The sequence below is a fragment of the Loxodonta africana genome, chromosome 3 (genome assembly GCF_030014295.1).
Source record: "Loxodonta africana isolate mLoxAfr1 chromosome 3, mLoxAfr1.hap2, whole genome shotgun sequence".
Taxonomy (NCBI): Eukaryota; Metazoa; Chordata; class Mammalia; order Proboscidea; family Elephantidae; genus Loxodonta; species Loxodonta africana.
Genome location: NC_087344.1, coordinates 79,412,698 through 79,484,786, shown reverse-complemented (window position 1 = coordinate 79,484,786; position 72,089 = coordinate 79,412,698). Strand labels below are relative to the sequence as shown.

The 72,089-nt window shown below is 42.2% G+C and overlaps 3 protein-coding genes across 5 annotated transcripts in view; all 3 read right to left on the bottom strand.

The window, feature by feature from the left end:
• Positions 1-14,443: 14,443 nt before the first annotated feature.
• Positions 14,444-22,735, bottom strand: ZNF691 (zinc finger protein 691). Its single transcript, XM_003415335.4, has 2 exons — positions 22,675-22,735; positions 14,444-19,819 (listed from the first exon to the last, which is right to left on the bottom strand). The coding sequence occupies exon 2, from the start codon at positions 19,808-19,810 to the stop codon at positions 18,977-18,979; it is 834 nt and encodes a 277-aa protein (XP_003415383.2). The 5' UTR covers positions 19,811-19,819; positions 22,675-22,735; the 3' UTR covers positions 14,444-18,976.
• Positions 22,736-24,564: 1,829 nt separating this feature from the next.
• LOC100676528 (erythroid membrane-associated protein) lies at positions 24,565-50,223 on the bottom strand. 3 transcript variants are annotated; one of them, XM_023554607.2, is made up of 12 exons: positions 48,975-50,223; positions 39,238-39,395; positions 38,651-38,989; positions 37,435-37,716; positions 35,819-35,935; positions 35,061-35,093; positions 32,686-32,718; positions 29,620-29,640; positions 29,189-29,209; positions 29,073-29,099; positions 28,952-28,978; positions 24,565-27,107 (listed from the first exon to the last, which is right to left on the bottom strand). In XM_023554607.2, the coding sequence occupies exons 2-12, from the start codon at positions 39,314-39,316 to the stop codon at positions 26,407-26,409; spliced, it is 1,680 nt and encodes a 559-aa protein (XP_023410375.1). In that variant the 5' UTR covers positions 39,317-39,395; positions 48,975-50,223; the 3' UTR covers positions 24,565-26,406. The 3 variants fall into 3 exon arrangements, with proteins under 3 accessions (XP_023410375.1, XP_023410376.1, XP_023410374.1); XM_023554608.2 differs by having other exon boundaries at positions 39,238-39,327; XM_023554606.2 differs by lacking the exon at positions 48,975-50,223 and adding an exon at positions 43,056-44,024 and having other exon boundaries at positions 39,238-39,327.
• Positions 50,224-69,551: 19,328 nt separating this feature from the next.
• LOC104846375 (erythroid membrane-associated protein-like) overlaps positions 69,552-72,089 on the bottom strand; it is a 5,090-nt gene continuing 2,552 nt past the window's right edge. The window contains exons 4-5 of the mRNA XM_023554311.2: positions 71,910-72,089; positions 69,552-69,577 (exon numbers count right to left, since the gene is read on the bottom strand). The exon at positions 71,910-72,089 is cut by the window's right edge and continues 102 nt beyond it. Coding sequence (XP_023410079.1) covers positions 69,552-69,577; positions 71,910-72,089 — 206 coding nt within the window. The remainder of the gene's footprint in view (positions 69,578-71,909) is intronic.

Here is a 72,089-nt window from a genome sequence, read left to right as displayed (position 1 = left end):
TAACAACTCTAGCCATCTGGGGACAGGACATCAGAGCTCCAAAGGTAAAAATAATCAAGCTAGCTCACTCAAGCAACCCATTTGGGCATATCAAAACAAAACAAAGAAAGAAGCTATGACACAGTAAGCAAACATAAAATAAACTAATACAATAACTTATAGATGGCTCGGAGACAACAGTCAATGTCAAGTCAAATAAAAAAACAGACCATGATCACCTCAACAAGCTCTCAGAACAAAGAATCAAGGGATCTTCTAGATAAAAGTGCCTTCCTGGAATTACCAGAAGCAGAATACAAAAAATTAATATACAGAAACCTTAAAGGCATCAGGAAGGAAATGAGGCAATACACAGAACAAGCCAAGGAACACACAGATAAAGCAGTTGAAGAAATTAAAAAGATTATTCAGGAACATAATGAAAAATTTAATAAGTCGGAAAAATCCATAGACAGGCAGCAATCAGAAATTCAGAAGATTAACAATAAAATTATACAAGTAGACAACTCAACAGAAAGTAAGAGGAGCAGAATTGAGCAAGTGGAAGGCAGAATTTCTGAACTTGAAGATACAGCACTTGGCACCAAAATATTTGAAGAAAAATCAGATAAAAGAATTTAAAAAAATGAAGAAATCTTAAGAATCATGTGGGACTCTATCAAGAGAAATAACCTATGAGTGATTGGAGTACAAGAACAGGGAGGGATAACAGAAAATACAGAGAGAACTGTTGAAGATTTGTTGGCAGAAAACATCCCTGATATAGTGAAAGATGAGAAGATATCTATTCAGGATGCTCATCGAACTCCACATAAGATAGATTTGAAAAGAAAGTCACCGAGACATATTATAATCAAAAGTGCTAAAACCAAAGATAAAGAGAGAATTTTAAGAGCAGCTACGGATAAACAAAAAGTCACCTACAAAGGAGAGTCAATCAGAATAAGCTCAGACTACTCAGCAGAAACCATGCAGGCAACAAGGCAAAGGGATGACTTATATAAAAAACTGAAGGAAAAAAATTGCCAGCCAAGAATCATATATCCAGCAAAACTGTCTCTCAAATACAAAGGTGAAATTAGGACATTTCCAGATAAACAGAACTTTAGGGAATTTGTAAAAACCAAACCAAAACTACAAGAAACACTAAAGCGAGTTCTTTGGTTACAAAATCAATAATATCAGGTATCAATGCAGGACTAGAAAACTGGGCAGAGCAATCAGAAGTCAACCCAGACAGGGAAATCACAAAAATAAATCAAGATAAAAAAAAAAAAAGCTCAAAATAGGGAGATAGTGATGTTATTATGTTAAAGAAGACAACACTAAAACAATGAAGAGGGACTGAGAAATGTAGTCATACACCTTCCATATGGAGAGGTGGACAAGGCAATACAAAGAAATAAAAGTTAGGTTTAAATTTAGAAAAATAGGGGTAAATAATGAGGTAACCACAAAGGAGACAAACTACCCTACACATCAAAATAAAATACAAGAAAAAAATAGAGATTCAGCAGAAACAAAATCAACAACAACAAATATGAAGAAAAGACAATATATAAAGATAATCTACTCAGCACATAAAATTAAGCAGGAAAAAGAAACTGTCAACAACACAAAAAAGACATCAAAATGATAGCACTAAATTCATACCTATCCATAATTACCCTGAATGTAAATGCACAAAATGCACCAATAAGGAGACAGAGAGTGGCAGAATGGATTAAAAAACAGATCCATCTATATGCTGCCTACAAGAGACACACCTGAGACTTAGAAACACAAACAAACTAAAACTCAAAGGACAGAAAAAAATATATCAAGCAAACAACAATCAAAAAAGTCCAGGAGAGGCAATGTTAACTTTTGACAAAATAGACTTTAAAGTTAAATCCATCAGAAAGGATAAGGAAGGACACTATATAATGATTAAAGGAACAATATACCAAGAAGATATAAACATATGAAATATTTATGCACCCAATGACAGGGTTGCAAGACACATAAAACTCTATCAGCATTGAAAAGAGAGATAGACAGCTCCACAATAGTAGTAGGAGACTTCAACACACCACTTTCAGTGAAGGACAGGACATCCAGAAAGAAGCTCAATAAAGACACAGAAGATCTAAATGCCACAATCAACCACCTTGACCTCGTAGACATATACAGAACACTCCACCCAACAGCAACCAAGTATACTTTCTTTTCTAGTGCAGATAGAACATTCTAGAATAGACCACATATTAGGTCATAAAGCAAGCTTTAGCAGAACCCAAAACACTGAAATATTACAAACCATCTTCTCTGACCAAAAGGCCATAAGAGTAGAAATCAATAACAGACAAAGCAGGGAAAAGAAATCAAACACTTGGAAACTGAACAATACCCTGCTCAAAAAAAGACTGGATTATAGAAGACATTAAGGATAGAATTAAGAAATTCATAGAATCCAACGAGAATGAAAACACTTCCTATCAGAACCTTTGGGACACAGCTAAAGCAGTGCTCAGAGATCAATTTATAGCAATAAATGCATACATCCAGAAAGAAGAAAGGGCCAAAATCGAAGAATTATCCCTACAACTTGAACAAATAGAAAGAGAGCATCAAAAGAAACCCTCGGGCACCAGAAGAAAACAAATAATAAAAATTAGAGTTGAACTAAATGAAATAGAAAACAGAAAAACAATTAAAAGAGTTAACAAGATCAAAAGATGGTTCTTTGAAAAAATCAGCAAAATTGATAAACCGTTGGCCAAACTAACAAAAGAAAAACAGGAAAGGAAGCAAATAACCCGAATAAGAAATGAGATGGGCGATATTACAACAGACCAACTGAAATTAAAGGAATCATGTCAGATTACTATGAAAAATTCAAACTTGAGACCCTAGAAGAAATGGATGAATTCCTAGAAACACATTACCTACCTAAACGAACACAAACAGGTAGAACAACTAAATAGACCCATAACGAAAGAAGAGATTGAAAAGGTAGTTTAAACCCCCCACCCCCCCAAAAAAAAGCCCTGGTCCGGACGGCTTCACTGCAGAGTTCTACAAAACTTTCAGAGAAGAGTTAACACCACTACTACTAAAGGTATTTCAGAGCATAGAAAAGGATGGAATACTCCCAAACTCATTCTACGAAGCCAGCATATCCCTGATACCAAAACGAGGTAAAGACACCACAAAAAAAGAAAATTACAGATCTATATCCCTCATGAACTTAGATGCAAAAATCCTCAACAAAATTCTAGCCAACAGGATTCAACAACATATCAAAAAAATAATTCACCATGACCCAGTGGGATTCATACCAGGTATGCAGGGGTGGTTCAACATTAGAAAAACAATTGACGTAATTTTTTTTTATCATATAAATAAAACAAAAGACAAGAATCACATGATTTTATCAATTGATGCAGAAACGGCATTTGACAAAGTTCAACGCCCATTCATGATAAAAAGCCTCAGCAAAATAGGAATAGAAGGAAAATTCCTCAACATAATAAAGGGCATTTATACAAAGCCAATAGGCAACATCATCCTAAATAGAGAGAGCCTGAAAGCATTCCCCTTGAGATCGGGAACCCTTTATCACCACTCTTATTCAACATTGTGCTGGAAGCCCTAGTCAGAGCAATTAGGCTAGATAAAGAAATAAAGGGCATCCAGATTGGTAAGGAAGAAGTGAAAGTATCTCTATTTGCATATGACACGATCTTATACACAGAAAACCCTAAGGAATCCTCAAGAAAACTACTGAAACTAACTGAAACTAATAGAAGAGTTCAGCAGAGCATTCAGATACAAGATAAACATACAAAAATCAGTTGGATTCCTCTACACCAACAAAAAGAACATCTAAGAGGAAAGCACCAAATCAATACCATTTACAGTAGCCCCCAAAAAGATAAAATAAAAAAAATACTTAGGAATAAATCTTACCAGAGATGTAAAAAGACTTATAAAAAGAGAACTACAAAACACTTCTGCAAGACACCAAAAGAGACGAACATAAATGGAAAAACATACTTGCTCATGGATAGAAGACTTAACATTATAAAAATATGTATTCTACCAAAAGCTATCTATAGATTCAATGCAATTCCGATCCAAATTCCAACAACACTTTTTAATGAGATGGAGAAACAAATTACCAACTTCATACGGAAGGGAAAGAGGCCCCAGATAAGTAAAGCATTACTGAAAAAGAAGAACAAAGTGGGAGGCCTCACTCTACCTGATTTTAGAACCTATTACACTGCCACAGTAGTCCAAACAGCCTGGTACTGGTTCAACAATACATACACAGACCAAGGGAACAGAATTGAGAATCCAGACATAAATCCATCCACATATGAGCAGTTGATATTTGACAAAGGCCACAAAGCAGTTAAATGGGGAAAAGACAGTCTTTTTAACAAATCGTGCTGGCATAACTGGATATTCACCTGCAAAAAAATGAAATAAGATCCATACATCACACCATGCAAAAAAACAAACTCAAAATGGATCAAAGACCTAAATATAAAATCTAAAACGATAAAGATCATGGAAGAAAAAATAGGGACAACGTTAGGAGCCCTAATACATGGCATACACAGTATATAAAACATTACTAACAATGCAAAAGAAGTAGATAACTGGGAGCTCCTAAAAATCAAACACCTATGCTCATTCAAAGACTTCATCAAAAGAGTAAAACAATTACCTACAGACTGGGAAAAAGTTTTTAGCTATGACATTTCCGATCAACGCCTGATCTCTAAAATCTACATGATACTGCAAAAGCTCAACTACAAAAAGACAAATAACCCAATGAAAAAATGGGCAAAAGATATGAATAGACACTTCACTAAAGAAGACATTCAGGTAGCTAACAGATACGTGAGGAAATGCTCACGATCATTAGCCATTAGAGAAATGCAAATCAAAACTACAATGAGATTCCATCTCACTCCAACAAGGCTGGCATTAATCCAAAAAACACAAAAGAATAAATGTTGGAGAGGTTGTGGAGAGACTGGAAGACTTACACACTGCTGGTGGGAATGTAAAATGGTACAACCACTTTGGAAATCAATTTGGCGCTTCCTTAAAAAGCTAGAAATAGAATTACCATACGATCCACCAATCCTGCTCCTTGGAATATATCCTAGAGAAATAAGAGCCTTTACACAAACAGATATATGCATGCCCATGTTTATTGCAGCACTGTTTACAATAGGAAAAAGATGGAAGCAACCAAGAAGCCCATCATCAGATGAATGGATAAATTATGGTATATTCACACAATGGAATACTACGTGCTTACAAAGAACAGTGATGAATCCGTGAAACATTTCATAACATGGAGGGATCTGGAAGGCATTACACTGAATGAAATTAGTCAGTTGCAAAAGGACAAATATTGTATAAGACCACTATTATAAGAACTCGAGAAATAGTTTAAACAGAGAAGAAAATATTCTCTGATGATTACAAGAGGGGGAGGGAGGGAGGAAGGGTGGGAAAGGGATACTCACTAATTAGATAGTAGATAAGAACTACTTTAAGTGATGGGAAAGACAACACACAATACAGGAGAGGTCAGCACAAGTGGACTAAACCAAAAGCAAAGAAGTTTCCTGAATAAACTGAATGCTTCAAAGGCCAGCATAGCAGGGGTTTGGGAACCATGGTTTCAGGGGACAACTAAGTCAATTGGCATAATAAAATCTATTAAGAAAACATTCTGCATCCTACTTTGGAGAGTCACGTCTGGGGTCTTAAACGCTAGCAAGTGGCCATCTAAGATGCATCAATTGGTCTCAACCCACCTGGAGCAAAGAAGAATAAAGAACACCAAGGACACAAGATAATTATGAGCTCAAGAGACAGAAAGGGCCACATAAACCAGAGACTACATCAGCCTGAGACCAGAAGAACTAGATGGTGTCTGGCTACAGCAGATGACTGCCCTGACAGGGAACACAACAGAGAACCCCTGAGGGAGCAGGACAGCAGTGGGATGCAGACCCCAAATTATCATAAGACCAGACTTAATGGTCTGACTGAGACTAGAAGGACGCTGGTGGTCATGGCCCCCAGACCTTCTGTTGGCCCAGGACAGGAACCATTCCCAAAGCCAACTCTTCAGACAGGGATTGGACTGGACAATGGGATAGATAGGGATGCTGGTGAGGAGTGAGCTTCTTGGACCAGGTGGACACTTGAGACTATGTTGGCATCTCCCATCTGGAGGGGAGATGAGAGGGTAGAGGGTGTTAGAAGCTGGCGAAATGGACACGAAAAGAGAGAGTGGAGGGAGAAAGCAGGCTGTCTCATTAGGGCGAGTGCAATTGGGAGTATGTAGAAAGGTGTATATAAGTGTTTATGTGAGAGACTGACTTGATTTGTAAACTTTCACTTAAAGCACAATGAAAATTAAAAAAGAAAGGGGCTCATCCAATTGTGGGAAAACAGCTCATGGAATTGTAGGGGCTGTCATGTTCCAAATTCAGGGGTCAGGCAACAGGCTGAAGACCTCTGCTGGCCCTTGTGGTTGCAGGGGTTTACGACCCCAAAATCTGCAGGTCAGGCGGTAGGACAGAGGCCTCCGCAGGCTCGTGGGGTTGAAGGGGTTATTAGCAAATTCAAAATCTGCAGGTTAGGAAGGAGGCTAGAGACTTCTGCAGGCTTATGTCCAAAGAACCAGAGACCAGGTAATGAGAAGAGTACAGGGTTCAGAAAGAGAAGGAGCTCTGCCAGAATATCCATTTATATAATGGATGCAGGCCACACCCCCAAGAAAACTCCCTTTCAACTGATTGGCTGCTCGTATCAGATCACAAAATGAAAAGTGATTACATAGTATCTGCCAAACCACTGAAAATCATAGTCTAGCCAAGCTGACACATAACATTAACCAAAAACCAAAACCCATTGCTACCAAGTTGATTCCAACTCATAACTACCCCATAGAGTTTCCAAGAAGCACCTGGTGGATTCAAACGGCCAAACTTTTGGTTAGCAGTCATAGCTCTTAATCACTACACCACCAGGGTTTCCTAACATTAACCATACTTATGCTAAAATATTACATTATTTATCTAAAATTCAAATTTAACTGGGCATCCTGTATTTTATCTGATAGCCCTATTCTGTTTTTGTTTTAAGGTGCCGTCCAGTTGATTTTTGACTCATAGTGGCCCCACGCGACAGAGTAAAACTGCCCCATAGGGCTTCGTAGGCTGTAATTTTTACAGAAGCAGATTGCCAGGTCTTTCCCCTGCTGAGCTACTGGGTGGATTTGAACTGCCAACCTTTTGGTTACCAGCTTAGTGCACCACCAGGGCTCCTTAATCCTATACTAGGGCATTGCATATCTATAGTTTATTGTATGCCCTGTATTAGAGTGTTGTATAGTCTGCAACCATCAAAGCTGTGTTCATGGAAGTTACAGTTGGCATAAAGGGGAAAGAAAGTGAGATTAAAGCATGCTTGCTTTTCTTCCCTAAGACCTAGACCCAGAAATAACAGATACCATTTCTGCTCATTTGCACATAAGTCATATGACTATAGGGAGGCTGGAAAGTGTGGGTTAGCTAAGTGCCCAGAAAGAACAGCTGCACAGATTTTGGAGGACAACCAGCCGTCTCATTCTAAGACCCTCCTGGGTTGATCCTCTGTCATTTATTTCTTTTGTCATATTTTCCCATACCTTTTTATTTTCGCTCTCATTCTGGGGGCATTTCTTGATTTTATCTTCTAAGTGGTCTCTTAAATATCTTATATTAGCTATCATGTTTAATTTCCAAAAGCTACTTCTTATTCTTCAATTGCTCCTTTCCACTAGCAACCTTTCTTATTTTACAGATGTCATGTCTTCTCAGATCTAAGGATATTGTTAGAATTCTTAAATATTCTACTCTTTCATGACAACTTTTTCTTGTCTGGGGTCACTTATTCTGTTTACCTTGTCTCTCTCATGCTGCTTGCTGCCTTCATAATTCTGGCGCTCCTGGTTGTCTGTTTATGAAATGACAAAACAGGTTGATCAATCTCAGTAACTGACCTGGTCTCCTCCGTTGCTGTGTACTTAAGCCCATTTCCCTGAGAGTTTCCTGTCCTATGCAGCAGGCGGAGTGGATTCTTCTGATAAATCTCACCACAGGGTGACTGGGTGGGTCACTGCTGTGGATGGGGTGAGGGAGAAGGGTTTGTAAACATCAGAATGACCAAGATTTTACTCTAGGCTGCCAATACCATACTAAACACTAGCTTTTTCTTCGAGATTTATTGGATTTCCGTAGAATGAGCCCTCTGGGGTTTTATTGTGTGTGTGTGTGTGTTTAGCCTAGAGATAAATGCCAATCATTTCCCATATCAGAGGTGAAAGGGAAGTGACTGGTGCAGCTGCTGTACAGACAGATCTGTAACCATTCCCCCCTCCCCAGTTTTTAGGTCCACTTCTCATGTCTGTCCTCAGTATCTGTTAATTATGAGGCCAGAGCTCTCTCAGGCTTTGTTAAGGAGACTGGCTGTCACTTCCACTGCATATGTTCTGGGCTGTGGCTTCCTCCACTGTTGAGCCATCAGTAATTCTCATCTACTTCTAGAAACTTGTTGAAGTCTCTGGTCTGCTAATGACCACCTGCCAGCCCCCTTCCCTGCCATTCTCTTTTGTTGATAAGTGTTTATATTCCTTTTCAGTTATTTTAATAGGGTCTCAGAAGGAAGGGGAAACAATCACTTGTGCTCAGGCTGCTGCTTAAACCTTTAATGTACTTGCTTTGTGAATCTCCAAGGGGACTATTTATTTGTTGGTAAATGGTACTTATAACCTCAATTGCTTTCTGGGGTGGGTGGATGCTATTATACGGTGAGGCCTTTGTTCTGCTGAGCTTCTTGATGGGTTCGGTTATGCAAAATGGTAGCAGGGGTGAGCTGGAGAAAAATGAAGAACAAAATTCTAACTCAAAAAAAGAACAGACTTACTGGTCTGACAGAGACTGGAGAAACTCCTACACTCTGGCCCCTGACACCCTTTTAGCTCAACACCGAAGTCACTCCTGAGGTTCACCCTTCAGCCAAAGATTAGACAGGACCATAAAACAAAATGAAACTAAGTAGGCACACCAGCCCAGGGGCAAGGACAAGAAGGCAGGAAGGGACAGGAAAGTTGGTAATGGGGAAACTTACTCTTGAATGTCAAGCAGCTAAAACAAAAGGAAGAAATGAAAAAGTAAAAGAGCTAAACAGAATATTTCAAAGGGTGGCTCGAGAAGACAAGTAAAGCATTATAATGACGTGTGCAAAGAGCTGGAGATGGAAAACCAAAAGGGAAGAACACGCTCGGCATTTCTCAAGCTGCAAGTACTGAAGAAAAAAATCAAGCCTCGAGTTGCAATAGTGAAGGATTCTATGGGGAAAATATTAAATGACACAGGAAGCATCAAAAGCAGATGGAAGGAGTACACAGAATCATTATACCAAAAAGAATTGGTCGACATTCAACCATTTCAAGAGGGAGCATATGATCAGGAACAGGTGGTACTGAAGGCAGAAGTCCAGGCTGCACTGAGGGCACTGGCAAAAAACAAGCCTCCAGGAATTGAAGGCATATCAATTAAGATGTTTCAACAAGCGGATGCCGTGCTAGAAGTGCTCATTTGTCTATGCCAAGAAGTTTGGAAGGCACCTACTTGGCCAACCAACTGGAAGAGATCCATGTTGTTGTTTTTTGTTGTTAGGTGCCGTCGAGTCGGTTCTGACCCATAGCGACCTCATGCACAACAGAACAAAACACTGCCCGGTCCTGCGCCATCCTTACGATCATTGTTATGCTTGAGCTCATTGTTGCAGCCACTGTGTCAATACACCTCATTGAGGGACTTCCTCTTTTCCACTGACCCTGTACTCTGCCAAGCATGATGTCCTTCTCCAGAGACTGATCCCTCCTGACAACATGTCCAAAGTATGTAAGATGCAGTCTCGCCATCCTTGCCTCTAAGGAACATTCTGGCCACACTTCTAAGACAGATCTGTTCGTTCTTTTGGCAGTCCATGGTATATTCAATATTCTTCCCCAACACCACAACTCAAAGGCGTCCACTCTTCTTCAGTCTTCCTTATTCACTGTCCAGCTTTCACATGCATATGATGTGACTGAAAATACCATGGCTTGTGTCCAGCGCACCTTAGTCTTCAGGGTGACATCTTTGCTCTTTAACACTTTTAAGAGGCCCTTTGCTGCAGATTTACCCAATGCAATGCGTCTTTTGATTTCTGGACTGCTGCTTCCGTGGCTGTTGATTGTGGATCCAAGTAAAATGAAATCCTTGACAACTTCAATCTTTTCTCCATTTATCATGATGTTGTTCATTGGTCCAGTTGTGAGGATTTTTGCTTTCTTTATGTTGAAGTGTAATCCATACTGAAGGCTGTGGTCTTTGATCTTCATTAGTTAAGTGCTGCCAGTCCTCTTCACTTTCATGAAGCAAGGTTATGTCATCTGCATAATGCAGGTTGTTAATGAGTCTTCCTCCAATACTGATGCCCCGTTCTTCATACAGTCCAGCTTCTCATATTATCTGTTCAGCATACAGATTGAATAGGTATGGTGAAAGAATACAACCCTGACGCATACCTTTCGTGGCTTTAAACCAATCAGTATCCCCTTGTTCTATCCGAACACCTGCCTCTTGATCTATGTAAAGGTTCCTCATGACCACAATTAAGTGTTCTGGAATTCCTATTCTTTGCAGTGTTATCCATAGTTATGATCCACACAGTCGAATGCCTTTGCATAGTCAATAGGACACAGGTAAACATCCTTTTGGTATCCTCTGCTTTCAGCCAGGATCCATATGACATCAGCAATGATATCCCTGGTTCCACGTCCTCTTCTGAAACTGGCCTGAATTTCTGGCAGTTCCCTGTCAATATACTGCTGCAGTCATTTTTGAATGATCTTCAGCAAAATTTTGCTTGCCTGTGATATTAATGATATTGTTCTATAATTTCTACATTCGGTTGGGTCACCTTTCTTGGGAATAGGCGTAAATATGGATCTCTTCCAGTCAATTGGCCAGGAAGCTGTCTTCCGTATTTCTTGGCATAGACGAGTGAGCACCTCCAGCACTGCACCCGTTTGTTGAAACATCTCAATTGATATTCCATCAATTCCTGGAGCCTTGTTTTTCGCCAATGCCTTCAGAGCAGCTTGGACTTCTTCCTTCAGTATCATCGGTTCCTGATCATATGCCACCTCTTGAAATGGTTGAATACTGAGTAATTCTTTTTGGTATAATGGCTCTGTGTATTCCTTCCATCTTCTTTTGATGCTTCCTGCGTCGTTTAACATTTTCCCCATGGAATCCTTCACTATTGCAACTCGAGGCTTGAATTTTTTATTCAGTTCTTTCAGCTTGATAAACGCCAAGCATGTTCTTCCCTTTTGGTTTTCCATCTCCAGCTCTTTGTGCATGTCATTAAAATACTTCACTTTGTCTTCTCAAGAGGCCCTTTGAAATCTTCTGTTCAGTTCTTTTACTTCATCAATTCTTCCTTTTGCTTTAGCTGCTCGACGCTCAAGAGCAAGTTTCAGAGTCTCCTCTGACATCCATCTCGGTCTTTTCTTTCTTTCCTGTCTTTTCAGTGACCGCTTGCTTTCTTCATAGATGATGTCCTTGAGGTCATTCCACAACTCGTCTGGTCTTCAGTCACTAGTGTTCAATGCGTCAAATCTATTCTTCAGATGGTCTCTAAATTCAGGTGGGATATACTCAAGGTCATATTTTGGCTCTGTTGGACTTGCTCTGATTTTCTTCAGTTTCAGCTTGAACTTGCATATGAGCAATTGATGGTCTGTTCCACAGTCGGCCCCTGGCCTTATTCTGACTGATGATATTGAGCTTTTCCATCGTCTCTTTCCACAGATGTAGTCAATTTGATTTCTGTGTGTTCCATCTGGGGAGGTCCATGTGTACAGTCACCCTTTATGTTGGTGAAAGAAGGTATTTGCAATGAAGAAGTCATTGGTCTTGCAAAATTCTATCATTTGGTCTCTAGCATTGTTTCTATCACCAAGGCCATATTTTCCAACTACTGGTCCTTCTTCATTTCCAATTTTTGCATTTGAATTGCCAGTAATTATCAATGCATCTTGAATGCATTTTCAATCAATTTCAGACTGCAGCAGCTGATAAAAATCTTCTATTTCTTCATCGTTGACCCTAGTGGTTGGTGCGTAAATTTGAATAATAGTCGTATTAACTGGTCTTCCTTGTGGCGTATGGATATTATCCTATCACTGACAGCGTTGTACTTCAGGATAGATGTTGAAACGTTCTTTTTGACAATGAATGCAGCACCATTCCTCTTCAAGTTGTCATTCCCAGCATAGTAGACTATAATATGTTTGTCCGATTCAAAATGGCCAGTTCCAGTCCATTTCAGCTCACTAATGCCTGGGATATTGATGTTTATGCATTCCATTTCACTTTTGATGACTTCCAATTTTCCTAGATTCATACATCGTACATCCCAGGTACCAATTATTAATGGATGTTTGCAGCTGTTTCTTCTCATTTTGAGTCATGCCACATCAGCAAATGAAGGTCCTGAAAGCTTTACTCCATCCACTTCATTAAGGTCTACTCTACTTTGAGGAGGCAGCTCTTCCCCAGTCATCTTTTGAGTGGCTTCCAACCTGGGGGTGCTCATCTTCCAGCACTATATCAGACAATGTTCTGCTGCTATTCATAAGGTTTTCGCTGGCTAATGGTTTTCAGAAGTAGACTGCCGGGTCCTTCTTCCTAGTCTGTCTTAGTCTGGAGGCTCAGCTGAAACCTGTCCTCCATGTGTGACTGTGCTGGTATCTGAATACCAGTGGCATAGCTTCCAGCATCACAGCAACACACAAGCCTCCACAGTAAGACAAACTGACAGACACATCGGGGGGAAGAGATCCATATTTATGCCTATTCCCAAGAAAGGTGATCCAACCAAATGCTAAATTATCAAACAATATAATTAATATCACACACAAGTAAAATTTTGCTGAAGATAATTCAAAAGTGGCTGCAGCAGTATATCAACAGGAAGTGCCAGCAATTCAGGCCAAATTCAGAAGAGGATGTGGAACCAGGGATGTCATTGCTGATCTCAGATGGATCCTGGCTGAAAGCAGAGAATACCAGAAGGAGGTTTACCTGTGTTTTATTGACTACGTAAAGGCATTCGACTGTGTGGGTCATAACAAATTATGGATAACATTGTGAAGAATGGGAATTCCAGAACACTTAATTGTGCTCATGAGGAATCTATACCTAGATCAAGAGGCAGTTGTTCAGACAGAACAAGAGGATACTGATTGGTTTAAACTCAGGAAAGGTGTGTGTCAGGGTTGTATCCTTTCACCATACCTATTTAATCTGTATGGTGAGCAAATAATCTGAGAAGCTGGACTATATAAAGAACAGGGCATCAGGATTGGAGGAAGACTCATTAACAACCTGTGATATTCAGATGATACAACCTTGCTTGCTGAAAGTGAAGAGGACTTGAAGCACTTGCTGATGAAGATCAAAGATCACAGCCTTCAGTACAGATTACACCTCAACGTAAAGAAAACAAAAATGCTCACAACTGGACCAATAAGCAACATCATGATAAATAGCAAAAAGACTAAAGTTGTCAAGGACTTCATTTTACATGGATCCACAATCAACACCCATAGAAGCAGCAGTCATGATATCAAAAGACACATTGCATTGGGCAAAACTGTTGCAAAGGTCCTCTTTAAAGTGCTGAAAAGCAAGGATGTCACCTTGAAGACTAAGATGCACCTGATCCAGGTCATGGTATTTTCAATTGCATCATAGGCATGTAAAAGCTGGACAGTGAATAAGGAAGACTGAAGAACTGATGCCTTTGAATTCTGGTGTTGGCGAAGAATATTGAATATACCATGGACTGCCAAAAGAAGAAACAAATCTGTCTTGGAAGAAGCACAACCCAAATGGTCCTTGGAAGGAAGGATGGCAAGACTCTGTCTTACATACTTTAAACACGTTGTCAGGAGGGATCAGTCCCTTGAGAAGGACATCACGCTTGGCAAAGTGCAGGGTCAGTGGAAAAGAGGAAGGCCCTCAACGAGGTGTACTGACACAGTGGCTGCAACAATGGGCTCAAGCATAACAACAATTGTGGGCTTAGCGCACGACCGGCCAGTGTTTCGTTTTGTTGTGCATAGGGTCTCTATGAGTCGGAACTGACTCGACAGATCCTAACAACAACAACAAGGTCAAGAAGGGGAAAATGTTGACATGTCATGGATTTGGTAACCAATGTCACAAAACAATATGTGTATTAATTGTTTAATGGGAAGTTAGTTTGCTCAGTAAACCTTTATCTAAAGTACAATTAAAAAAAAAAAAACAACAAACATGAGAAGATGGGGGGCAGGGAAACTAGAGTACTGCAAAGAGAACAAACTGAACACAAAGAGAATGTTGACACATTGTGATAGATGTAACTAATATCGCTGAAAAATTTGTGTGGAAATTGTCAAATGGGAAGTTAACTACGTAAACTTTCACCAAAAACTCAATTAAAAAATTTTTTTTGTAGCAGGGGCTAAGGAACGCTAAGTATCGTTTGTAAGTGAGTGAAACAATCTGGAGTTTTGGGCGCAATCTAGAAGGGAGGGGGTAAAGGCAGAGATGGGAGGAGAGAGAAGAGGTAAAGCTAGTGGACTTCCATGATGTGACCCTTCCCCAAGAGTCCCAATCTCTAATGGAATTCTAAACTTAGAAAATGCTTGGTGTGACAGAATTTCTTGTGGCAGCTGAAGAAGGTGCTGAGTTCAGTGGTAGGGCTAATGGGAACAAAACAGAGAAGGCTTGTACAGACCACAGTACCTCAAGCAAGAGATAGATCATGAGAGTGTAAATCCCAGGAATTGGGAACAATTGTGTGGAGGGTTTTAACTTTCCCATTCTGCGGAATTGGCAAGACTTGCAGTCATATAGTTCTTTGAGGGTCAGGCAGGCCCCAACTGGTACTTGGCTTACACATATAGCGTTCTCCTAACTTATCTGAGCCCCTTTAGTTCATCCTCCGCTCTACTCAGTGTTCTTTCTGAAGGGTGAATAGGATGTCATTCTGCTGCTTTAAATTCTTTTTTGTCCACAGTCCAAATCCCTTAGCCTGGCATCCCAACACCCTTCATGATCTGGCCTGTCCACCTTACCAGCCTCATCTCCTCCCCACACAGGGAACTACATCAAATGTTTCACTGTTCCCTAAAGTATTAAGCCTTGCCTTCCATCTGAATAATCTTCCCTTTCTCTTCACTTAATAAACACCTACTTATGCTTCAAGACCAAATTCAAGTATCATCTGTCTTCCCCTCCCCTCCAAAGCGTTAACCATCTCACCTGTGTTCCTCCAGCACCTTGTTCATAGGGGAGTTTCTCTTCCTCTGAGTGGGTAGCAGGAAGGACCATGCCTCATTCACTTCTGGGCCCTCCCCTGGTCTCCTACAGCTAGTACCCTGAGTGCAAATGTAATGACAACTGTACTGTAACTCTCAGTTTACATGCCAATCTCCTGTACTCAGAGAATACATGGGCCATGTCTTCTTCATGTCAGTATTATGAGGGAGAAAGGAGAGAGGGAGGGAAGAGAAATGAAAGGAAGTTAAAAAAAAAAAAAAGGAAGTCAAGTGAGTGAATAAATCAACTAGTCAGGAAGGACTCTAAACCCTAGACCAACACAGAAACCCTTGCCTATGAACTTGGTCAAAAAAGGGCAAGTAAAATTGGCCAGCGTGTCATGTCCCAGAGTAAAGCAGGTGCCTAATACACTGGTCCTGGGTCTGACTGGCAGCAGAAGTCACAGCAGTTGTCACTAAGGTTCCAGGACTGGAAGGATAATGACACCAAGCTCTCATGAGAGGGGGCCAGCAGACAGGCTTGGCAGTGGGCATAATGAAAAGAACTTGGCCTTGGCATCAGACACACCTGATTTGAATCCCAACTCTGCCATTTGGACAGGTCATCTAAACTCTCAAGATTTTACCTTGAAAATGGGGATATTACCTTGCAGGATAGTTATGGAGATCAGAGTTAATGCATATACAATAACGGGTACCCAGTAGGTGATATATGGTGATTTTTATTATTGATATTAGGTGCCAATTCACAGGCCCAAGTTTGGGTGACTATATGTTTAAAATATTTTATGTGGATATTTTCAAGAAGCAGGAAAGTGTGTATGAAATAAAAGTGCTTTGTCATGGATTGAATCACATCCCTCCAAAAATGTGTATATCAATTGGGCTGGGCCATGATTCCCAGTATTGTGTGATTTTCCTATACGTTGTAAATCCTGCCTCTACGATGTTAATGAGGGAGGATGGGCAGCAGTTGTGTTAGTAAGGCAGGACTCAGCCTACATGGTTGGATTGTATCTTGAGGCAATCTCTTGAGATATAAAAGAGAGAAATGAGAGACGCGGACCTCATACCACCAAGAAAGCAGCACTGGGGGCAGAGCCCATCCTTTGGACCCAGGGTCCCTGCACCTGAGAAGCTCGTCAACCAGGGGAAGATTGAGGGCAAGGGCCTTCTTCCAGAGCCGACAGAGAGAGAAAGCCTTCCCCTGGAGCTGACGTCCTAAATATGAACTTGTAACCTACTAAACTGAGAGAATAAATTTCTCTTTGTTAAAGCCATTCATTTGTGGTATTTCTTTTACAGCAGCACTGGAAGACTAAGACATGCTTTCTAAAGTGCCATACACATGTAAGGGGAGTCTTTTTTTTTTATAGTTGAGCAAGGACAGGCTTTGGATTTGGACAGGAGTGGGTTCAGTTCCTGGCTCTGTCATTTACTTGCTAGGTAATCTTGGGCGGGTCACTTTCCCTCTGTCAGCCTGGTTCCCCATCTGTCAAATGGGGATAATTCTTACTTCACAGTGTTGTGAGAATTCAATAAGATGATGAGTATAAATCTCTGGCATATCCCTTCCTGGGCAGGTGTCATGGATTGAATTGTGTCCCCCAAAATATGTGTCAAGTTGGTTAGGCCATGATTCCCAGTATTGTGGGGCTGTCCTCCATTTTGTGATTGAGCAGAGATAGTGGCTTCATACCACCAAGAAAGCAGTGCCAAGAGCAGCACACATCCTTTGGACCCAAGGTTCCTACATGGAAAAGCTCCTAGTCCAGAGGAAGGCTGATAACAAGAACTTTCTTCCAGAGCCAACAGAGAAAGCCCTCCCCTGGAACTGACAACCTGAATTTGGACTTCTAGCCTACTAGACTGTGAACGAATAAACTTGTTTGTTGAAGCCACCATCCACTTGTAGTATTTCTCTTATAGCAGCACTAGATGACTAAGACAGCAGGCAAGGTCCCATCTGATAGGTCATGGGTGCTGTTAGTTCCAAGCCTGGTACCAAAGCTACAAAAGGGCTCCCCATTCTGGAAGAGCAGTGCCAAAGGTTGGCAGAGGGTTACAGTGGGGTCTTTCATATTTGCTGGAGGAATACTGCACTTCCATTTGGGAAGCATTCTGAAATCTGCCACATGAAGCCAGGCCAGAGTCTGGGGCACAGGAAACCATCATGATCCCTGCCAAGCTGCTCCAGCCTTGGGGACTGAATTATTGACACTAAGGAAGAGACTTTCACTATGGGTCTTAAGATATCTCTCATCTTCTCCCACTCCTCACTGTCTCCCTGGCACTGCCATTTTTCCTATGCATAGAGTAAGAACTCAATCAATCAAAATGAAATTGAAATGGTTCTGATGCCCACAGACCTAATGGCTCAGGTCCCTATCAGGAGGCCACCTGGCTCCCATCTAAAGAGAATCATGCAGTCCCAGGCCAGCTCCCCATTGGCTCATCCTTCAGAAGCCAGCAAGGTGGATGTAGTGAAAAGAGCATCAGCTCAGAGTCAGGGAGGCCTGAGTTTGAATTCTGGCTCCACCACACAGCTGCCGTGTGAACTTCACAGCAAATACCTCCAACTTTCCTCACTTCCGCTTCTTCGTCTAACTCCTTTGAGGGTTGATGGGAAAAATTAAATATCATGAATGCAAACGGTAGGATTTATGTCACATAGTAGGTGTTCAATTAGTTTCTTTCCTTTCCCTCTTTCTTTTCAAAGGCCCCAGAGACTCAGCCTGCTTTCCTTTGCTTTTCAGAGCAGCCACCCCATTCTGTCTTTCTTGGAGTTTGACTCCCACCCAGAGTGGCTGCAGTGGGACAGTCTACCCAGCTCCCAATTTCTTAGATGCCCCCAAATAAGTACACAAGTCCTTTTCATTGAGGGGTTTTACTGCTAATCTCAAAGGAAACAGACACAGGTTGAGATGGGGAGGAAAAAGTAGCAAACACAGGGGAGCATGAAAGTCCCTGGCTCCCTGAGGTCTTACCTTTAATTCCTAAGGCAGGACCTCAAATCTTTTCTCCAGATCAAGGAGGCCCCTTCCAATGGGAAGGCCCTTCCTCCCAGCCCAGAGACCTTGAAGCAAAGTTGAGGGCACAGCAGGTGGGAGCTAGTAGCCACTGTAGTGTGTGCCCTAATCTCAAGCGGTTCACATATAATTTGGAGGACCTTTAGACAGTGACTCCCATCTGAGAGGTATTGCCTCAAAGGCCAGGGGGCTGTTGCCTTAATGACATGAGCATATTCTGAGCCTGCCCTATTTCTTTTTCATCCCGAGGAGGTCAGGCTAAGAGTGGGTCCTTCCTCTGACATTCTAAGCCAAGAAACTGGCCTGGAAAGAGGGAAAGATTTTTACTCAGAGTCTCCTCTCAGGACTTCATGGAGATTTGGGCTTCAGAGGCAACAGGAAACTACTCTCCAAAGTGGGATGTAGGGCTTGAGGTCAAGGGGAGAAGCAGCAGATCCTAAAGATCTTCCTGTACTAGGCTGAGGGTCTTTCACTCTGTCTATCTAAATGGGTCTCTCCTTCAGCTGGAATCTTTCCCAGTCTGCTCTCCCATGTGAGTTTTCTGGTGTCGGATGAGATTTGAGCTCCGGGAAAAGTGTTTCCCACACAGAGTGCACCTGTAGGGCTTCTCCCCTCTGTGAGTCCTCTGATGTGCCCCAAAGTTAGAGATATCACTGAAGGTCCGCCCACACTCAGTGCACTCATAAGGCCTCTCACCCGTGTGGGTGCGGTGGTGTACGCCAAAGCTGGAACTGTTGCTGAAGCTCTTGCCACACTCACAGCAGATGTAAGGCGCTGGCTCGAGGTGGGTCCGGTGATGCACAGCTAGTGTGGCGCTCTGGCTGAAGCTCTTGCCACAGATGTCACAGCGGTATGGCCGCTTGCCCAGGTGATCTTGCTGATGAGTGGTGAGGTCGGAGCGCCGCCGGAAGCTCTCCTGACATTTGGGACATTTGTAGTGCTTCTCTTCCAGGTGGATCCGCTCGTGCCTGATACGGTTGGAACTTCTGGAGAAGCTCTTGCCACATTCAGAACACTTGTAAGGCTTCTCTCCAGTGTGGATTCTCTGGTGTGTTCTCAGATTGGACGTATTATTGAATGTTTTGCCACACTGGACACATACAAAGGGCTTCTCGTCCACCTCAGGCCTTGGATGAGCAATGGGGCCCCCTGACTCTCCAGATGGAGTGACTTTCCCCCATGGCTTTTTTGGGTGGGTTCCTTGTGGCCTCTCATACTGGCTCTCCTGCTTGTACTCTTTCTCCCCATCTGAGTCATCCACTCTCCAAGGCTTACCCAGTTCCCCTTCCTCAGGCAGGTGCTGTTCTGGATTCTGCTCCTTCTCACTGCCCATCTCTGAACCCTGAGAATGAATAGAAATGGCCAACACCTTTACTTTTGGGGTCAAACCAGACATAGGGAATTGTTTGTTCCGGTTAAAGAGGTTTTAAAAAACCTCAGTTAACTGCAATGCTTGGATAGAATGCCTTTACTTACAAACTTTCAAGTGACAAACTTTCACAGGTATTTAGCTACCCACCAGTGCAAAACAACAACAAAAGGCACTGGCCTTGTACACCATCAACAAATGATATTTGTGCAATTTGAATAATGTTACTTTCCTTAATACCACTAATCAATGACAATCTAAATCTAGACCCTAACTCATATGCAAGTAAAGGAGCTTCTAGTTATGACGTTCCAACGACTCCATCGTACATCGAAATCCTTTTTTTTCTATTCATTATTACTGCCTTTAATTATCAGTAACTTTATAAATCTGATCTTTGAACATCTGTAAGTGAACAGCTGAGAATGAAAACATTGTATGTAGTATGTATTACTAACGATGGGATGTTAAAAAAAAAAAAAGATGGTCGTAAGGGCAATTTGTGGTAACTTGAACCCATCATAAGTCAGGGGCTACCTGTACTGGGATGAGTTCAACTTTTCTGCCTAGCTACATATTAACTGAAACTCCCTTTATGTTTAATTTAAAAAAAAAAAATCCTCTTTAGAAATATCCACCCATATGGCCGTTTTCAAATGAACATAACGGAACCTCTAACACTCAAGGCTCTCCTAGTTGTTTACAAGGCTTTGCTTTGAACCCTCTTAAGTGTTCCACCACCACACCCCTTCTCAGACTGCCCCATAATCTAGCAATTAAAAAGGTTACTTCTGGCACAGCTGGGGCCTCCAAACCCTACTCCAGGGCTTGGGCTGATGTCTGTTCTGATTGGTCAGTGCCCACTCTCACATACTCAAACACAGCCACACGCACATACATAGACACTACATATACACATTTTCACATAACACACACTGTACACAGCCACACATACACAGCCACACACATATACACATCACACACACTCTAATACCAGCCATACACACACCAAACATATACACTGTGTGCACACATACACACCAGACACACAGCCACATACAATATCATAACACAGCCCTCTCACACACATAACCACATATACAGCTATACACTCACACGCCACACGTAAGTCACATAAACACCAACACTTTCACACCACACACAGCCACACATTCACATACCGCATACACACAGACACAGATACAATACACTCTCCCCTCCCACATACACACAGCTACATACACCCTGTGCCCAACACATCAGTAAATGCTTACTAAGCTGCACAGACTTCTTTTGTTTCCTAGAGCCAAGGACAGGGAAAAAGATTTAGGATTGTGGTACCCATCTTCAAAAAATTTAGGGTCTGGTGCAGTGAGATAGGCCACGAACTCCAGAAACTTGTAGAGTGTAGAAAGTTAAGATCCAGGGGGACGGGTACTGTGCCTTAGTCTTAGTGACCTTTGTGCCCGCTCTTCAGTGCCTAGCACACTATACAGACACCAGTAATAACAGTTAACATTTTTTTAAGCTTATACCAAGCGCTAGGCCCTAGACTAAGCACTACATATGAATCATCTCATTTCATTTTCATAACTATCATCCTTATTTTAGAGATGAGGAAACTGAGGTTCAGAAAAATTAAGTTACTTGCCCAAGGACACACAGCAGGTAGCTGGCAGAACTGGGACCTATACCCATTACTCCAAAGCCAGTGCTTTTAACTACTACACTAGTATTGGAGGGAGGGAGGCAGGGAAGAAAGAAAAGAGGGAGGCAGGGAGGAAGGAAGGAAAGACAGTGGAACAGGAGTCCAGATGGCATGGGCATATCTTCTTGAAGAGATCAGGGGTGGGCAGCTCCATGGAGGAAGTGGTATTTAAGCTGGGATTTGCAGGATGGGTGAGCAAAACTGGGACTGCAAAGATGGGGAGTCCACTATCTACTCAGAAGCCTGTGGCACCTAAAGAAAAAAGGCACTGTCATATCATGCTTCAGAGATTTGAGGGAGAAAAGACCCATCTAGCTTGTCTTCCCAGGAGGCTGGGAGGTATGGAAGGGACTGAGCAGTGGAGAAGGGGCCAGATTTAAGAAGAGCTGAGAAAATAGGGCTATAGATCAGATTATGAAGGCTGGGGATCTGGGTTAGAGGGCAGGAAATGAGACTGCAAGGGGCCAAGCTAGAAAGTGATCAGAGGGGCCAAAGTTCAGGGTCTTTAGGCCCACATCAAGGGCTTGGGGTGAGGGGGGAACAGGAGATGGACACTGCCTGGAGAGGCCAGAGGTAAGGTGTTGAAGAACAGGGAATCCTACATGGGAGCTGGATGCCGGGTCAGACAAAGAAAACCAATGGAGTCTGAGGGTCCAAGAAGATGGTCAGGGGACAGGGGCAGAGGTTATAATCAGGTGTCAGAGAACCAGGGCCCAAGAAGCTGGGCTGTGTGTCAGGGGAAGGAAATAGCCAATGGCGGAGTCCAAGGGTATGAGCATTCTAGAGGGCAAGAGCTGGGTTCAGAGATGCAGCGGGCTTGGGAGGGAATGGCGGGAGAGGAGAGGCGGGCCGCAAAGGTATGGTCAGTGGCAGGGGGACTGGCGTACTTAAAGGCCCACAGGAGAAGGGCCAGAGGGTAGAAGCCGGGAACAGCAGCTCGGCCTTGAGGGCCTGAGAGGGGGTCAAGGGTAGGCACGGAGGGGCCATAGGACCCTATTGGGTCCAGGCAGCAAAGCGACCGCCTCCAACATCTCTGTGAGAAGGCAGGGGCCATGCTTAGAATTCTCCCCAAAGTCGTGTCCGCCTCCCCCGCGCAACCTCGGGTCGAACCCAGACCCACCTCGCTCCCGCCGCTCTCTCAGGGATAGCGCCGCCTCGGTCGGCCAGGGAAGGAGCCGGAGCCGGAACCCAGGGAGGATCCGCCCTACTCCTCCAGGATTGGTTTCTGGGGCTCACTCTTCATTCCCATTGGTTGTAGTGAGCTGCCATAAAGAGAGAGGCCCGGCGAAATCGCCAATCAACTTTGGCCTCGGGTGTGGCATGCTGGGAGCTGTAGTTAAGAGAGAAGAAATTTGTAAAGTTTAGAACGGAGCAGTGGAGACTGGGCTCCCTTCAAAGGTCTTTAAATTTCCTTGAGCGCTCCGGTATTCCAGCCGAGAGTGCGGGACTACCCGCCTGGAAATTTGTAGAATATGTAAAGCTAATCTTCAAGGAATCATGAAGTCGTGGGGTTCTTCTTTACTTTGCATTGGTGACCCTTGACGGTCCTGACGTCCAGCGAAGCCTGGAGCCGCGTGCCTCACTTGAAGTTTATATACGAGAAGACAATTTATTAACAGTAAAGAGTCATTTGAGGAGGGCGACCACGGCGACCCCCCTTTCGGCGGGTGCTGTCGAAGGGGATGGGCGTGACTTCTCAACCCACCCAATCTTTATTCGTGAACTGTCAAGGGTTCTGAGGGCAGACTGGCCCCAGGCCCTGGGGTCCTGTTTCTGCCTGTGGCCTAGAGTTTAACGTGTAGGGCAGTGATGCCCAGCTCCTTGCACCTATCTGGACCACATATTGGCCGGCCAACATGGCGGCATATGGTGAGGTTTCACCTCATCAGCCTTCACCTTCATCCCACCAGAAGTAGGGAAGATGATTTCCTTGCCAGAGAGATCAGTGACATGGACAAAAGTGTCTTTGAAGGATGGAAAAATGTGGTAGACTCCAAAAAAATTCTTTCTTTCAGCCTCCTGAGGTCCAAGGCTGATAACCTGCTCTTCTTGTTGGTCCCCTTGTGAAGTGCCATGTCTGCGCGTCGTCTCCAGACTCCACTACCAGAAAAAGCTTAGGGTTTATAATTTTGAATTTAAAAATTGTAGAACTAGATGCGAATTTAAAGATAAACAGCCCAGTCTCCTCGTTCAAAGAAGCTACGCATGTCTGGTCCAAGGAACCACCTCCAGGTCTCCCTGGCCCCGGGCAGGAGTTTTCTGGATCCTATGTGTCCCTAGTTAAACCTGACAGTCCTTTACTAATCCAGACATGATAAAACCACTAAAATATCTCCGGGATTAGGATTTTTCTCCCCCCAGTTTTAATTATTTTTTAAGACTAGTTGAATATGTAGGTTAGAATTCCACAGGCTTCTCATATCTGCGTGGTGTTTCAGTGAAGAGAAAAGAGCATTCCCTTCAGAGCTGAAAAAATCAAGTTTATAATCTCAGCTCTACCATGTAGCCATTTGGAGCACCATTTTCTTCTTCTATAAAATCTCTGGTAGAATTGTAAGGATTAAATGAGATAACATATACAATGCTTCTGCCTCCACAAATGTCAGTTCTCTTTCCTGTTGGTAAATTCTCTCATTAGGTGAGATGAGTATGAACAATGTCAGTTGGTTTTAAGATTGGGATATTCAGGAAAATATGTTTGAAACTGAATATAGGTGAGTGAAATATAACTATCTTTATGTACATTATGGAGCCCTGATGGCGCCGTGGTTAAGAGCTCAGCTGCCAACCAAAAGGTCAGTTGTTGGAATCTACCAGCTGCTCCTTAGGAACCCTATGGGGCAGTTCTACTCTGTCCTATTGGGTCGCTATGAGCTGAAATCGACTCGATAGCAACAGATTCCCAAAGGAACCTGAATCATGTGATGCAGTAACTGTTACAGGTGGATTTTGAAAGATATTAGGATGAAGCTAGAGACTGTCTTATCCTACTGGGAGGACATGTTAAAGTTAGAGTAACAGTTTTCCCTGTGGGAGGAAAAAGAGGGCTCTTGCTGAGACCATGCCCTTTGGCAAGACCCTGCCAGTCCATTTCTGGGCTGGTTCAGTCAGGTAGTCTCTCCTCTTCAGTTCTAGGTTCCACGTGAAGGGTTACAAGACTGGATGGATCCAACTGGTGTGCAGGTCGGTGGGATGGTTCCTAAAGCACTGGGCCAAGTGGAAAGACCCTCAAGGCAGGGTCTACTCGATGTCAACAGGTATGTACAGTATTAGTTTATAAATTGATATAAATATAATACTGAGAAGGCAGACTCAGGAATGAAACTGTGGCTTTATTAATTGTGGTTACAGCTTACTTGGGTGGACTGTTTGGAAATCAATTCCAGATGTGTTTTTTTCTTAGCAGCCCGAAGTCTTTACCCACAACTTCTCATTCACAGTGAAAATAACAGCATGCCAAACAAGGAAATACCAAACTTTTATTTAAGAAATGTATAAAAGCAAACAAAAAATTCCACTTGAGCACTAACAGAGGGCGTTTCTGACAGACAGCAAGATAAAGTTTCTCTTGGGTAGACTGTGTTCCCATCTGCAAACTGATAGCCAGTATCTCCACAAGCAGGCCAGGTCACATATGTGGTGTGACTTTAAAGTAACTAGGCTTCTTTCTGCAAGCCACACCAAAAAATCAGGCTCATTATTTTATCCTCACACCTAGCCTACTACTTCCTATTTGAAATCAATATTATCTGACCTAAGAGGCTGTTTGCTACACAAAAGAAAGAGAGTGGAAACAGCTCCAACTTTGGCAGCTAAATCTGTCACTTTTCATAGCTGGTCCTCACTGAATCTCAGGAGGTCTGAAGCCTTTGTTTGAAAACACCAGCACACCAGGTTGACTCATTTGCCGCTGTCTTTCAAGGCCACACATGTCTGAGCTGCTCTTTTTGAAGTTGTACTTCTGAGCTCCCTGATTGTGCTCCTGAGTCTTTTAAGGATTAAAGATATGCATTTAAAGTCCCTGTATTTAGTTATTATTGGTGGCTAGATTAGCTTTTGAAAACATGTATATTAGCTTTGGGTGGTGCAAATGGGCAACACACTCAGCTGCTAACTGAAAGGTTGGTGGTTCAAGTCCGCCCAGAGAAACCTCGGCAATTTACTTCTGAAAAACCAGCCATGAAAACCCTATGGAACACAGGTCTACTCTGACACCCATGGGATCACCATGAGTCAGAAACAACTTGACAGCAGCTGGTTTTTAATTTTTTGCATCCGTGTTGGATATCACCAAACTATGTTGTAAACAGCATCAAGAAAATAGAAAAGGATGGCATGTTTCACCTCTCCTCCTTCCCCATATTCCTGAAAAAAGGAAGGAAGCGGCTGTGACCCAAAAGGGTTTACTTTCAAAAACTGACTTTGGGGGCTAAAGGCTTGAATTGAGAGAGAGAAAAGTAGTCCTTGATGGGAGAAGTAAGAAGCAGAGATTCAGTCTGGGACTGGGGACCATAATTTTACAACTAAAAGCCTGAGTGCAGGATGAGGTAGAGAGAGTTCTAATTATTCCCCTGAGCAAAGAACCCCTTCCCCTGAACCTGCTCTACATCTCAGTGACACACATTCAACATCTCCACCTAAACCTAAAGTGATATATATTTGGTTTTTAGGAATTCTCCTTGCAGGGCTCAGAACTGAGCCCTGAGAGAAAAGTAGAGCAAATAGAAACCACAATAAAGGGTCTGGCCTTGGGGTAAGGAGGTGAGACTTCCAGAATCATGAATTGGGCCAGGAGATTGCAATCCAGGGTGCTAAACTGGGCAGTCAGGGGAGCAGGAATTGAGGCACATCCCTAAAAGGAAGGTACCTTGAGCCCCTGAAGAGCCGGGCTGAGGTCCTTGAGTGGGAAAAGCTCCTCTGATGGAGGAGGGAATAAGGAAGGGTCCACCTTCAGGGACACGTCGCCATTAGCATGGCTTTTTCTTTCTGGCCTGGGGACAGTTGACTCCTCTGATCTGTGGAGTTCTGAACAAATGACTAGAGGCGCCAAATTTTTGCCTCCATCATGAAGGCAAGGTTCAAAGAAAGGGCGAAGCGGGCCAGAGAAACTGTGGGTGAAAGTAAAGATGTGGGATTTGTCAGTCACGTTGAAGAAGGAGATAATTCCTGCTTCGTAGTCTAGGAAAATCCCCACGTACAGCGGAGGCTCTTTCAGGCGGAAGGAGGTCTGTGGGGATGTGAGAGCCTCGTAGTGATTCTCACGACTCTGCCTCACAAGCCAGTGTCCGTTGGAGGGTGAGGCAGTGACCTTCCCCTTCCTGCTCACTGACTCACTACACACTCCAAGGATCCACTTGGTCTTGTCTCCCACGTATACTTCCCAGTAATGACAGCCGGCCGTGAAGCATTCAGAGCCCAGGACACTGACAACAAAATCAAATCTCTGTGGGTTGTCAGGCACAGGCTGCTTTCTGTCTCCGAGCCTCACACATCTCCGGTCCCCAGAGAGGATGAGTTTGGGATGCGCTGTGTCGGGATCCAGGGTCACAGCCACTGCAGAGAGTCACAGAGGGGTGAGGTTTGGAAACAGGCTTAAGGGGCCTTTGGGAGACTTAAATCCAAAACAAACCCCTTGACCCCTTGCCATCCAGTTGATTCTGACTCTAGCGATCCTATAGGACAGTGTAGAACTGCCCCATAAGATTTCCAAGGAGTGGCTGATGGATTTGACTGCCAACTTTTTGGTTAGCAGACAAACTCTTAACCACTGTGACACCAGGGCTTCTGGGTGGCTTTGGAGGGGAAAATAATCTCTAGGTTTGTAACCACTGTCATTAGCCCATTTTAGTTCATGGGTCTCACCCACAGATGTACTGGAACCAAAGAACACTGTCTTTCAGTCTTCTAGATCTCCTGGCAGAGTATTAAAGAAAAGGGAGGAAAGTTCTTGACTTGTCTGTGAAGCTGCCTTAATCCTTAGGAAATGCTACTTTGCCTTCAATTTTCCAAAGCAACCTAACATACTGACAATAAACACAGGCTCAGATGTTAGACCCATGTTTGAGTCCCAGCTCTGCTACTCGCTAGTTATGTGACCTTGGGCAAGTTATTTGTCTCTAAACTTTCATTCCCTCATCTGTAAAATGGGGTAATAACAGCACCCATGTTGTGGAGCTGTTATGTGGATTTGATGAGTTAATGCAAGAGACAGTGCCTGGCTCATACAGTGAGTATGTGACACTCATTTTACCAGCTAAAATTATTCCTTATAATTGTAATTTTAATGTGTTAGAATAGACAAAAGGATTCTTCCTTAAAATTGTGGATTATGGAGGGTCACAATGAGGTTTCTCCCCAAATGCAGGAAATAGGGTCTTCTTAGAGAGTTAAACCAGCAAAATCCACATTCAGTGGAGGTAGTAGGAGTAAACCAGACTGTGGATGTGAGATAGGAGGGTTTGTGAGTTCCCAGAATGCCAACCAAGGTGACCTGGTGTTCTCTTAAACGGCTGACTAATCAATGCTATAGTACCCAGTCTGTAGGAAGATAGTGTGAATAGGAAGGAGATGAGCAACCTGAAAAATTTATAAGGACCATAAAATAGTGAGAATAACAGATCCCATTCAAACAGCAGCAAAAAGTACAAACTGGGAATAAATTGAAAGAGAAAGGTATAAGTCTTTTAGAATAAAACAAAAAACCTTTATGTTGTCTACATTGTCGGGGCATCTGCCTAACCCATTCCCTTCTTCCCTGAGAGTCCCACACCCCTGCCCCCAAGAAAACTGGTCTATAGAGAAAGAAGAGTGTGGCAGGTATATAAAATGAGGCAGAAGCAGAGTGGTTGCTTATCCAATTGGAGGATAGCAAAGCTTTCTTAAACACAAAAGTATGGAAGAGACCACACAGAAAAAGATGAATAAATTTGACTACATAAACATTTCATGCATCCAAAAAAAAAACTATAAGGAAATTAAAATACAAACGGAAAACCACCAAAATTATTTGTGACAAATATGGTGACGAGTTAAAATACCTTATATGAAAAGAGCCTTCACAAATAAAAAAAAGTGGCAGAATGGGACAAGAAGCAGACAATTCACAAAAAAGAAATACAAATAACCAACCCGCTTAAGAAAAATCTCAAAAACCAAATCATAGAAAAACCATGAGAAAATTAAAGCAAACATTTATCAGTAAAGGGGAGCCTTTCTAAATTTAAATGTGTCCCCCCAAAAAATCACAAAGGGAAATGGGTATACAAATCAAACCCATTGCCTCAGATTTGATAAAAGAAAAAAAAAATCAAACTCTACCTTCCAAAGGCACATAGTACTAATTAAGGCTACAGATCCTTAAGGAGGACGGACTCTGAGATGCTGTTCGTGTAACTTACCGAAGTGCAGCTGGGCCCTTCTCCAGCCTGAAAGACAGAAAAGGGGATGTGTGTTAAAGTTCTGGAGAAATCGAAAACTCCCAGACGGTGGAGGTCAAGCATGGGGTAAAAGTCATCTTACCTGCATTTGCTGCAGCTCTTTTCAGCTCTATATAAAAGAAGAAACAAGGGGATAAGCTATCACAGGACATACGGAGGTAAGCTGATACGGAAGTTATAAGAACACGGAAAACTTACTCAGTTCACTCCGGAGTTTCTCTAAAGAATAAAAACAGTTTGACAAATCAGAATGTAGGCTTCTACATTCCCATAATGTCACAGTCCCATCCCGGCCATCTCAGCGCAGACCTCACTAGCAATGCCCTACAACGGGAAGTCCCCATAACAGCATTCAGAACAGCAATGCCTCTAGTAGGCTGTGGGTCCCCAGATACTGCAGAGGGTCAGCAAATTCCTCTGTGAGCCAGTCCTTGACTGCAGACTGAATAAATAATACATCTCACACATAGAGGTAATGACCACATGAAGGTACTCATATATAGATGTTGTGGGAGTGAAGTACGTTTGCCATCTCCCTTCTGCCCCAGGGAGTGAAACTGAGACACTTATCCTGAAGCAAAGATGCCAGCAGAAGGAGGTCTGTGCCATTGATGAGGAGCAGAACTTACTGAGGGCTTTGTGGAGCCTTCCTGAAAAAACAGAGAGAGGTGTGAGCGAGGAGATCCTGCTGCTTTATCGCTGGGGCCTCGAAGGCTCATCATTCCATCCCACTGAGGAAAGATATGGAAAGGATAATGACACACTGTCTGTCCTTATCCAATCACATCTCCCAGAGGTCAGATCTTGGGCATCCCATGGTGCTAACGACACTTTGCTGATGATCCTGGCTGCCCAGGAGTTTGATTCCTCCTTCCTCTTCCCTTCCTTTTTGTCTGTCTGGTTTCATTTCTCGTTCTCTGCATGGGCGTGTTTCTGAATGTTTGTCACTGTGTGGACATGAGCCTGCATCTTGCTGCACTTTTATAATTGCTGGTTAGTTTATGTTGTTGTTGGATGCCATCAAGTTGATCCCAACTCATAGCAACCCCATAGGGTTTTCTAGGCTATAATCTTCACGGAAGCAGATTGCCAAGTCTTTTCTCCCATGGAGCAGCTGGTGGGTTTGGACCTCAGACCTTTCAGTTAGCAGCACATTTAACCACTGTGCCACAAGGGCTCCTACAGTTAGTTTATAATCTATAGTTATTCAATCATAATGATTATTGTTGTTAATAATAATGTTTAAAACCAAACCTACTGTCATTGAGTCCATTCTGACTCATAGCGACCCTACTGGACACAGTAGAAGGGTCCCATAGGGTTTCCAAGGCTGTGAACCCTTACAGAAGCAGGCTGCCACAGCTTTCTCCCTCAGAGCGGCTGGTGGGTTCCAACCACCAACCTGTTGGTTGGCTGCTGAGCACCTTAACCACTGCACCACCGGGGCTCCTTATACTAATGGTTACCATGTATCAGACATTTACTCCTGCAGGCACTGTGCAAGGTATCTGTAAATACTATTCTGAGTTTCTCCAACCTCTTCTCCCAAGAACAAACAATGAGAATGGACATTTTGGGGGGCCGGAGGGGATGGAATCTAGAGGGCATGGTACTGCCACCCAGAGTAAACACAGACTTCCTTTTAAGTTTGTCTTATCTTAAAAGTCATGAATACTTTGAATTCTTCTCCATAACTACTATTGTTTGCTTTCATATAGAAATAATATTAAATGACAACTTTTTTCCCAAAATATTTTTAAGTAAAATCTTTACTGTAAGAAAATGTGCCATCTTTTCTGTATATCCTGGTACGCCTGGCAGAAGCACAAATTTTAATAAAAGCTTTCAAACCTGGAGTGAGAGGGGAGGTTCATATCTGAGGTATACAGCTGGCTAAAGACCTAGCACTGACTCCTTAGCCCAGGTTTATTAATCTCTACATGAATTCCCCTGAAGTCCTGTGTTAAGGTTCACAATTCGGAGATTCCAAAACATTTGGGGATGTAGGAGTATGCTTCAGGAGAGTAGCCGTGGCTTCTCAGGTTTTTCCCTAGCATTGGCCCTGCCGGAGAAATAAAGTTAAACATTTGATTCCACTTCCAGACCCTGTGCTAAGGCTTTATCGTGGCTGGGCCTGCGTTAGGCATTTGGCATTGGGGAAATGAAGTTAAATATGATACAGCCCCTAAGGGACTTACGGTTCATTTTTTAACCTGAAACTTTACCTCACTGACAAAACTAATAGCTGCATTTATTGTGTACTGTTCTTATGATGGGAGCCCTGCTGGCACGGTGGTGAAGAGCTCAGCTGCTAACCAAAAGGTCAGCAGTTCGAATCCACCAGCCACTCCTTGAAACCCTATAGGGCAGTTCTACTCTGTCCTACAGGATCCATATGAGTAGGAATCAACTCGACTGCAACAAGTTTGGTTTGATTTTGGATTCTTGTAATGACCTAGGCACCGAATCCTGTCATATTTATAGAGGGAGAGTCTGAGACTCAGAGGAATGTGGAAATTTGCCCAAGATCATCCAGCTAGCAATGGCCAAGGAGGCAGGATTCAAACTCAAGTCTATCTGACTTCTGAGTCATAGGCCCTCACCACTATATCACACTACTTCCTCCCACTCTGGGATGGAACAACCATTGTGTCCTGTGGGTGCACACCCCACACATTCACAAGCTTGGAAAAGATGTAAGGGAGGAAGAGGGGAGATGCCAAAATCACCCAGAGCCATATCTAAGCCAATGACTTGTCTTCCCAGCTACACTTCAAAGACAGAGCCCCTGCCTGCTTCTTTGTGCCCCTGGTGTCTAATGTTGTACCCCCAGTGCCTGGTGTAAACATTTAATTAATGGTGATGAAATGCCAATAAGGGAAAGGAGCTCTCTATGTTCCAGGCACTGTGATAGGAGTTTTTTAAAGGTTTTCTCATTTAATATTCAAAAACGATCATGTGAAGAGATTTATAATCCCTATTTTACAGATAAGGAAACTGAGGCTCAGAGAGGCAAATGGACTTCCTCCAACCTAGTAAGTGGCACACCAATGATCTGAGCCAGGTGTTGTTGAATCCGGAACCTGTGCTCTTTCCATTGTACCACACCGCTTCTCTCAATGCAAAGGTCTTGTGGATCCATGCGATTCTCATGCATCCCACACCATAATATCAATACATTTTGGGGGAGTATATGGACCTTCTTTTTAGACAATTGGTGGAAAGGCTGATGAAGGAAACTGGTGATAATCCAGAGCCACGAATTTTGATCCTGGGCGTCCCTACTCCCTCTGCCACTAATCCCACAGCCCTTTCACATTGGAAACTAAATTCCATTAAAATTAATGCTTTTTGTCATTAGTTGCTGTTGAGTCAGTTCTGACTTATGGCAACCCTATGTGTGCAGAGTGGAACTGCTCCAAAGGGTTTTCAAGGCTGTGACCTTTTGGAAGCAGATCACCAGGCCTATCTTCCAAGGCACCTTTGGGTATGTTCATACCTCCAACCTTTCAGCTAGTAGTTAGGCGATTAGCTGTTTGTGCCACCAGGAACTACCAATATTGATGGAGGATATATATACACATATATGTACACACACACATAATGTATGTATAATAATAGGCTGTCAGCATTTATGTAGAAGGAGAAAAAATATGTCATTTGTTCACTATCCCTTACTCTGTGTAGGTAATTACCTTTTTCTTCTGCATGATCTGAGAGAAGATTTTCTAGAGGAAGGAAAGGAAAAGAAAATGAGATCCCGAGCCAGTACCTTGAGAGTCCCTCATTCGTACTGATTCTACCTGCTCTTGAACTTGTCCACCTCTGTTTATCTCTGCCTCCACCTCCCTGATCCAGGCTCTGGTCATCCCACATCTGGATGACAGAAATACCATCCCAAATTGTCCCCCACATCCTCTCTTGTTCCCTCTGGTCTCCTCCCAACATTGAAACCAGAGAGGGTTTCTCAGAGTACAATTCTGATCAGGATATCCCTGGTCAATGCTTTACTACTGCTCTTAGGATGAAGGCTAAAATCCGTAGCAAGATTGACGAGGCCTCACATGGTCTAAAACCAGTTGCTAAAGGGTTGATCCCAACTCGTGGTAGCCCCATGTGTGTCAGAGAAGAACTGTGATCCACAGAGATTTCGATGGCTGGTTTTTCAGAAGTAAATTGCCAGGCCTTTCCTCCAAGGTGTCTCTGGGTTGACTTGAACCTCCAACCTTTCAGTTAGCAGCTGAGGGCATTAACCCTTTGCACCATGCAGGGACTCACACGGTCTAGCCTCTGCCTAACTCCCAGCCTTACCTTTCCCCTCACTTTTGTACCTTTTCAACTGCCCAAATGAGCATTGCTCTCTCTGGACTGCATTTGTTTACTAAAGCTTTTCTTTCTGCTGTGGATGGCTTTCTGTTCCCTCTTCACATCACTCATGCCTGCCCATTCTTCACATCAAAGCCACTTCCTCTTGGTCCCTCAAACTTGGTTGGTTCTTCCTGATTATAGTCTTGATAGCACTGTGGACTTTCTCTTGTGGCATTTATCACAGTTGCAGTTTTACATTTATTTGTGTAGTTATTTAATTTTTTGAATTGTACTTTAGATGAAGGTTTACAGAACAAACTAGCTTCTCATTAAACACTTAGACAACATACTGTTTTACGACATTGGTTACCAACCAAATGACATGTCAGCACTGTACCTTGGGTTCCTTATTACCAGGTTTTCTGTCCCCTTTTGCCTTCTAGTCCTTGCCCCTGGGCTTGTGTGCCCCTTTAGTCTCATTTAGTTTTATAGGCCTGTCTAATCTTTGGTTGAAGGGCAAAGCTCAGGAGTGACTTCATTACTGAGTTAAAAGGGTGTCTGGGGGCCGTACACTTGAGGTTTCTCCAGTTTCTGTCAGGCTAGTAAGCCTGGTCTTTTTTTGTGAGCTAGAATTTTGTTCTACATTTTTTCCCAGCTCTGTCTGTGACCCTCTATTGTAATCCCTGTCAGAATAGTCGGTGGTGGTAGCAGGGTACCATCAAGTTGTGCTGGACTCAGCCTGGTGGAGGTTGTGGTGGTTGTGATCAATTAGTCCTTTGAACTAATCTTTCACTTGTGTCTTTAGCTTTCTTCATTATTCCTTGCTCCTGATGGGGTGAGACCAGTGGAGTATCTTAGATGGCCGCTCACAGGCTTTTAAGACCCCAGGCGCTACTCACCAAAGTAGAATGTAGAACATTTTCTTTATAAACTATGTTATGCCAATTAAGCTAGATGTTCCACAAGCTCATGGTCCCCACAGCTCTTAGCCCAGTAATTTGGTCCCTCAGGGAGTTTGAATGTGTCTGTGAAGCTTCTATAACCTTGCCTTGTACAAGTTGTGCTGGTTTCCTCAGTATTGTGCACTATCTTACCCTTCACCAAAACTACCACTTATCTATTGTCTATTTAGTATTTTTCCCTCCCTCATAACCATCAAAAATAGTTTCTTTTTATATATAAACCTTTTCATGAGTTTTTATAGTAGTGGTCTCATACAATATTTGTCCTTTTGTGATTGACTTATTTCACTTAGCATAATGCCCTCCAGGTTCACCCACGTTGTACGATGCTTCGGAGATTCATCATTGTTTTTTATTGTTGCGTAGTACTGCATTGCGTGTACAGTTATTTGATTTAAATACCTCCCTGACAAGACTGAAAGCTCCAAGTGGGCAAAGATTATCTACTGTGACTCACCATATTGTCTCCTCAGCACTTCATGTGATCCCGGGCATTCAGTAGGCAGTTATCAATTATTTTTTTAATGAATACGAGCTTTTCTCACATTAGACCTACACAACTCCCACAGAATAAGGCCAAGCAGTGAGCTCACAGACAAAAAATAATCACTAGGCATTCTGGCAGGGAAGCTATTACAAGAGCAAGAAAGCGAAACTGGAAGCAACATATTTAAACTCCCATCTCCACCATCAAAGACAACAGAGGCTGGAATTTTCAGGTTCGGAATTTAGATTGGTGGCACTGGGGGTACAAAATGAACAAAACAGAGAAATATTCCCACCCAGGCCAGGACACTTACCTACCTCCATCGCCTGTTCATAAAGAAGCTTCTCTAGAAGGGACAGAGAGAGATAGATGTCAGCTCAGCTTAAGAAAAGGCTTTTTTCTCTAGGCAAAGGTCTCCATTGATGTCCCAAGTTGCATGAATAGGACTTTGCTCCTTGTCACTGTGAGTATGTGACTGTTTGAAAGGATTACCAGTTACCAATTGCTATAGAGTTGATTCTGACTCATGGCCACCCCATGTGTTTCAGAGTAGAACTGTGCTCCATAGGGTTTTCATGGTTCTGACCTTTTGGAAGCAGATTCCAAGCTGTCTCTGGGTAGATTTGAACCACCAGTCTTTCAGTAAATAGCTGAGTGCTTAACCATGTTTTTTACCCAGGGACTCCTTTGAAAGGATTAGGGGGTCTTCAAACTGTCAGAGAGGAGTGTTGGATTATGTGACTTTCAAGGTCCTTTCCAATCTTGAGATTGTGTGAAATTTGAATATCTTTATGAGGTTTTTATCCAATTGATGTAATTGGATTTCTTAATCTATTAGATGACAGGCATGATAGGAAGTATTATTTTCTCATTTCTCAAAGGATCAAAACTCAATGCTCTGCTCAGTTTCTTTAATTCCCTCTTCAATGTGAATGACCAGTACATGGCTCTGCCAGTTTCTCCCAGCCAGCTTGCAGAGTATCATGTCTACCTCTACTTCCTTCCTGGCTTCTCCCAGAGAAGCCACAGCCCCACCATTGGCCAGCCTGGGCTCTCTCACCACTTCATTACCTTTTGATCTTCTTTGCTTCCGGATGAGGAAGATACCTGCTATGAAGAGAAGCCCCAGGACAGGTAGCATCACAACAAGAGCCACTGTGGGAGAGGAGATCCTCCCTGGAGATGGAGCTGAAACAGAAACCATCAATGACCACCCTTAGGGAAGTGTCTGAGAGTTTTCTCTCATACCCAGGGTCCCACCTCAGATAACAGATGGCTCAGGCGTGTCTCAACTGTTTTCATTGCATCTAGGGAGAAACCTTTGGCCAAGATTGGTGAGGGTCTTCCCTTCTCTCAGTAACTCAAACCCTGGATGACCAGGGATAACTAAAAATAAGCAATATGGTCTTCTCTCAGGAATGGTTTAGATGGTCTTGCTTGGAGACAGTGAGCTAAACTCAGCTTCTCAACCACAACCTTGTCCTGCCCTATAATTTAATGGAAAAATAATCCAGAGCCTCCCGAGAACTGGAGGTGCTCTTCTCAGAAATCACCTACAGCCTTCTCACAAGCACCCCTGACTTCATCTTTGTCCTGGAGTAGCAGTCAGCAACCTCTTTGCCCTGAGCACTATCAACAGGGGCAAAATAATTTCTATGGTGCTACAGCAGCTGGGCTAAGGCCCAGGCAGGAGGGAAAAGAGAAAGGAAGGAAGCAATAGATAACGGGGGAAAAGAAAGAAAAAGAACAGAAGAGGGACTATGACAAGTGGTTATGAGCATAAGCTGAGTGTGAGTCCCAGCTCAAAACTGTGTGGCCCTGGGCAAGAGACCAAGCCTCTCTGAGCCTGGTTTGCCTCATCTGTAAAATAAGGATGATGGTCATACCTAAGTAATTGGGTTGTTGAGAGATTTTAAAAATCAGGCATGTAAAGCACTTAGTACTTAGTGAGAGGCAGTGGTAGTGTAAGAGAAGAGGGAAGGAGACAGAGAGAGACAAGGACAGGATTAGGAGAGGTCCATGACCCCTTCCCTCTGGCCCCTAGACCACAGTCTTTCTTGGCTCTAAAACCACCCTTCTCTGTGATACGGCTACATCTTTCAAGGGTCTCTAAAAATTCATATCCTTTGCCCATTCGTCCCAACAAATTCTAAGGAAACAATCAGAATCACTTACCCAAGTATGTGCAAAGATGTTCATTGCACCATTAGATACAATGTGAGGAAAAACGGAAACCATCCAGATGTCCAGAAATAAGGCTTTGATTAATTTCTCATGCTATAGCCACACAGTGAAATACTATGCAGCCCTTAAAAATCATGTTGCAGAGAATGACTTAAGGACAATGGCAAAAAATGTTCATGGTGTCGTAAGTGGAGGAAAAAAAAAGGCACAGGAATACATATATGTAAACATATACACATTCAGAGATGCATATATATATGAAAGTCTTGAAGGAAAAGCACCAAAATATTAACAGTAGTTCTCTCTCATTTCTGGGATCGTAGGCTATTTTTTATTTTCTTTAAAATTTTCTATATTTTTTTGAGTTTTCCACAATAAACTTGTATGAATTAAAAAATTTTAAAAATCCAAAAAGTTATTTATTTTATAAAGTTTGTACTAGGGTAGGATTTTTCTCTGTAACTACCCGGTGCTTCAAACCTGATTTCTATTGTCACTTTTACCTGCAATGACCATGACCGCCTTCTTCTCTAGACCAAGGGCGGAGTTGTGGATGATGCAGAACACATTCCCCAGAGTGCTGTCCCTCACTCTGCTGGACACCGTTGTTTGGAAGAGTCCAGCTTCATCCAGGTCATGGACCTCCGACAGGGATGGAAGCACTGTGCCTTGAGGGTCTCTCCACTCGGCAGAGGGCTTTGGGAACCATCCCACGGATCTGCACACTACTTTGATCCAACCAGCGTCATAGCCCTCCACGTGGATGTCAGGATCAGAACCTAATACTGAAGAGGAGAGACTGCCTGACTGAGCCAGCCCAGAAATAGACTGACAGGGCCTTGTCAAGGGGCCTGGTTCCAGCCTGAGCCCTCTTCTTCCTCCCACAGCTTCCTCTGGTGAGCAGGGAAAACTATTAATGGAACTTTAGCAAGTCCTCCCAGTAGGATAAGACAGTCTCTAGCTTCATCCTAATACCTTTCAAAATTCATCCATCATAGTTACTGCAACACATGATTCAGGTTCCTTTGGGGAACTCAATCCCCTTTTAAAAATTCTCCGCCACCCCCCACCCCCGCCCCAGCATGACTCCATGTTTGGAAAGAGTTTGTGTACCAACCACTGTGCATTTTAAACTAATTGATTCACCCCCTCTTTTGGGGGGTACAGTTATAAATTATGACCAAAAAGAGAGTCAGCATGTGTCCATGGGGAGCTGGTATCATTCTGGGAAAATGCAAAGACATGACTCTTTTGAGGCAGGTGCCTGAAGTGTTAAAAAAATATTGAAGGTTGTTTCAGAAACTGTAACTTGTACTATTAAGCGCTCAGGAGCCCCAGCCCAGGACCTGTTAGAAGTAGATCTTTGTTATAGCTCGGGATTCTGGCCCTCGAGGTCATTTCCTTACAGCCATGGCTATGAGTTCCCAGAGAATGGAGCAATGAAAGATGAACTAGAGATGAAAGAGCCACTGGTTGGGCCACCAAGCTGTAAAGGCCACTAGTTGTTTTTCATTGTATTCAACCAGCAGTGTGTTCCATAGTCCAGGTTCCTTCCTCATCAGAAATACCTGGACCAGGGTCACAGCTGAGCCATCAGGGCAAGTTGAAACTGTGAATTGCAGATGAAAGAAAATTCTACATGTAGAGGGACAAAGTGGGTTCTGACTAAGCTCATTCCATTGCTGCAAATGACCTCAGGCACCTCAAACCCATCCTAACCTGCAACCTGCAGGGTGACGCTGCCCTCTTTACTCAGATTGCCGATCTGGATTTGACAGCGGTACTGCCCTTGGTCCTCAAGCCGGACATTGAGGATCTTCAGAGTGACATTTCCCTCTTGGGTGTCTCTCACCAGCACCGTCCTCCCCTTGTATTCTGGCATCTGACCGTCATCCCAGTCTTTCCCATTCCGGAACACATGAACAGCCTGGGAGAGCTGGGGGTGTGGGGACCGCAGCCACCTCACCTCCGTGGGCTCCATGCCTGGCCAGAGGGGGAGGGGGCAGAGCAGCTCGGCTGTGCCCCCTAGCGGAACCAGGTGGAACTTTCTGGCATCCCCTGTGAAGAGTGGACAAAAGAGACAAGACCATTTGGGAGGGATGAAAGAGACCCAACTTGGGAGGGGGGGAGGAAGGGGATGAGGAAGGGGATGCTTCAGGGGAAGAACAGAGTTCAGGAAGGGCGTTGGAAAGGGCTTGGGGAAGAAGAGAATCCAAGAAGAAATAAGGCCTCAGGCCAGATCTCCTAATTCTTCTGACCCCATCATCAGGTGTCTCAGACAGGGAAAAAGGTTCAGAAACTCCTACCTGAACCTGGAGCTGGCAGCTGAAGGAAGATGAGTGTGATGAGGCAGCCAGAGAGCCAGGAGCCAGAGAAACTTGCCATCTCCAGTGGAACTAGGACAGGCAGGGAGACACCAGAAGAGAGTCCGTGAGCTTGATGTATGAGGGGTATACCATGCGCTCTAGAAACAGACAAACACAGGCTCGAATTCCAGCTGTTTCTTACCTCCCTGTGCTTTGTGACTTAACTTCTCTGAGACCCTGTTTCTTCATCTTTAAAATGGGTATAATAAGGGAATGAGGATGACAATGGATGTGATGTGAGGATCTGAGATTGAGACGCTGAGTGTGATTTAGAAGGCATAAGGAAGAGTCTGGAAAAATGAGAACTTGTATCCAGATTAAGCAAGTAAACATTAGAGTAGTGGCCTCTGTTTGCATTTACAATGTCCAAGGCCACAACTTCAGAAGTGCCTGTTTCAAGCCAAGCCTGGACCCACAATATGGCCTGGAGCTCTTCTTCTATTTTGGCTTTTGAGAAATAACAAACTAGGCAATGAGGTCCTGCTATTTCATCATTTCTCCCTTCCCTTCCCCCACATCCTTAGCCCTTAGTTACTGGCAACCCAAATCTTCTTTCTGTTTCTGTATTCTTGCTTATTGTGGTCATTTCCTATAAATATGTGGCCTTTTGTGTCTGGCTTTTTTTTACTTTGCATGATGTTTTCAGGGTTGGTACATGTTAGCACGGATGAGTACTTCATTCCTTTTTATGACTGAATAATATTCCATTGTAAGGATATACCACCTTTTATTTAACCATTCCTCAGTTGATGAACATTTGAGTTGCTTCTATTATTTTGGCTAATATGAATAATGTGACTATGAACATTTACATTCAAGTTTTTGTGTGGACATGTTTTCAATTCTCTTGGGTAAATACCTAGGAGTGGAGCTGCTGGTTCATTTGATCACTTCCTCCATTTCATCTTGAAGGCACTAATTCTACATCTAGAGTTAGAAGGAAGGAACACTGGTAGCGCAACAGTTAAGCACTTGACTGCTAACCCAAAGACTGGCAGTTTGAACCCGCCCAGTGACTCTGTGGGAGAAAGAGCTGGCGATCTGCCTCTCTAAGATTACAGGCTACAAAACTCTATGGGGCAGTTCTACTCTGTCACATGGGGTCACTTTATGTAAAAATTGACTTGATGGCACCTGACAACAACAGAGTTAGAAGTTCATGTATTAGCTCTACCCACTTACTGACCCTATCCCTGTGCAATTTAGGTTCTGGGCCTCAGGTTTTACCTTCTTCACAGGGTGACTGATAGGATCGAAGGAGACAATGCATGGAAAGCACTTGCTACAAGCGCCTGGCAGAACAAGTGCTCAATAAATGTGCTGTTGTTTTTGTCGTCGTTAAACTAAAAATGGACAACTATCCTTGGTAGGTATAGGTCACTGTGTGCATTAGCCACAGGGACACCCTAAAGAACCCCCTATTCTAAAATTATTTTCCCACCTGTTTGTTACTGCCAGTAATTCTATTAGCAGGAAACAGAATCTCTCATGCCACAATGAGGGATAAAGTTTAAAATATAAGCACTCCAGGAAAAGATAGGCTCTTAAATTCTCTCCAAAGTTTCCAGTCCTTTCCAAAGAGGAGGTTTTAGTAAAAGTCATCAGGCCAGAGTCCCTGAAGGTCTTGAATAGGGCAAAAATGGGCCTTAGAGGGAGTGTGGTGTCAAAAAAGGGGGTTGAGAAACTGAAGATGAACTTTAGTTTTGAATACTTTTCCAAATATATTTTTCTCATGGCAAAAAACACAGTGGTTTAGTTGGGGTTTTGGGGTTTGTTTTATCTGCTGCATACAACACACACCCCTCCAATCTCCCAGTGTTGCAAATGGTAACATAACACAAGGACACATGGGTGAAGGTTACAGTTAGGATATATTTCTTTACCTCTATCCCACCCACTTTCCTACAGGTTACCAGCTCCTCAGAGGCTGAACGAGAGAGGTTACAAAATGAGAAGAGGTCTCTATCAGTTCTGGCTGAGGGTAGAAGGAGTCAGGGCCTAGGATCCCCCGGAGTTACCACCATTCCCAACGACCCTCAGCTAGAAGGTGATTTGGAAACATATTCTGGATAGGCATGTCCAGAGTGACAGGGAGTTCCAAGTTGAACCAGGGCTGCCAGAAATCAAAGAGGACACTCCATGATCCCATCTTCTAGATTCAGACAGTTTATGAAGTGGTTAAGAAGAGAACTCTAGATTTCAAGTCTGGCTTTGCCCTTTCCTAACTGTGTGATCTTAGACAGGTTAGTTTACTTCTCCAAGCCTCCTTTTGCTCATACATGAAATGAAGTTTATAATGGTACCTCTGCTGAGGACAGAGCTATAGTGAAGATTCATAGAAAAGACGTGAAATGATTTGCACCAGATACTAGGAATAAAAAAAAAAAAAATGCAGTCATTTCGTCAGGTTGTCACTCTGCCTAATGAGGACAATTGAGGTGGTTCCTAGAGGGGGTCTCCCTGAAGCATATCACCAAGTTACTCGTTAATGGAAAGCAGCTGTAGGAGCAGACTAAACTAGGAGAGGATGACATCAGAGACAGGGCGTTCACTCTCTGCCAACCAGAGAAATGCAAGTTAAGACCATAGTTAGATATCATTTGTCTTCCTTAAAATCATTAGAGATTGTTAAAAAAATAATAATAACAATACTCAGAGTTATCACAGATATGAGTAAGCTAACTCTCTTGTCCATTGCTGAACAACTTTTCACAAGGACAATTTAGTAATCAAACGATTTACAAGTGTGCACATTTTAGTCTGGTAATTTCACATCCAGAAAAGAATCCTAAAGAAATAAATAAGGATTTGATGGTGAGGATGCTCAGCTTAGAGTTGTTTATAAAAAGGAAAAATTGAAAACGACCTAAAAGTCCATGAAGATGGGGACAATTAACTATACTAAACCAAAAACCAAACCCATTGCCATCGAGTCGATTCCAACTCAGTGACCCTATAGGACAGAGTAGAACTGCCCCATAGAGTTTCCAAGGAGCACCTGGCGGATTCAAACTGTCGACCTCTTGGTTAACAGTCATAGCACTTATCCACTGCACCACCAGGGTTTCCATTAACTACAGTACATTCTTACAATGCAATACTGTGTGGCATTTGATAACCACATGGTAGAACTTGGAAAATGTTCATTATAAACCAAACAAGAAGTTTACAAAACTAGGTACAGTCTGATACAGTTTTTTGTTTGGAAAATGCTTCGGAAAAAAATGTAAAATGTGGATATCAAAATATTACCTGTCTACTTCTAGGGGGAAAAGGGACCAGGTTGTAAATGATCTTTATAGTTTTCCTTATGTTTTTCTATATTTTCCAAATGTTTTACCGTAAACATGTATAACTATGGCAATCAGCAAAGAAATGTATTAAAAGAAGAAGGAAGAGCAAGGGAAAGATAAGGAGAAGTCAAGTTCACTTTGGTCAAAGGCATCACACAGCCAAATAGGCAAGGAAGCAGGGCTGAAAGTCCCCACGTGTTCTATCAAACAGAAGCTGCAGCCTCAGCTGCTCAGGTCAGGCCACTCTCCCTTGGAGCTTTGAATGGAAAATGAAAAACTGCTGCCAGGTCTTTCCTATTTTCTTACATGGATTTAAGCACCATCTGGTCACCATACTGATCTTCAGGATTTATTCTTTTGATCTGGGTGGCAGAATGGCCTCTTCCTCCATTATGTTCTCTGATAATATAGATTAATATTATAATAACAAGTGGGAGCAGGTTGGTTCAGTGGTAGAATTCTCACCTTCCATACAGGAGATTGGGTTTGATTCCCCGCCAATTCCTCTCCTGTGCAGCCACCACCTGTCTGTCAGTGGAGGCTTGTGTGTTGCTCTGATGCTAAACAGGTTTCAGGGAAGCTTCCAGACTGACTAAGAAGAAAAGCCCAGTGATCTAACAGTGTCTTTTGAATAGTAAACGAAACCAAACCAAACCCACGGCTGTCAAGTCGATTTTGACTCATGGTGACCCTATAATGGAAGTTCTTAATTTTAAGGAAGTCCAATTATCATTTTTTTTTCTTTTATGGACTGTGCTGCTGGTGTTGTAGCTAAGAACTCCTTGCCTAACCTAAGGCCACAAAGATTTTCTCCTAGTTTTACAGTTCTAGGTTTTACATTTAGGTCTATATTGTGCAAGGTGTAGATCCAAAATCATTGGTTTATTCGCACCTTCTAACACTGTTTGTTGAAAAGACTATCCTTTCTCCACTGAATTGCCTTGGCCTTTTTGTTGAAAATCAGTTATACAAATTCATATGGGTCTATTTCTGATCTCTCCATTCTGTTACATTGATCAATGTGTCTGTCTTTGCACCAGTACCACACCGTCTTAATTACTGTGTGGCTTGAAATCAAGAGTGTTAGTCTGGCAACTTTGCTCTTTTTCAAAGTTGTCTTGGCCATCCTTTCCCAAATGAGTGTTTTTTGTTTTGTTTTGTTTATTTGTTTTAGGGGGAAGCGCAGAGGTGCTAGGACCTGAGTTGTTTTTTTTTTTTTTACTTATTTTTTATTGAGATACAACTCACATACCATACGATCTGCTTTTTTCGAAGTGTACAATTCAGTGTAGAAACATCTATTCACTCACCTGTGCAACCATCACAACCATCTAATTCCAGAACATTTTTTATCACCTTAAAAAGAAACTCCTACCCATTGGCAGTCACTCCACGTTCCCCTGCCCCCCCAGGCCCTGACAACCACTAGTTTACTTTCTGCCTTTCTGAGCTAATCTATTCTGAACATTTCACATAAACATTTCATATGAATATTTGTCCTTTGTGTCAGGCTTATTTCACTTAGCAGAGTGTTTTCAAGGTTCATCCATGTTGTAACCTGTATCAGAGCTTCATTCCTTTTTTTTAAAAAAATAATAATTTATTATTTTCAGTGAACCAAATGAATTTTAAAATAAGCTTGTCTATTTCCACAAAAAAAGTTTACGGGGATGGATTTTTACTGGAATTGCATTGAATCTCTTGATAACTTGAGGACAATTGACACCTTAACAGTATTAAGCCTTCCAATCAATGAACAAAGAAAATCTCTTCAATTATTTATTCTTTAATTTCTCCTGGCAATGGTTCGTAGTTCTTAGTTCTTGCATATGTTTTGTCAGACTTGTTCCCTCAGTATCTTTTTTTTTTTTTTGATGCTAGTGTAAGTGGCATTGACTTATTAATTTCAGATCATTGCTTCTTGTTGTTAGGTGCTATCAAGTTGATTTCAACGCATAGTGACCCTATTGGACAGAGTAGAACTGCCCCACAATGTTGCCTAGGTTGTAATCTTTATGGAAGCAGATTACCAAAGTCTTTTCTCTAGCAGAGCCACTGGTGGGTTGGAACCGCCAACTTTTTGCTTAGCAGGGGAGCACTTGACCATTGATCCATCAGGGCTCCAGTTTGTTGCTAGTATGTAAAATATAACTGATTTTTACAGATTTTATATCCAATGACCTAGGCGCTGGGTTTCTGGGTAAATGTTGTTATTGCTGTTGTTTGCTGTCAAGTCGATTCCGATTCATGGTGACCCTATGTGTTACAGAGTAGAACTGCTCCAAAGGTTTTTCTCGACTGTAATCATAACTGAAGCAGATCACAGGGCCTTTTCTTTTGCAGTACTGCTTTGTGGGTTTGAACTGTCAACCTTCAGGTTGCTACTTCTGATGCAGAAAAAGCCCTGACAACATTTATTCCTGATAAAAACTCTCAGAACATCAGGAATAGAAGGGAATTTCCTCAACCTGATTAAGGGCATCTATGAAAAACCCACTGTTCACATCATACCTAAGGTGACACACAGAAGGTTTTACCCTAAGATCAGGAACAAAACCTTAGGTTGGCAGTGGAGTGCAAACAGCACCACCTAGGGAACTTGTGACGTTGCTAAGCTCACTTATTAGCTCTAGCAATATTTCTGTAGACGCCATAGAGTTTTCTACATAGATGATCACATCATAGATGAGTGAATATAGTCTTACTTCTTCTTTTCTAACCTACATGTCTTTTATTTCTTTTCCTTGCCTTTTTGCACTGGCTAGAACCTCCTTGCCTTGTTCCTGATCTTAGGGTTATTTTAGATTGGTTCCTCTTAATTGTAAATCAAACCCTCAAAATTCATACAGTTCTAACATTTATTCAGTAAGAATCATGTAAGTCACATCTGAATTATTGCAACCTCCAAATTATTGAGGTCCTGAATTATGAGATTTTGTTGTTGTTATTGTGTGCCATAGAGTCAGAAGCAGATTGTCAGATCTTTTTCCTGCAGAGTTGCTGGTGGGTTCGAACCACCTAGCTTTTATCTGTTGTACTACCAGGTCTCCTTTAAGAGATTTCACTGTATTTTTGTTTCTCCATTCAGGGTACAATGTAATCCTAACCATTAATAGACCAGAAATATAAAATATACTCCAAAGATTCTTAAAACAAGGTATCTCAATGGGTATCATAGGGTATTTGTGAACCCCCTTGCCATTGTAATCAAAATTGGGCATGGATATATGTCTTTCAGGAGAACGGGCCCATTGTTTGCAGATTCATACAGAGATATGAAACCCCCAAAAGTGCTTAGAACCACTGATTTACACAATCACTTCCCTGTCTGGAAATAGAGTTTAGCTCCTATTTTACAACGTTAAATGACTCCTCACTACACTGGCAGCTAACAACAACCAAACCCATTGCCACTGAGTCAGTTCTGACTCATAGTGACTCTACAGGACAGAGGAACTGCCCCATAGGGTTTCCAAGGAACGGGTGATGAATTCGAACTGCCGACTTTTTGGCTAGCAACCAGGCTCCAACAACAAAAACAAGTGTAATATAATACCTTAGCTTTTTTATTAAAGGGGTGAATTTCATTCATAATCCCACCTGAAAAAAGCAAAGAGTTAAGTTTATGGGAAAATTCCCAGGGATCTAGGCTAAATAAAAGAAAATGGTAAAAGAAAGGCTCGTATCCTTAGTCAGTTGAGGACTGGCATCAGAAAGCTTGGCCCTAGTCTTGCCTTTGATCCTGACCAGGCTTGTGACTGTAATTTTGAGAAACTCACTTAAACTCTTAGGCCCTGCTTTTCTATCTTTAAAATGGGAGATTTGCTCACATTGTGGAGTTCATTTTCAGTTGGGAAGTAACAAGAGACAAGGAAATGTTCTTACTCTTTGTTTTAGTAAAGAACATTCTAGAAATTTACCCAAAGGAAAGAATCTGAAATACAAAAGGTCACATTATCTCAATGGTATTTTTATAATAGTAAAAAACTGGACTACCTACACAAGGAAATGACTAAGTAAATTATGTTTCATGGGTCTATGTTTCAAAGGAAAACTATTAATGATATGTTAAAAGCGAAATGTATAAGAGTACATTTAGTGGTTAAGTACTACGGCTGCTAACCCAAGGGTTGGCAGTTCAAATCTACCAGGCGCTCCTTGGAAACTCTATGGGGCAGTTCTACTCTGTCCTGTAGGGTCACTGTGAGTCGGAATCGACTCAACGGCACGGGGTATGGCTACCTTAAAAAGTCTGTTAGGAAAGAAACTAAAAGGGAGTCTAATAAAATATGAATAGTTGTTAGTAATTAAGGTGGTAGAAATATGGGCATTTGTTTCTCATCTCTGATTTCTAATGTATTAATAATGTGTAATATTAAAACAAAAAATGTGTAATGCCAAACTGAATTTAGCAGAAAATAAATTCATTTAATGAAGTTTGATTAGTGGATCGTTTAATTCCTTTCCAGCTCTGATATGCTAGAATTTGTGTAAAGGAAAAACAACTTTACATTTTAAGAGTGTTTAACCCCCAGTTCTTTGCTAAAAATAACTTGATTTTGAAACTTGAAGTTTAAAATTACAAATTTATTGAATTAAGAGCAGGATTAGTCAGATTCTATTCCCGAGAGACTTCAGAAAGAAGAACAAAGGTGAAGGAAAACCATCCTATTCAATGGGACCTTCCAAATCAGATGGGGGAGAAAAAAAACCAAAGACTGAGAGAGGAAACTGAAAGATGAAGGAAGGGACATGGGGAGGGGAAAAAAAAAAAGGAAGAAGGAAGCAAATAAATGGGAAGTGAGAGTGTTCCTAGATGCCGCCTTTGCTGTAAGTCACCTGTTAGGTGGATTCCAATTAATAGTGACCATGTAGGACAGAGTAGAACTGCCCCATAGGGTGTCCAAGGCTGTAATCTTTACAGAAGGAGGTTGTTACATTTTTCTCCCGAAGAATGGCTGGCAGATTCCAACCACTGACCTTTGGGTTAGCAGCCGAGCACTTTAGCCACTGTGCCACCAGGGTTTCCTTGTTAGTATACTAAACCAAAAAACCACCAAACTCGTTGCCATTGAGTAGATTCTGACTCATAGTGACCCTATAGGACAGAATAGAACTGCCCCTTTAGAATTTCCAAGGAGAGCCTGGTGGATTTGAACTGCCGACATTTTGGTTAGCAGCTGTAGCATGTTACCACCAGACCATCAGAGTTTCCATTAGCGTACCAAGTTCCCCCAAAAATACATTCCTATGTGTAAATATATATTCGTTCATTACTATATCTAGAATTTTAGTTGTTTCTTTGTACTCACTCAACTCCAAGAAACAAAAAAAAAACTCTCTTCTCATTATTGTCCCCGATCTTTGGCCCCAAATTCCTACAAACTCTACCAGCCCCCGTGGGGTGAGCTTTCCCAGCCTTGACAGTTACCAGTGAGTCAGGATAGCCCCATGCATCCCAGCTATTTTATGGAGTTTATTAAAATTTATTGATTTTCCTCTTCTACGTAAAACATTAATGCAGACTGATTGTAGGAAGTGTGGAAATACAAAAAAAAAAAAAAAAGAACAAAAAATTTAAAATCATATATAATTCCACCAACCCGTGAACAATATCAATATTGTGTCAATTTACAAAAGTGTATGAAATTTCCCCACAACCTTGCCATCACTGGGTATTATTATTTTTAAAATCTTTGTCAATTTGATGAGCAACAAAATGGCATCTCTTTTAAAAAAATTGTTATTGATGGTGTTTCATTTTAATTTGTATTTCTTTGAGAACTCACTTGTTATTTAAACTTTGTTAATTACCTGTCTATGCATTTTGTCCATTTTTCTCTTGGGGCAAATAGAATGGTTTATAATGGCTCATAAAATTAATAGTTTATAAAATTTTTTATACAGTAGCAGAAAACATTTTTAAAAACATTAAAAAAATACTTTTCTCCAAGTGGTCATTTACATTTTAGGTCTCAAACATCTTATTTTCAAAATCTTCTAAATCAGCAAAAACATTACAACTGAAGTTGCCTTGATAATCCCAAACACCTTTAAGAAGACCCTACAAATCTACCAGTGATCAGTCTGAAAACCCATACCATACGACCTGGCAAATAATAAGGCCTGAATAAATGTCAGCTGTAATAAATAATAACAATGGCAATAATAATTAAACAAGTGTCTTTATATAAAACCCACCCAGTCCCCATCACTTGTCCCCTTTTGTGCTTCTCAAATGACATCTAACCATTGCCCCATTTTATTCTTTAGAATGTTCTTGTGACTGAGGAGAAAGGTGAGCATTTCTCTACCACACCTGAGGATCCTGGGAAAGTTAAAAGGACTGATGGGTGAAGAGAGAGGCAAGAGACGGGTACTCACCACCTTTGGAATCAAAGCTATTTGTCCCTCACCAGCAGAGCTGGGAACACTGGTACTCCCATCCAGGGAGATTAGGAGCCAGGCAGGAGCATCAGGAAGGAAGGTGGGGCTGAGAAAAGTTTGTTTTATTCTGAAGCACAAAGCTGAGGGACTCCTTCTGCTCCACAGACTCCCCTCTAACTGGCCCTATAAACCAACAAGCCTCACCCTGCCTGTCTGCCACTGATAAAGGAACAGAGCAAGGAGGAACTAGCTCCCTAAAAGCGAGGGAACCACCAAGCGCCATCTATGGGAGAGACTTTTACCCCTCAGCTGCCTTTTTTCCAATGTAAATTTTTTTTTTTTTAACTGCATAGTGATCCCCTTGGATGTGCCTTGATCCTATCACGCCCTTTCTGAAGAGCTTACTCCCCTTTACTTTTCAAATCAAAGTTAATTTGAAGATGTGTTTCAAGAACATCCACCAATTAGGGCCTTTCTTTAACTCATGGCTTTTATCCAGCCACACCGGACTTGAGCTTCCTGACGTGCTGTCCCCCAACATGTGATAAGTCCTACGTCACTCTATCTTACTTTACAGATCCTTAATTATGTTTTCATAATATCCAAAATTATATTTTTAAAAATACATTGTATACTTTTATGTGTTTTTGAACTTTGTAAATATGGTAACGGATTGTACATAATTCTCTGATTTTCTTTTTCACTCAACATTAATTCCTGAGTCCAGCAGATACAGTCCCTGTATCTGGTTATCAGTGGTAAGTAAATTAGCTTTGAACACATGTACATTAGCTTTGGGTGGTGCAAACTAGTAAGACATTCAGCTGCTAACTGAAAGGTTGGTGGCTCAACTCCACCCAGAGGAACCTTGACAATTTACTTCTGAAAAGCCAGCCATTGAAAACCCTATGGAGCACAGTTCTACTCTGACTCATATGGGATTGCCATGAGTTGGAATCAGCTTGACAGCAGCTGGTTTTTTAATTTTTTGCATTAGCTTTGTATAGCACCAAACTATGTTGTAAACAGCATCAAGAAATAGAAAAGGGAGGCCAAGATGGTAGAGCAGTCAGACAGTTCCAGTGATCCCTCTTACAACAAAGACCCCAAAAAACAAGTGAAACAATTATATATATGAAAAGCTAGAAGCGCTGAACATCAAAAGCAAAGTTAGAAAATGGACTGAGCAGAGGAGTTGCCAAACCTCACTCCACGGGAACCCTCAGGCACCATCCCCTAGAGCGACCACGGCAGGGTTGGCAGTAGCGTTCTGGATGTGGTTTCATCAGGGAGAGACAGTGAGCTGCACAGCCTACTCACACCACCGGAACCAGAGAATAATAGTGCTCTCAGCAAAAGCTAAGTACTTGTATTTATTTTACCACACACCCAGACCCTAAGCCAACATCAGTGGCTGTTGTATTTCCCTGGGCCTGAGATAGACCCATTTGAGCTCCTGGAGCCATTCTCCCAGCCTTGGAGAAGGAATAAATTCACAACAGGGGGAAAAGATAATTTGCCAGCTCCACTAACCTGAGGAGCTCAGGACAGGCATGGCTCCTGTCTAGACATAAATGGTCTGCAAACTTTGAATACCTTTCACCCCTGCTTGGACTTGTGTGAGCCCATTTCAGGAGAATAGGCCCTTGTTGGCAGACTGCAACTGTTTCAGCTGTGTGGTGGAGGGGTGGTTTTTTGATGTTTGACACTGCTTTCCCTATTAAACAGGGTTCTCACCTACCCACATCATGGGCCTAAAGACTGATGGCTCCACCCACATCACCTAGCTACCCATGACAGTGGCCCAAGGATAAGTGGTACCTCCCAGTCCTTACAACCAAATGCATTGGGTGCCCATGGACTGGCTGCAGAATTCATCCACCTCTGTGCTCTAGGGAACAGGGACACGCTTTCCTCATGGACACCTAAGGGACGGTTGTCAGCCCCCTGCCTTGTTCAGAGCATGACCACCTGCTGCAACCAGATACCTTTGCCTACACCAATCACCCCTGCCCCTCTAAGACTGTAGGACAGAGCCTGTACCACACACTTGATGATCAACTACCTGGACACCTGAGCTGAATCTATACAAGAAAAGTGAATGGACTCCTAGGCTCATATACCTGGTAACAGCTCTAGCCATCTGGTAACAGAACATTAGAGCTTCAAAGGCAAAAATGATCAAGCTAGCTCACTCAAGCATACTATTTTGGCGTATCAAAACAAAACAAAGCAAGAAGCAAACATACAGTAAACAAACATAAAATAAATTAATGCAATAACTTGTAGATGGCTTGGAGACAATAGTCAATATCAAGCCATGTAAAGAATCAGACCACGATCACTTCAACAGGCTCTCAAAAAAAAGAATCAAGGAATCTTCCAGATGAAGGTGTCTTCCTGAAATTACCAGATACAGAATGTAAAAGATTAATATACAGAGTTCTTCAAGACATCAGGAATGAGATGAGGCAAAACACAGAACAAGCCAAGGAACATACAGATAAAGCAGCTGAAGAAATTAAAAAGGTTATTCAAGAACATAATGAAAAATTGAATAGGCTGCAATAATTAATAGAGAGATGGCAATCAGAAATCCCTAAGATTAACAATAAAATTACTGAATCAGACAACTCAGTAGAAAGTGAGAGGAGCAGAATTGAGGAAATGGAAGGAAGAATTAGTAAGCCTGAAGATAAAACACTTGGCACCGATATAGTCAAAGAAAAATCAGATAAAAGAATTTAAAAAAAAATGAAAAAACCCTAAGAATCATGTGGGACTCTACCAAGAGAAATAACCTACGTGTGATTGGAGTACCAGAACAGGGAGGGATAACAGAAAATAACAGAGAGAATTGTTGAAGATTTGTTGGCAGAAATCATCCCTGACATTGTGAAAGATGATGAGATATCTATCCAAGATGCTCATCGAACTCCACATAAGGTAGATTTTAAAAGGAAGTCACCAAGATATATTATACTCAAACTTGCCAAAACCAAAGATAAAGAGACATATAAATGCACTAAATACACCAATAAAGAGGCAGAGAGTGGCAGAATGGATAAAAAATTTGATCTGTCTATATGCTCCCTACAAGAGAAACACCTTACACTTAAAGACACAAAAAAACTAAAATTCGAAGAATGGAAAAAATATATCGAGCATACCATCAAAAAAGAGCAGGACTGGCAATATTAACATCTGACAAAATAGACTTTAAAGGTAAATCCACCACAAAGGATAAGGAATGGCACTATATAAATGATTAAAGGGACAATATACCAAAGTATATAACCATGTTAAATATTTATGCACTCAATGACAGGGCTGCAAGATACGTAAAACAAACTGTAACAGCATTGAAAAGTGAGATAGACAGCTCTACAATAATAGTAGGAGTCTTCAACACACCACTCACTTTTGGTGAAGGATGGAACATCCAGAAAAAAGCTCAATAAAGACACGAAAGATCTAAATGCCACAATCAACCAACTTGAACTCACAGACATATACAGAACACTTCATCCAACAGTAGCCAAGCATACTTTCTTTTCCAGCACACACGGAACATTCTCTAGAATAGATGACATATTAGCTCATAAAGCAAGTCTTAAGAGAATCCAAATCATCAAAACATTATGAAACATCTTCTCTGACCATAAGGCCATAAAAGTAGAAATCAATAACAGGAAAATCACGGAAAAGAAATCAAACACTTGGAAACTGAAAACACCCTGCTCAAAAATGACTGGGTTATAGAAGAAATTGAGGATGGACTAGAGAAATTCATAGAATTGAACGAGAATGAAAACACTTCCTATCAGAACCTTTGGGACACAGCTAAAGCAGTGCTCAGAGGTCAATTTGTAGCAATAAATGCACACATCCAAAAAGAAGAAAGGACCAAAATCAAAAAATTATCCCTACAACTTGAACAAATAGAAAGACAGCAACAAAAGAAATCCTCAGGCACCAGAAGAAAACAAATAATAAAAATTAGAACAGAATTAAATGAAATAGAGAACAGAAAATGAAAGAGTCAATAAGACCAAAAGCTGGTTCTTTGAAAAAATTAACAAAACTGATAAACCATTGGCCAAACTGACAAAAGAAAAACAGGAGAAGAAGCAAATAACCCCAGTAAGAAATGAGATGGGTGATATCACAACAGACCCAACTGAAATGAAAAGAATCATATCAGATTACTATGAAAAGTTGTACTCCAACAGACTTGAAAACCTAGACGAAATGTACGAATTTCTAGAAACACACTACTTACCTAAACTAACACAAATCGAGGTAGAACAACTAAAGAAACCCATAAAAAAAGAAGAGATTGAAAAGGTAATTTAAAAACTCCCACCAAAAAAAAGGCCTGGCCCGGACAGCTTCACTGGACCAAACTTTCAGAGAAGAGTTAACACCACTACTACAAAAGGTATTTCGGAGGATAGAAAAGTACAGAATACTCCCAAATTCATTCTATGAAGCCACCATATCCCTGACACCAAAACCAGGTAAAGACACCAAAACCAGGTAAAGACACCACAAAAAAAAAAAAGAAAATTACAGACCTATATCCCTCATGAACTTAGATGCAAAAATCCTCAACAAAATTCTAGGCAATAGAATTCAACAACACATCAAAAAAATAATTCACCATGACCAAGTGGGATTCATACCAGGTATGCAGGGATGGTTCAACATTAGAAAAACAATTAATGTAATCGATCATATTTTTTTTATTATATAAATAAAACAAAAGAACCACCTGATCTTATCAATTGATGCAGAAAAGGCATTTGACAAAGCCCAACATCTATTCATGATAAAAACTCTCAGCAAAATAGGAATAGAAGGAAAATTCCTCAGCATAATAAAGGGCATTTATACAAAGCCAACAGCTAACATCACCCTAAATGGAGAGTGTCTGAAAGCATTCCCCTTGACAAGGATACCCTTTCTCACCACTCTTGTTCAACATTGTGCTGGAGTTCCTAGCCAGAGTGATTAGGCTAAGTGAAGAATAAAGGGCATTCAGATTGGTAAGGAAGAAGTAAAAGTATCTCTATTTGCAGATGACATGATCTCATACACAGAAAACCCTAAGGAATCCTCAAGAAAACTACTGAAACTAATCGAAGAGTTCAGCAGACTATCAGGATACAAGATAAACATACAAAAATCAGCTGGATTCCTCTACACCAACAGAAAGAACATCGAAGAGGAAATCACCAAATCAATACCATTTACAGTAGCCCCCAAGAAGATAAAATACTTAGGAATAAATTTAACCAGAGACATAAAAAACCTATACAAAGAAAATTACAAAACACTGCTGTAAGAAACCAAAAGAGACCTACATAAGTGGAAAAACACACTTTGCTCATGGATAGGAAGGATCAACACTGTAAAAATGTCTATTCTACCAAAAGTGATCTATAGACACAACTCAATTCTGACCCAAATTCCATTTAATGAGATGGAGAAACAAATCACCAACTTCATATGGAAGAGGAAGAGGCCCTGGATAAGTAAAGCATTACTGTAAAAGAAAAACAAAGTGGGAGGCTTCACATTACCTGATTTTAGAACATACTATACCACCACAGTAGTCAAAACAGCCCAGTACTGGTACAACAGGTACATAGACCAATGGAACAAAATTGAGAATCCAGACATAAATCCATCCACATATGAGCAGCTGATATTGGACAAAGTCCCAAAGTCAGTTAAATGGGAAAAAGATAGTCTCTTTAACAAATCGTGCTGGCATAACTGGATGGACAGCTATCTGCAAAAAAATGAAACAAGACCCATACCTCACACCATGCACAAAAACTAACTCAAAATGGATCAAAGACCTAAATATAAAATCTAAAAGGATAAAGATCATGGGAGAAAAAATAGGGACAACACTAGGAGCCCTAATACATGGCATAAACAGTATACAAAACATTACTAACAATGCACAAACACCAGGAGAGAAACTAGATAACTGGGAGCTCCTAAAGATCAAATACCTACGTTCATCCAAAGACTTCACCAAAAGAGTAAAAACATTACCTACAGACTGGGGAAAAGGTTTTAGCTATGATATTTCTGATCTGCGTCTGATCTCTAAAATCTACATGATACTGCAAAAACCCAACTGCAAAAAGACAACCCAATTTAAAAAATGGGCAAAGGATATGAACAGACACTTCACTAAAGAAGACATTCAGGGAGCTAACAGATACCATGAGGAAATGCTCACGATCGTTAGTCATTAGAGAAATGCAAATCAAAACCACAATGAGATTCCATCTCACTCCAACAAGGCTGGCATTAATTCAAAAAACACAAAAGAATAAATGTTGGAGGGGTTATGGAGAGACTGGAATATTTATACACTGCTGGTGGGAATGTAAAATGGTGCAACCACTTTGGAAATCAATTTGGCACTTCCTTAAAAAGCTAGAAATAGAACTACCATACGATCCTGCACTCCTGCTCTTTGGAATAAATCCTAGAGAAATAAGAGCCTTTACACAAACAGATAGATATATGCACACCCATGTTCATTGCAGCATTGTTTACAATAGCATAAAGATGGAAGCAACCAAGGTGCCCATCACAGATGAATGGATAAGAAAATTATGGTATATTCACACAATGGAATACTACGTATCGATAAAGAACGATGATGAATTCCATTAAACATTTCATAACATGGAGGAATCTGGAAGGCATTATGCTGAGTGAAATTATTCACTTGCAAAAGGACAAATATTGTATGTATTATTATAAGAGCTCAAGAAATAGTTTAACCTAAACAGAGAGGAAAATGCTCTTTGATGGTTACGAGACTGGAGCGGGAGGGAGGTAGAGGGCTATTCACTAATTCTGTAGTTAAAAAAAAAGAAAGAAAGAAATTAGATAGTAGACAAGAACTATTTTATGTGAAGGAAAGACAACACACAATACAGGAGAGGTCAGCACAAATGGACCAAACCAAAAGCAAAAAAATTTCCTGAATAAACCAAATGCTTCGAAGGCCAGAGTAGCCAGAGCTGGCGTTTTGGGGAACATGGTCTCAGGGGACATCTAGGTTAATTGGCATAATAAAATCTATTAAGAAAACATTCTGCATCCCACTTTGGTGAGTGGCGTCTGTGGTCTTAAATGCTACCAAGCGGCCATATAAGATGCATCAATTGGCCTCAACCCACCTGGAGCAAAGGAGAATGAAGACCACCAAACACACAAGGTAATCATGAGCCCAAGAGACAGAGAGGGCCAAATAAATCAGAGACTCCATCAGCCTGAGACCAGAAGAACTAGATGGTGCCCAGCTACAACCAATGATTGCCCTGACAGGAAACAAAACAGAGAACCTCTGATGGAGCAGGAGAGCAGTGGGATGCAGACCTCAAATTCTCGTAAAAAGACCGGACTTAACAGTCTGACTGAGACTAGAAGGACCCTGGAGGTCATGATGCCCAGACCTTCTGTTAGCCCAAGACTGGAACCATTCCCAAAGCCAACTCTTCAGACAGGAATTGGACTGGACTATAAGATAGAAAATGATACTGGTGAGGAGTGAGCTTCTTGGCACAAGTAGACACATGAGACTATGTGGCAGCTCCTGCCTGCAGGGGAGATGAGAGGGCAGAGGTGGACAGAAGCTGGCTGAATGGACCCAGAAATACAGGGTGGAGCGAAGGAGTGTGCTGTCTCATTAGGGGGAGAGCAACTAGGAGTATATAGCAAGGTATGCATAAATTTTTGTATGAGAGATTGACTTGATTTATAAAATTTCACTTAAAGCACAATAAAAATTAAAAAAAAAAAAAATACAAAAGGATAGCATGTTTTACCCCCTCCTCTGTCCCCATATTCCTGAAAAAAGGAAGGAAGAGTATGTGATCCAAAACATGTTTATTTTCAAAAAACCGACTTTGGGGGCTAAAGGCCTGAACTGAGAGAGAAAAGCAGTCCTCGGTGGTGGTGGTGGGTTTGGGGGGGTAAGAAGCAGAGGTTCAGTCTGGGACTGGGGGACTGAGTATGCTTCAGGAGAGGTTTTTCCCTAACATTGGCCCAGCCACAGAATTAAAGTTAAACATTTGATTCCACTTCCAGGCCCTGTGCTAAGGCTTTATCATGGTTGAGCCTGTGTTAGGCATTTGGCATCGGGGCAATGAAGTTAAATATGACACAGCCCTAAGGAACTTATGGTTCATATTATTGGATTTTTTTTTTAACCTGTATTTTCCCTCACTGACATAACTAATGGCTCCATTTATTGTGTATTATTCTTATAATGGGAGCCCTGGGGGCACAGGGGTTAAGAGCTCAGCTGCTAACCAAAAGGTCAGCAGTTCAAACCCATGAGCTGCGCCTTATAAACCCTATAGGGCAGTTCTACTCTGTCCTGTAGGGTCGATATGAGTTAGAATCGACTGGACGGCAAGAGATTTGGTGTGGTTTGGGATTCTTGTAATGAGCTATGCACCAAGTCCTCTCATATATACAGAGGGAGAGTCTGAGGCTCAGAGGAACATGGAAGTTTGCCCAAGATCATCCAGCTAGCAATGGCCAAAGAGGCAAGATTCAAACTCAAGTCTGTCTTGACTCCTGAGTCATAGGCCCCCACCACTACATCACACTACTTCCTCCCACTCTGGGATGGAACAACCATCGTGTCCTGTGGGTGCACACCCCACACATTCACAAGCTTGGAAAACATGTAAGAGAGGAAGAGAGGAGGTGCCAGAATCATCCAGAGCCATTTCTAAGCCAATGACTTGTCTTCCCAGCTACACTTCAAAGGACAGAGCACCTGCCTGCTTCTTTGTGCCCTTAGTGTCTAATGTTGTACCCTCAGTGGCCTGGTGTAAACATTTAATTAATGATGATGAAATGCGAATAAGGGAAAGGAGCTCTCTATGTTCCACGCACTGTGATAGGAGTTTTTTAAAGGTTTTCTCATTTAATATTCAAAAACGATCATGTGAAGAGATTTATAATCCCTATTTTACAGATAAGGAAACTGAGGCTCAGAGAGGCAAATGGACTTCCTTCAACCTAGTAAGTGGCACACCAATGATCTGAGCCAGGTGTTGTTGAATCCAGAACCTGTGCTCTTTCCATTGTACCACACCACTTCTCTCAATGCAAAGGTCTTGTGGATCCATGCGATTCTCATGCATCCCACACCATAATATCAATACATTTTGGGGGAGTATATGGACCTTCTTTTTAGACAATTGGTGGAAAGGCTGATGAAGGAAACTGGTGATAATCCAGAGCCACGAATTTTGATCCTGGGCGTCCCTACTCCCTCTGCCACTAATCCCACAGCCCTTTCACATTGGAAACTAAATTCCATTAAAATTAATGCTTGTTGTTGTTAGTTCCTGTCAAGTCAGTTCTGACTCATGGCGGCCCTATGTGTGCAGAGTAGAATTGCTCCCAAGTGTTTTCAAGGCTGTGGCCTTTTGGAAGCAGATCACCAGGCCTGTCTTCAGAGGCATCTTTGGGTGTGTTCATACCTCCAACCTTTCAGCTAGTAGTTAGGCGATTAGCCGTTTGTGCCACCAGGAACTACCAATACTAATGGAGGATATACATATATATATAAACACACACACATAATGTATGGTAATAATAGACTGCCAGCATTTATGTAGAAGGAGAAAAATATGTCATTTGTTCACTATCCCTTACTCTGTATAGGTAATTACCTTTTTCTTCTGCATGATCTGAGAGAAGATTTTCTAGAGGAAGGAAAGGAAAAGAAAACAAGATCCCGAGCCAGTACCTTGAGAGTCCCTCATTCGTACTGATTCTACCTGCTCTTGAACTTGTCCACCTCTGTTTATGTCTGCCTTCACCTCCCTGATCCAGGCTCTGGTCATCCCACATCTGGATGACAGAAATACCATCCCAAATTGTCCCCCACATCCTCTCTTGTTCCCTCTGGTCTCCTCCCAACATTGAAACCAGAGAGGGTTTCTCAGAGTACAACTCTGATCAGGATACCTCTGGTCAATGCTTTACTACTGCTCTTAGGATGAAGGCTAAAATCCTTAGCAAGATTGACAAGGCCTCAAGCCAAGCCCAAGCCAAGCCCAGTACCATCAAGTTAATTCCAACTCACAGTGACCCTGTATGACAAGGCCTCACATGATCTAAAACCAGTTGCTGTAGGGTCGATCCCAACTCATGGTAACCCCATGTGTGTCAGAGAAGAACTGTGATCCATAGGGATTTCAATGGCTGAGTTTTCAGAAGTAAATGGCCAGACCTTTCCTCCAAGGTGCCTCTGGGTTGGCTTGAACCTCCAACCTTTCAGTTAGCAGCTGAGGGCATTAACCCTTAGCACCACGCAGGGAGTTACATGGTCTAGCCTCTGCCTAACTCCCAGCCTTACCTTTCTCCTCAGTTTTGCACCTTTTCAGCTCCTCAAATGAGCATTGTTCTCTCTGGACTGCATTTGTTTACTAAAGCTTTTCTTTCCGCTGTGGATGGCTATCCGTTCCCTCTTCACATCACTCATGCCTGCCCATTCTTCAGATCAAACCCACTTCCTGTGAGGAGTCCTCGTGGTCTCTCAAACTTGGTTGGTGCTTCCTGATCACAGTCTTCTTAGCACTGTAGACTTTCTCTTGTGGCATTTATCACCGTTGTAGTTTAACATTTATTTGTATAGTTATTTATTTTTTATTGTACTTTAGATGAAGGTTTACAGAACAAACTAGCTTCTCACTAAACAGTTAGTATACGTATTGTTTTATGACATTGGTTACCAACCCCACGATATGTCAACACTCTCCCTTCTCGAGCTTGGGTTCCCTGTTTCCAGTTTTCCTGTCCACTTCTGCCTTCTAGTCCTTGCCCCTGGGCTGGTGTGCCCCTTTAGTCTCATTTTGTTTTATGGGACTGTCTAATCTTTGGCTGAAGGGTGAACCTCAGGAGTGACTTCATTACTGAGCTAAAAGGGTGTCCAGGGTCCATACTCTTGAGGCTTCTCCAGTCTCTGTCAGGCCAGTAAGTCTAGTCTTTTTTTGTGAGTTAGAATTTTGTTCTACATTTTTCTCCAGCTCTATATGGGACCCTCTATTGTGATCCCTGTCAGAGCAGTTGGTGGCGGTGGCCAGGCACCATCTAGCTGTGCTGGACTCAGTCTGGTGTAGGCTGTGGTAGTTGTGGTCCATTAGTCCTTTGGACTAATCTTTTCCTTAGTCTTTAGTTTTCTTTACTCTGCCTTGCTCCCAATGGGGTGAGACCAGCAGAGTATCTTAGATGGCTGCTCACAGGCTTTTAAGACCCCAGATGCTACTCACCAAGGTAGAATATGGAACATTTTCTTTATAAGCTACATTATGCCAATTGAGCTAGATGTTCCCCAAGACCATAGTCCCTACAGCCCTCAGTCCAGTAACTTGGTCCTTCAGGGAGTTTGGGTGTGTCTATGGAGCTTCTATAACCTTGCCTTGTACAAGTTGTGCTGGCTTCTCCAGTGTTGTGCACTGTCTTACCCTTCACCAAAATTATCACTTATCTCTTGCCTATTTAGTGTTTTTCCATCCCCAACCCTCCCCTCCCTCATAACCATCAAAGATCCTTTTTGTGTGTATACTTTTTCATGAGTTTTTATGGTAGTGGTCTCATACAATATTTGCCCTTTTCTGATTGACTTATTTCACTTAGCATAATGCCATCCAGATTCATTCGTGTTGTGAGATGCTTCGCGGACTCATCATTGTTCTTTATTGTTGCATAGTACTCCATTGTGTGTGTAGTTATCTATTTTTTGAATACCCCCCGGACTAGACTGAAAGCTCCAGGTGGGCAAAGGTAATCCATTCTGACTCATCACTGTCTCCTCAGCACCTCATGCAATCCTGGGCATTCAGGAGATAATTATCAATTATTTGTTGAGTGAATAAAAGCTTCCCTCACATTGGACCTACACATCTCCCACAGAATAAGGCCAAGCAATGAGCTCACAGACAAGAAAATCACTAGGCACACTGGAAGGCAAGCTATTACAAGTGGGTGTCAGCAAAACTGGAAGCAACAGATTTAAATCCCCATCTCCACTATCAAAGACAACAGAGGTTGGAATTTTCAGGCTCAGAATTTAGATTAGTGGGCCCTGGGGGTACAGACATGAACAAAACAGAGAAACATTCCCACCCAGCCCAGGACACTTACTTACCTCCACCACCCCCTGGTCTCTATGGAGTCCCAAAACACAATTTTACATTAGAGCTTATATATGATTTTTACAAAGGTTAGAAGTGTCTTTGCAGCCTTCACATGGCATTATCATTACAAGATAATGACAAGAGATTATTAGACTAAAGAGATACATGCCAGACATCTCCTTGTCAGGCTAAAGATATACATGCCAGATATCTGGGCTCTAATTGGTTAAGTGCTACAGCTGCTAACCAAGAGTTCAGCAGTTCAAATCTGCCAGGCGCTCCTTGGAAACTCCACGGGGCAGTTCTGCTCTGTCCTATAGGGTTGCTATGAGGCGGAATCAACTCGACGGCAGTGGGTATTTGGGTTGGTTAATATCCCTGTGGAGGGTCATAAGTCACAGGTGGTCGGACAGAATGAAAGAAAATTATTAGCATCAAATCAAAACAAAGAACAAAGTTATAAGCATCAGATTAAAACAAAGTCATTAACAAAGGTATGTGGAAAGGAGAAGGCAGGCAGAGAAAGGAGGAAAACTTATGGGATCATCATGGCATTAGTTATGTCAAGTTCTCAGTCGCCCATTTTGTAAAGGAGAAAACATGCTGGGGAGTATTAGGGTCACATATTCCCCCCTTTTGAAGCTTGGGTGGCGATACACACTTATCCTAAGTTTCCACCTAGTCCCTTAGATCAGAAATTTTAAGCGAAAGGATTGGGCCTTTTGTCTGCAATAAGTTTGAGCCATCTGTTGGACAGTCTGACTTGGGACAGAGACTGCCATCCCATATATAGGCATAAATTGGAGACAGTAACAGATTAACAGTCCTATAGCAACCAATCTAATTCTACTAATGAATAAGGTTTTTAGTCAGGTAAGATCTGGCAGCCAAGAAGTCAGCCAAGAAAAGTCAAACCTTTCATGAATCTTGTAACAGGCCCCCAGCTATAAATATCAGAATACTGTAGGTCTTTTTTTGTGTGTGCTTGAAAATGGTGAAACTTTTCATCACCTCTAGGGGAATACAAACCCCAAAGAGACAGGACTTGAGGGCAGAGTTGGCACCCGAGCCTCCATCGAGACAGAAATTAGTAATGTTTAACACTTCTTTAGCAATATATGGCTAAATATTTTCATCTTTTAATAAGGGGTGGAGTGGTGGGGAGGCGTTTATCTCAGTGACAAGGCTTCCCAGGAGGAAGTCTCTCTGATACCCAATAGTAATCCTATCCAAGCTAGCATTAAAAACATTTTTACTTTTTAACCTGTCCAGTCGATTCTTTCCAACTCAGTGACCCTGTAGGACAGAGTAGAGCTGCCCCATAGAGTTTCCAAGGAGTGCCTGCTGGATTTGAACTGCAAACCTTTTGGTTAGGGGCCATAGCACGTAACCACTACACCACCATGGTTTCCTTTTTAACCCTAGAAAGTCTTAACTTCAGGCCTTCAGTGGGTTGGGCTTTCCACTCCTTCTTGTCACTATAGACAAGGGTGGCTTGACATAGGAATGATGGCTCTATGGTTTGACTCCTACGAGCTTCGTGGCTGTGTGAGTGCTGAGCAGTGCGGTGAAGGGTCCAGTCCACTTAGGCTGTAACAGGAGCCCCTTCCACTTTTGAAGGAGCACCTGGTCGCTGGGCTGGAAAGAGTGTGGAGCTATCTCAAGGGGGAACTTCTGCTGGATCCTCACTGTCCGATGCAACTGGGAAAGAATTTTGGTTACAGAAATCAAATATTTAGACATCATTGCATTAGGGGGCTGGGTGGAGGATTGCGGGGAGAATTGGTTGAGACAATAAGGTCTTGCATAAAGTATTTCAAAAGGACTGATTTTAAGTTTTCCCCAGGGTACAATACGGACTCCGAGGAGGAACAGTGGCAGAGCGTTCATCTAGGGCAGCCAGATCTCTTGGTACAGTTTACTAAGATGACATTCTATGGTCTGCTAGAAAGGGGCCTCCATGCTGTGTGGAATTTCCACTTTATTCCTAAAGCAGTTGAAACCTGTTGTACTGCTCTTTTTTTTTTAATAATTTTTATTGTGCTTTAAGTGAAGGTTTACAAATCAAGTCAGTCTCTCACACAAAAACCCATATACGCCTTGCTACACTCTCCCAATTACTCTCTCCCTAATGAGACAGCCTGCTTTCTCCTCCACTCTCTCTTTTCGTGTCCATTTCGCCAGCTTCTAACCCCCTCCACCCTCTCATCTCCCCTCCAGGCAGGAGATGCCAACATAGTCTCAAGTGTCCACCTGATCCAAGAAGCTCACTCCTCACCAGCATCCCTCTCCAGCCCATTGTCCAGTCCAATCCACGTCTGAAGAGTTGGCTTCAGGAATGGTTCTTGTCCTGGGCCGACAGAAGGTCTGGGGGCCATGACCACCGGGGTCCTTCTAGTTTCAGTCAGACCACTAAGTCTGGTCTTATGATAATTTGGGGTCTGCATCCCACTGCTCTCCTGCTCCCTCAGGGGTTCTCTGTTGTGTTCCCTATCAGGGCGGTCATCAGTTGTAGCTGGGCACCATCTAGTTCTTCCGGTCTCAGGATGATGTAGTCTCTGGTTCATGTGGCCCTTTCTGTCTCTTGGGCTCGTAATCGCCTTGTGTCAGTGGTGTTCTTCATTCTCCTTTGCTCCAGGTGGGTTGAGACCAATTAATGCATCTTAGACGGCTGCTTGCTAGCATTTAAGACCCCAGACACCACTCTTCAAAGTGGGATGCAGAATGTTTTCTTAATAGATTTTATTATGCCAATTGACTTAGATGTCCCCTGAAACCATGGTCCCCAGACCCTTGCCCCTGCTACGCTGGCCTTTGAAGCATTCAGTTTATTCAGGAAACTTCTTTGCTTTTGGTTTAGTCCAATTGTGCTGACCTCACCTGTATTGTGTGCTGTCTTTCCCTTCAGCTAAAGTAGTTCTTATCTACTATCTAACTAGAGAATGCCCCCTCCCACTGTCTCTCCATCCCCCCTCTCGTAACCACAAAAGAATGTTTTCTTCTCAGTTTAAACTATTTCTCAAGTTCTTATAATAGTGGTCTTATACAATATTTGTCCTTTTGCAACTGACTAATTTCACTCAGCATAATGCCTTCCAGGTTCCTCCATGTTATGAAATGTTTCACAAATTCCTCACTGTTCTTTATCGATGCGTAGTATTCCACTGTGTGAATATACCATAATTTATTTATCCATTCATCCGTTGATGGGCACCTTGGTTGCTTCCATCTTTTTGCTATTGTAAACAGTGCTGCAATAAACATGGGTGTGCATGTATCTGTTCGCGTAAAGGCTCGTTTTTCTCTAGGATATATTCCAAGGAGTGGGATTGCTGAATCGTATGGTAGTTCTATTTCTTGCATTTTAAGGAGCCATCAAATCAATTTCCAAAGCGTTTGTACCATTTTACATTCCCACCAGCAGTGTGTAAGTGATCCAATCTCTCCACAGCCTCCCCAACATTTATTCTTTTGTGTTTTTTGGATTAATGCCAGCCTTGTCGGAGTGAGATGAAATCTCATTGTAGTTTTGATCTGCATTTCTCTAATGGCTAATGATCGTGAACATTTCCTTCATATATCTGTTAGCTACCTGAATGTCTTCTTTAGTGAAGTGTCTATTCATATCTTTTGCCCACTTTTTCATTGGGTTGTTTGTCTTTTTGCAGTTGATTTTTTGCAGTATCATGTAGATTTTAGAGATCAGGCGCTGATCAGAAATGTCATAGCTAAAAACTTTTTCCCAGTCTGTAGGTAATCTTTTTACTCTTTTGGTGAAGTCTTTGGATAAGCATAGGTGTTTGATTTTTAGGAGCTCCCAGTTATCTAGTTTTTCCTCTGCGTTCTTAATAGTGTTTTGTATACTGTTTATGCCATGTATTAGGGCTCCTAACATTGTCCCTATTTTTTCTTCTATGATATTTATTGTTTTAGATATTATATTTAGGTCTTTGATCCATTTTGAGTTAGTTTTTGTGCATGGAGTGAGGTATGGGTCTTGTTTTATTTTTTTGCAGATGGATATCCAATTATGCCAGCACCGTTTGTTAAAAAGACTCTTTTCCCCATTTAACTGTTTTGGAGCCTTTTTCAAATATCAACTGCTCATATGTGGATGGATTTATGTCTGGATTCTCAATTCTCTTCCATTGGTCCATGTATCTGTTGTTGTACCAGTACCAGGCTGTTTTGACTACTGTGGCAGTATAATAGGTTCTAAAATCAGGTAAAGTAAGCCCTCCCACTTTGTACTTCTTTTTCAGTAATGCCTTATTTATCCAGGGCCTCTTTCCCTTCATAAGAAGTTGGCAATTTGTTTCTCCACCTCATTAAAGAATGTCATTGGGATTTGGGTCGGAATTGCATTAAATGTATAGATCGCTTCTGGTAGGATACACATTTTTATAATGTTAAGTCTTCCTATCCACGAGCAAGGTATGTTCTTCCACTTATGTAAGTCTCTTTTGGTTTCTTGCAGAAGTGTACTGTAGTTTTCTTTGTGTAAGTCTTTTACATCTCTGGTAAGATTTATTCCTAAGTTGTACCGCTCTTTAGCCATCTCAGTCTGGCAGGGAAAATTCTCTACCTATCCTGAAAATGAATCTACACACACCAGTAAATACTTCATGCGATGTTTAGCTTTGAACACCTCACAAAAGGTAAATTCGATTCTCTCAAAAGCTGGGTTTGATATAGTGCTAGCCGACTGGAGGTGAGACACAAATATTCCTTTTGTTCCAATTCTACAGTCACTGCATGAGGGACAAACGTGATAGTATCATGTCCCAAAATAAATTTATTAGCCTCTTTTATAATAATGCTAGCTGCAGTAACTGCTCAGAGGCAGGCTGGCAAGCCTTTTGAGACAGTGTCTAGATTTTTTAGAGAAATAGGCGACGGCATTTCCATGGTCCCAACAACTGAGTTTATAAACCAATGGCTACTCTTCTTTTTTCGTCAAATAATTCAAAGAGTTTTTGATAATCTGGCAGCCCTAGGGCTGTGGTTTTCATCAACGGGGACTTTAAATCACAAAAGGCTCGTTGACACACAGGCGTCCATTTGAAAGGATCTCTCTCTGCAGCCTGAGTAGCCAGATACAGAGGTTGACAGAGCTGTCTTTCTTTTGTCCCCTTCCCGTTTGAAAGCAAAGATCAGCTAGCTCTCAGAGGCCAATACGATACAAAAGAAAGCATCTTTTAAATTCAAAACAGTAAAATGAGTACAGCAAGGTAGAAGGGCCTATAGTAGGGTATATGGGTTCGGGACTACCGGGTGTCAGGTCTTCACAACTTTGATAACAGCCCACAAATCTTGAACAAAATGGTACTCACTGGTGGATGCCTTCTTCACCGTAAGGTCAGGAGTGTTGAATGGGGATCAGCACTCGAAACAGTCCACACTCTAGGTATCCAGTGATCAGTCCCTGCAGCCCCAGGTGAGCATCAACTCTCAGTGGATATTGCTTAATCTAACGAGGCATGACATTGGGTAACAGCTCCATGGTAACAGGGAGGACAGTCTGAGCTTGTCCTGTCTGGCCACTGGCCCAAACCCATAGGGCCACGGCATCAACCACTCTGAACCGTGGGTGAGAAGACACCAAGGATAGCACCAGTTGGGTGAGGGCTAAGAGAGTTACCTGCATTGTCCAGGTGTTTACTGGTGTTACTGTCAGAAACAACACTTTTTCACCAAAAGAGATTTCAGCATGCACTTTACTTAGGAAATCCCGCCCTAAAAAAGGGTACCAGGCATTTGGGCATGTTTAGAAACTGGTGGGATAGCTTAGTTTTTTCTTATTTCACAGTCCATTGGCTGCAAAAAGCATTTAGTCCCCTCTTTTCCAGTCACCCTGACAACTTGAGTACTTCTGGTCAAGGCAGTTCGGAGAAGGCAGCTCCGGTATCAACCAAAAAGTCTGCTGTTTGTCCTCTTACCATAACTTTTATCAGGGGATCAGTAGGCAGGAAATCAAGTTGTCTCCCCTGGTCTTCATCATTCAGAGTCCTCCTCTTGCTCTTTCATAATTCCTTGGAAAACCTCCTGCCTTTCAATCTTGCCTGGCCCTTTTTCATTCTTCTTTTTGGGGCACTCATTTTTCCAGTGTCCTTCTACTTCACAAAATGCACATTGATTTTTCTTTAGTCAGGGCCCATCCTTACCTTGGGCTCGGCAACTTCCTCCAGATGATCCTAGAGCAGCAGCCGGTAGATTGGCCTTTTTCTTCATGTCCTGGTCTTTTTCTTGGCCTCTTTTACCTGATGTTTATTGGTAAAGACCTTAAATGCCTTCAGTCATGGCATATGGCTCTGACCAATACTCTGGAAAGTTTCACTTCCAATCGTGCAAATCGGACACCAGGAAGGGATTATGGACCCACATTATCTGAGGCGGTCCTTCTGCAGCGGGGACTGGCAACTCCTAGAGTGGGTAAAGCCCTCCCAGGAAACCAGGCCGAATTGTATCCCACTCCTAGTTTTTTTTTTTTTTTTTTCCAAGTATGAGGTGCGGAGACCATATCTCTCCCACCTCCACTTCCCCCCTTTCAACACCTTCTTGTCCTCATCTTCTGATACCACCAGGGAGGGGTCATGAATGCATGCTGAGGGGGGTTTTCAAGGTGGGGGAATGAGAAAAACATTCTCCAGTTCTTTGTCTCTTACCCCGTCATCATCATTTGCCTGCACAAAGGGGGCTAAAACAGAGGCTTTATCTTTTTTTTGTGCCATAAATTCATAAAACATTCCACGTACAGTGTCATGGATTGAACTGTGTCCCCCAAAAATACCTGTCAACTTAGCTGGTCCATGAGTCCCAGTCTTGTGTGATTGACTACCATTTTATGTGATTTCCCTAGGTGTTGCAAATCTTATTTCTATAATGAAATAAGATGGATTAATGGCAGTTATATTGATGAGATCTACAAGATTAGTTAGTATCTTAAGCCAATCTCTTTGAGATATAAAAGAGAGAAGTGAGCAGAGACAGGGAGACCTCATATCACCAAGAAAGCAGCGCCGGGAGCAGAGAGCATCTTTTGGACCTGAGGTTCCTGCACTGAGATGCTCCCAGGCTAAAGGAAGACTGATGACAAGGACCTTCCTCCAGAGCCAATAGAAAGATAAAGTCTTCATCTGGAGCCAGCACTCTGAATTTGGACTTCTAGCCTACTGGACTATGAGAGAATAAACTTCTCTTTGTTAAAGCCATCCACTTGTGGTATTTTTGTTATAGCAGCACTACATGACTAGGACATACAGCTTTTCATCTCGCTTGTTAGTTCGAGTATAGAACAGATCAAGCTTCATAATAATACCAAAATCTCTAGAACCATTTACGGGCCATACCTGATTACACAAAATTTTAAGAAGTCTCTTAGTTAGGGGATCCCCTCCTAAATAAGTCCAGTTCCTAGTGGACTCTTGGCTGGAACCTTGCCTCCCTGAGTACCCACTTGCAATGGGGAAACTCACCCGTCTCTCTCCAACCTCACGGGACCTGATCACCAGTTCTTGGAGGGAGTCTATGAAAACCGACACCCCTGTGGCTTTTACAGAGGATTTACCACCCGATGCACAGTTACCTACTGTGACCAACAGAAACTTTCTCCATCTGTCTGGAGCTTGCTGCCATAGAATCCTCCCCCATTGTTGGACCTCTGGGGCCACCACAGATTGAGAGACCTCCACAACTCAAGGAGCGGTGCACCTTCTCTCTTCCCGGGTCCTTCCCAGGGGCTTGGTCCTTAGGGAGGTGTAACTAGGACCTGAATAATTCCAGCCCTGCATTGGGCACCAAAAATTTATTGCCTGATTAGGGTCCATGCCCTGGAGCCATCTACCCAAAGAAATGTACTCCAAGTCACAAACAGTGAGAAAGTTTATTTAGGAGGTGTCCACCACCCACTGGTCTGACAGTAACGCAGGCTGTCTCTATGGAGTACGAAAAGGCAATTTTACATTAGAGCTTATATATGATTTTTATAAGGGTTGAAAGTGTCTTTGTAGCCTGCAGATGGCATGGCCAGAAGAGTTATTCATTATAAGATAATGACAAGAGACTCTTTATCACACTAAAGAGATACATGCCAGACATCTCCTTATCAGGCCAAAGATATACATGTCAGACATCTGGGCTCTAATCTCCCTGTAGGGGGTCATAAGCCACAGGTGGTGCCAGAACAAAAGAAAGTTATTAGCATCAGATCAAAACAAAGAACAAAATTATTAGCATCAGATTAAAATAAAGTCATTAACAAACGTCTGTGGAAAGGCAGAGGAAGGAGAAAAACTTAAGGGATCATCATGGCATTAATTATGTCAAGTTTTCAATCACCCATTTTGTAAAAGAGAAAACATGCTGGGGAGTATTAGGGTCACACCTGTTCATAAAGAAGCTTCTCTAGAAGGGGGAGGGAGAGATAGATGTCAGCTCAGCTTAAGAAAGAGTTTTTTCTAATAGGCAAAGTTGTCCAGAGATGTTCCGGTTTGTGTGAGTAGACTTTGTTCCTTGTCACTGTGGGTATGTGATCATTTGAAAGGATTACCAGTTACCAACTGCTGACTCATGGCAGCCCCAGGTATTTCAGAGTAGAACTGTGCTCCACAGTGTTTTAATGGTTGTGACCCTTTGGAAGCAGATTGTCAGGCCTTCTTCCAAGGTGCCTCTGGGTAGATTCGAACTACCAATCTTTCAGTAAATAGCTGAGTATTTAACCATTTGTGTCACCCAGGGACTGCTCCAAAAGGATTAGAGGGTTTTCAAACCATCAGATTGGGGGGAGGGGTGCTGGATTATAAGACTTTTAAGGTCCTTTCCAATCCTGAGATTCTGTGATATTCGAACGTCTTTATGAGGGTTTTATTCAATTGATGTAATTGGATTTCTTAATCAACTAGGTGATGGTCATGACAGGAAGCATTATTTTCTCATTTCTCAAAGGATGAAAATTCAGTGCTTTGCTCAATTTCTTTAATTCCCTCTTCAATGTGAGCGGCCAGTACATGGTTTGACCAGTTTTCTCACAGCCAACTTGCAGAGCCTCCATCCTATGGATAAGTATCATGTCCACCCCTACTTCCTTCCTGGCTTTTCCCAGAGAAACCACAGCCCCACCATTGGCCAGCCTGGGCTCCCTCACCACTTTGTTACCTTTTGATTCTTTCCTTCCAGAAGAGGCAAACGCCTGCTATGATGAGAAGCCCCAGGATCACAGCAAGAGCCACTGTGGAAGAGGAGATCCTCCCCGGAGACGGGGCTGAAACAGAAACCATCAATGACCACCCTTAGGGAGGTGTCTGAAAGTTTCCTCTCATACCCAGGGTCCCACCTCAGATGACAGTTGGCTCATGCATGTCCCAGCTATCTTCATTGCCTCTAGGGAGAGACCTTTGGCCAAGATTGGTGAGGGTCTTCCCTTCTCTCAGTAACTCAAACCCTGGATGACCAGGGATGACTAAAAATAAGCAATATGGTCTTCTCTCAGGAATGGTTTAGATGGTCTTGCTTGGAGACAGTGAGCTAAACTCAGCTTCTCAACCACAACCTTGTCCTGCCCTATAATTCAATGGAAAAATAGTCCAGAGCCTCCCAAGAACTGGAGGTGCTCTCCTCAGAAAACACCTACAGCCTTCTCACAAGCACCCCTGACTTCATCTTTGTCCTGGAGTAGCAGTCAGCAACCTCTTTGCCCTGAGCACTATCAACAGGGGCAAAATAATTTCTATGGTGCTACAGCAGCTGGGCTAAGGCCCAGGCAGGAGGGAAAAGAGAAAGGAAGGAAGCAATAGATAACGGGGGAAAAGAAAGAAAAAGAACAGAAGAGGGACTATGACAAGTGGTTATGAGCATAAGCTGAGTGTGAGTCCCAGCTCAAAACTGTGTGGCCCTGGGCAAGAGACCAAGCCTCTCTGAGCCTGGTTTGCCTCATCTGTAAAATAAGGATGATGGTCATGCATGTCCCATTGGGTTGTTGGCAGATTTAAAGAAATCAGGCATGTAAAGCACTTAGTACTTAGTGAGGGGCAGTGGTAGTATAAGAGAAGAGGAAAGGAGGCAGAGAGAGACAAGGACAGAATTTCCCTCTGGCCCCTAGACCACAGTCTATCTTTCTTGGCTCTAAAACCACCCTTCTCTGTGATACGGCTACATCTTTCAAGGGTCTCTAAAAATTCATACCTTTTGCCCATTCATTCCAACAAATTCTAAGAAAATAAACAGAATCACTTCCCAAAGTATGTGCAAAGATGTTCATTGTACCATTAGATATAATGTGAGGAAATATTGGAAACCATCCAGATGTCCAGAAGTAGGGCTTTGATTAATTTTTTTACGCTATAGCCACACAGTGAAATACTATGCAGCCTTAAAAACCATGTTGCAGAGAATGACTTAAGGGCAATGGCAAAAAATGCTCATGGCATTGTAAGTGGAGGAAAAAAAAAGGCACAGGAATACGTACATGTAAACATATACACATTCAGAGATGCATATATGTAAGAAAGTCTTGAAGGAAAAGCACCAAAATGTAGTTCTCTCCCATTTATGGGATCATAGGCTATTTTTTATTTTCTTTAAAATTTTTATATTTTTTCAAGTTTTTCACAATAAATGTGTTATTTTTTAGAATTTAAAAAATCCTAAAAGTTATTTATTTTATAAAGTTCGTACTAGGGTAGGTGTTTTCTCTGCAACTACCAGGTGCTTCAAACCTGATTTCTATTGTCACTTTTACCTGCAATGACCATGACTGCTGTCTTCTCTTGACCAAGGCCCGAGTTGTGGATGATGCAAAACACATTCCCCAGAGTGCTGTCCCTCACTCTGCTGGACACCATTGTTTGGAAGAGTTCAGCTTCATCCAGAGCCTGGACCTCTGACAGGGATGGAAGCACTGTGCCTTGAGGGTCTCTCC

Coding starts and splice junctions, on each gene's coding strand:
- ZNF691 (XM_003415335.4), bottom strand. CDS start 19,810: ATGGGCAGTGAGAAGGAGCAGAATCCAGAACAGCACCTGCCTGAGGAA.
- LOC100676528 (XM_023554606.2), bottom strand. Junction 38,990..39,237: donor GCTGCCAGCTCCAGGTTCAG/GTAGGAGTTTCT, acceptor CACTCTTCACAG/GGGATGCCAGAAAGTTCCAC. Junction 29,100..29,188: donor GAAACTCCGGAGTGAACTGA/GTAAGTTTTCCG, acceptor TCTTTTATATAG/AGCTGAAAAGAGCTGCAGCA.